General features: G+C 40.0%; 3 protein-coding genes across 3 annotated transcripts; 2 read left to right on the plus strand and 1 right to left on the minus strand.

The window, feature by feature from the left end:
• Nucleotides 1-16644: 16644 nt before the first annotated feature.
• Nucleotides 16645-33143, minus strand: LOC139663258 (protein SSUH2 homolog). The gene is made up of 12 exons (XM_071541882.1): nucleotides 33028-33143; nucleotides 27127-27213; nucleotides 26791-26875; nucleotides 26447-26576; nucleotides 24386-24446; nucleotides 24019-24143; nucleotides 23798-23860; nucleotides 22287-22366; nucleotides 21273-21365; nucleotides 21021-21126; nucleotides 19980-20087; nucleotides 16645-19078 (listed from the first exon to the last, which is right to left on the minus strand). Exons 1-12 carry the CDS (start codon nucleotides 33050-33052, stop codon nucleotides 18944-18946), a joined length of 1098 nt encoding a protein of 365 aa, XP_071397983.1. The 5' UTR covers nucleotides 33053-33143; the 3' UTR covers nucleotides 16645-18943.
• Nucleotides 33144-35514: 2371 nt separating this feature from the next.
• On the plus strand, nucleotides 35515-39818 carry dynlrb1 (dynein, light chain, roadblock-type 1). The gene is made up of 4 exons (XM_071541881.1): nucleotides 35515-35614; nucleotides 35949-36024; nucleotides 36462-36629; nucleotides 39102-39818. The coding sequence occupies exons 1-4, from the start codon at nucleotides 35612-35614 to the stop codon at nucleotides 39143-39145; spliced, it is 291 nt and encodes a 96-aa protein (XP_071397982.1). The 5' UTR covers nucleotides 35515-35611; the 3' UTR covers nucleotides 39146-39818.
• Nucleotides 39819-40564: 746 nt separating this feature from the next.
• map1lc3a (microtubule-associated protein 1 light chain 3 alpha) lies at nucleotides 40565-46891 on the plus strand. Its single transcript, XM_071541880.1, has 4 exons — nucleotides 40565-40735; nucleotides 44060-44115; nucleotides 44546-44652; nucleotides 46729-46891. Exons 1-4 carry the CDS (start codon nucleotides 40696-40698, stop codon nucleotides 46889-46891), a joined length of 366 nt encoding a protein of 121 aa, XP_071397981.1. The 5' UTR covers nucleotides 40565-40695.
• The last annotated feature ends 4099 nt before the right edge of the window (nucleotides 46892-50990 follow it).

A 50990-nucleotide genomic window follows, 5' to 3' on the forward strand; every position in this document is an offset into this window, starting at 1 on the left:
AGATAAATTACACATTGTCTAAATCTATGGCTCATTAGGGGACGCTGAAGTGTGTGTTTGAGTGTGTGACTGCGCACGTGTGTGTTATAGAGAATTTGCAAGATACCAAAGTCCTGTTTATCCCACTACTTTATTATCTGGTAGAACAAACTAAATTTAGTTTATTAACTGGTAGAGAAAACTACAGGGAGAAACAGAGGCAACAAGAAAAAAATGACTTTTACAAATGTAGCAGCAACACATAGGGGAGAGTGAGAAATATACAGTAAATAATTATAACAGTGACTGAATTCATCTCCAAGACAGCGAGGAAAATCTGGAGCAAAACACAGAGAAAGATGATAAAGAATAATGGAATTAATATCTAAGAGAATGACTCATGGCACCAACTGGCTATCAGTCTGTTTGAGTTGGCAGCACCAAGCCTCCTTTCTAAACACTGACAGGTTGCATAACAACCAGACCAGAAAATAATAAAACCGCAAAGACACTGATATTTTCACCCTCAGCTGTGATGCAACTCGGGTCACACATTAATATTTGAAAAGCATTCAAGTGTTTGTTTTAACCTTCCTGGAGTGCCAGATGGGTGGGGTTTACTGCATTGTAACATCCAAATCATGTCATTTAAGTTAAGGTAATCAAAGAAAAGTATACCAAATAAACTTTTAAATACTTTCCTGTGATTGCCTTCACTTGCTGCCACCCACCTGGGACTCCAAGCAGGTTAAAACAAACGCATTGGATTATTTGCGAACACTTTTTTCGGCACAAATCTGGCTGAGGTACAGTACGACTGTCCGGTAGCCAAGCCTGTGACCTGTACACCATTAAAAGACTGTTTCAGCAGTGAACTCATGTCTAGACATTTGAACATGTTGATAACCCGAGATTTGATAAACTTTACATGCTGCAGCCGGTTATGATTTACTGCGAGTTGTCAGGTATAATGTAGCACAGTTCAGCCTCTGCAAATAAGCTCTGTTCCAAAACATTATACTCATTTTGGAAGTGTAAATCTGTGAGATCCGTGTTTTGTTTTGTTTTTTTTGTCTCCATCTTTAGTGCTCAGCCTCATTGCTGTGGTGTTTCTGCACTGCTCTTCCCAGAGATCACCTGTCAATCAAACAGTGTGGGCGGAGCTTGGACTTTCTGTTGATGCAGTTTGAGTTTCTCTTAGGTTGAATCACTATTGTGTTATATCAATCGGTGCTAGAGAGCAGCTAAACTAGAGCTGCAATGACTAATCGATTAATCGATTAGTTGTCAACTATTAAATTAATCGCCAACTATTTTGATAATCAATTAATCGGTTTGAGTAATTTTTTAAGAAAAATAAGTCAAAATTCTCTGATTCCAGCTTCTTAAATGTGAATATTTTCTGGGTTCTTTACTCCTCTATGACAGTAAACTGAATATCTTTGGGTTGTGGACAAAACAAGACATTTGAGGACGTCATCTTGGGCTTTGGGAAACACTGATCCACATTTTTCACCATTTTCTGACATTTTATAGACCAAACAACTAATCGATTAATCGAGAAAATAATCGAAAGATTAATCGACAATGAAAATAATCGTTAGTTGCAGCCCTAAACTAAACAGACATGTATTGATATGAAAATGTTACAGATTATTACTTTAATTTTATCACTCAATCTCTCTAAAATAAACTTGATCCAGTCTGCAAAACTGTCATCATTCTGACGCCGCAGAATATAAGCTGCCTACTATTCTTTAAAAATGTAATTTTGCAGGATCAGGTAGCACTTTTTCAAATGGTGACATTTTTCAATCGTCACATTTTTGGAACGAAACTAATGCAACATGAAGCTCATGCTGTCACACAGAGGCCCCCCACAGTAGAAACAGGCCAGTGACCCGCTCCGGGCCGGGACCCCTGCTTTAAGGAAACACATCCTCTTCTGTGACCCGGCTGGTATATAAACCCACCGCTGCTCGGCTGTCACATCCTCCGGGACAGAAACACTGATGTAACTCCGTCTGGGTGGTCTGCTCTCTGTCTGCCTATCTTTTCTTGTGTCAGTATGTCTCTCTGTTCTCTCTCTCTCTCTCTCTCTCTCTCTCTCCCTCCCAGCAACAACATTTTGATGCTGACTAGATGTTGATGCAACACCATGCAGCAATGTTGAAAACCAATGTAAATCTAGCACCAGAATCAGTGTAATTGAATGTAATCGTTTTAGGGAATCGGGCCCCAAATTTCTTTCTGTTATCAGTTTAAAACAGTTTCCAAAGACTGTTTTAATGGGAATTTTTCCATGCCAAAATATGACACTGTGAAAATGTTGTGCTAGTTTGGGTTGACGTTGAACTTGGCCTCCTCCTGCATGTCACCATCATTCATGTGTCAAATGCTTGCTGGAGTCTCTGTCTCTCTCTCTCTCTCTCTCTCTCTCTCTCTCTTTCCCTTCTTCTGTCAGTGAGCCTCTCTGCTCTCTCTGGCTGTCTATGGCTTTGGTTTCCATCCAAGTGTTTTTATGGGAATTATGACATTAGCGGAGCCAAATTAGATAAAGTTTTCAAAATTTACAACCCACTTGTGTTATGTGTGTCAAACTAAATGGCGAAATAGCGACAAAAAAAAGCAATTGTCAAATAAATAATAATGTACTGTAGGCTTGGCATGATTGGCACGGAAAATGTTTTTGTTTCATTGCACAACAATCCAAAAATGGCTTTGAACATCCTGAAATGTCTGTAAAATATCCACTTTCCCCCATAAATGTCTTACCCACTGCCACATATAAGTCATATAATTCTTAAATCTTTGGCTATCTATTATTTGGCCAACTTGCCCAATACAAATCAATTCTTAAAAGACTTTTTTTCTTGTGTTTTTCTTTTTTCTTCAGCTGGTGGAAATGCACCTAACTGACATTTCAAAAGCTTCAAAGTCACTTGATAGCTGGATGGAAACACATTATGCCGCTCTCAACTCTCTGTTTCTCTCTCGTTCTCACTCTTCCTCTCGTCTTTGCTCTCTTTCTTTCCACGTTTGCCTCTTTGTCACTTTAAATTACATGAGATGAAACTTTAATGATCCCTGTGGGGGAATCGGGGCGTTGCAGCAGCAAATAGCAGGATACATCAAAGGAGAAGAATAGGCAATAAATCAGAAGTGAGCGAATGGGAGTTATGTGTAAACAAACGCAACTGACAATCCCAACACTCGGACACATTAAGAAGAAATACTCTTTCTGTCTTTCTTGCTCATTGTATGTCTGGTTTCTCTCCATCTCCCTCCCCCTCTCTCTCTCTCTGTCTGTGACACACACACACACACACACACACACACACACAGACACACACACAACCTCAGGAAACGGCAGAGGAGGAAGGAAAAACAACAAAACACACACAGAGCATCCTAATGACCGTTAACCACAATAGAGCCATTCTACAGTCATGACTGCACATCGCCTGGAGGGCAATCGCTAACGTAACGTGAGGTCACCTTCCCTTGGTAACGGTGTTCTCTCACACACACACACACACACACACACACACACACACAGAAACACCTCAAGGGTGGTGAACTTTAGCAACAGTACAATCAAATAGACACACACACACACTCATACATACACAGAAATACTCACATTCACACAGAAACACTCCAAAATAAAGTACAGAAAACTAACACACACACACACACACACACACACACACACACACAAACAAACACTCTCAGAATTACTCACACACACTCAGAAACACTCTCACACACTAAGCAACACTCTCATTCACTCAGATACATGAATTAACTTAGAAATACTGAGACACTCACTCACTCACACACACACACACACACATACATTTACAAAGCCAATTTTCCCACCTTTCAGTATATTAACCACAGTAGAAATACAATTGCAGTAATTTCTCAACCTTTAGTGTGTTACTGTAACATTACACACACACACACACACACACACATACACGCACACACACACAGCAGCCCAGCCCAGGCTTATGGGAGTTTTGTATTGGCAGTAAGTGGAGTGTGTGTTGAGGTGGGCTGACAGAATAACATTAAATAACATTAATATCAGTCTGTCTGCTTCACATCATTACTGTATGAACTGATGAATGGACTCTCTCTCTCTCTGTCTCTCTCTCTCTCTCTCTCTCTCTCTCTCTCTCCCCCTCTCTTTTCTATTTGTCTGTCTCTTTCTGTGTCTCTCCCACTAGGCGTGTGTGTGTGTGTGTGTTGAGTGTGTGTTTGTGTCCATTGTGGTTACTGTAATACACTGAAAGGTGGGGAAGTTCTCAGCCTCACATATGTGTGTGTGTATGTGTGTGTGTGTGTGTGTGTGTGTGTGTGTTGCGTCCAGCTCTCTAAACAGAGCAGATACCCAGAGGTCCCTAGCTGAATAGCTGTGGGTTAGAGGAAGAAGAAGAAGAAGGGGTTTATTTTATTAATGCGAGACCCTTCATCAATCTGTCGTGTGTGTGTTTGTGTGTGTGTGTGTGTGTGTGTGTGCAGAGGATGTTATGCTAGGTTCCTCATCTGATGGGAATGCCTTTGTACAGTATGCGCCTTCATGTGTGTGTGTGTGTGTGTGTGTGTGTGTGTGTGTGTGTTTAGCTGTGGTTTAGAGGCGTATGACATATATATTACGTCTTTTTGGTGTGTTTTTTGTTGTTATGTTAACCTGCAGATCAGACCCAACAGCCAAAAACAGGATGATGAAACTCTGGGAAACTCTGAAACATCACCTGCTGCTATTCATTCATTCAACGACCACAAGGTAGTGGGTGGGGAAGTTTTGACCGGTACAGACGACAGAGTGAACTTGTGACTGTTCGGTTCGGTTTGAATCCCAGCTGGAGAAATGCGGAGGGGGAGGGGGGAGGGGGGGGAACGAAGGAGAGGCGCTTTCCCCTCCCTCATCAGCTACTTTTGAGGCGTCTCTGAGCAAGGCACTTAACCTCTGATGTCCCCTGTGCAGCTGCTAAGAGACCGCGGCTGCACTGGGAAGCTGTTTGGAAGTGAATGAATGTCAAGGCAGAGGGCTCGTGAAAAAAATAATCTGTGCTCAGTGAGTTTTTCCTCGGTAAATAAAGGCTTAAAAAAAAAAAAAACTACAGAAATTGATGTCTGCAAGTTTAAATGACAAGTTTTTCTTGCCATAGATAGATAGATAGATCGATAGATAGATTTTCTTAACTTTAAAGTTGTTTAAAGAAAATCGATTTTGTAAAAAAGAAAAATAGATGTCAGTGTGCAGGGTTAGCTGCAGCCAATCTGCAATTAAGAAACTACTGTAGTTAATTGTTTTTTTTGATCGGGTCTTGTCTGCCACACCTCGTTGGTATTTGCTTCTTTCTGTTTTCTACCATAGATGTTCGTGCTTTCCCTATCTATAACACAGCCACAACATCATGAACATCATTGAAAAGCCAATTTCAGGCAGACGGTGGGCTTTACGCATGTACACAGACTGATAATGTAGAATATATGCTATTTATTTATTGTTATTTTAATGGGAAAAGTGAAAAAAAAATGACATAGTGAAGTTTTTAATAATGGCTTGCAGGTCAAAGACATGCAGGTCAGGTGGACCGGAGACTGTAAATTGCTCATAGGTGTAAATGGTGTGTGTGTGTGTGTGTGTGTGTGTGTGTGTGTTCGTGTTCACCCTGTGATCGTCTGGCAGCATGTCCGGGCGTTTCCAGCTCTCCTGTGACCCTGAATAGGAATAAGCGGGTATCGGAAAAGAAATGAACGAATAAATAGGGCCATCCCCTTTCATTTTTATGTTTAAGATAATTTATTCAGGGAATCTTTGCTTGCCAATCGTTGAGTCACTGGCAAATTGATCAACAACCTCATCAACTCCCTGCAGATTAATTTTTATGTCCATTCTGTGCTATGGGGCAGTAAAAATCGTACTTACTTGTACTTTTTAAATTGGCAAAAAAACACTCTGTGAGGGGAATTTCCACCGGTATTCATCACCGATCCCTGATGCATTTGGTCCAGTCGCCCGGCCGTGATGTAAACGTACCCACGGAAGATGTGAAAAGTTCACGAGAGGCGGCGGCGGCTTCGTGAAACGGGCCACAAACCCCCCCGATATTGACCCAAGGCTTACTGTCAGCCTCTCCATTAAAAGAGATTTACAGCGTCTTTCTGTCTCTGTCCCGCTCCAGCCTCAAAGAGCCAGACTGCTGCGGTCGCCGGACTCCGAGTCTTAATTCACTGTAACAGCCTCCATTAGTCTTTATGGTCCAGCGGGGACGCGCGGGTGTGATGGGATGTTTATTCATAGCGGGGGTCAAAGGTGAAACGAAAGCTTCACAGAGATTTGTATTTTGTTATTGTAGAACAGCAGTTACGGGTTAGAAAGATGTTTAAGGATGTCAGAGCGCACGTGGGCAAACACACACTCTGTCTCCATTCGTCCTCTGCTGTTCTGCTGTCTCAACGCACACACACACACACACACACACACACACACACGCACCTGTATGAACACACACATTCCTGAGCACACACATTCCTTTTTTCCCGTTACTTTGCCTTGAATACACACACAGATTCATACACCCATAAAAACACACACACATGCAAATACACACACACACACATTCTCTCTCACAACCACTCTTTCTGTTTTTTTTGTCTCTCAAACACACACACACAAGTGTATAAGCTCACACACACACACACACACAATCTCTCTTTCTGTGTTACTTTGACTCTCAAACACACATGGATGCGCACACTTACTATAGACATACACACACTCACACAGACACACACACCTTGGTCTTTCTTTTTCTTTCGGTCAAACACACATGTGTACACAGAAAAAGACACACACCTGCATGTGTGCACATACACACACACACACACACACACACACACACACATGCATTGACAAACTCAGCCGGACAAACTCAGAGAAAAAAAGAAACAGCAGATCAAGGCTTCAGAAGAGGGGCCTTTGTGTGTGTGTGTGTGTGTGTGTGTGTGTGTGTGTGTGTGTGTGTGTGCGTGTGTGCGTGTGCCTGTACTTATCTCAGCACATATTTCATGCATCTGAGAAAACCGACTTGACTCAAACTCGACATCTTCTGGCAAAAACTGATTTACTGCTTCCCAGTTGAACAGAAACACAAATCCTGACCAGAACAGAGAAACTGGCTGCCAGGTGAACACCCTGATCCAGGGGTCAGAGGGACCTGGAGCTGGACTCAGATGCAGAACCAACAGAATAGGAAACAGACCTGCAGTTCAAACGAAAACACACAGCCTGCGTGAGATCGGGGCTTTCATGAAGAAGATGTGCGTTACGCCCGAGGAGGAGAACGAGAAGCACATTTTCAGTCCTGTGTTCGGGAAGTCGTAAAAAAAAAAAAGACGATCAAACAGAGCAGAAGAAGAAGAAGAAGAAGAAGAAGAAGAAGAGAGCGTCTGGTTCCACTGCAGGAGTCGTGCTGCGCAGGATGAGAGCGTCCTGCAACTGACAGCTCACAGGTTCGATCCCCGCTGCAGCCGTGACCGAGACGCTGAACCTCTACCTGCTAAACTCTCTCTCTCTCTCTCTCTCTCTCTCTCTCTCTCTCTCTCTCTCTCTCTCTCTCTCTCTCCTAAGATGTGGGCACTCAAGTCACATGATTTGGACTTAAGTCACAGTTTTAATTGCTTGAGACTTGACTTGATGCATGAGGGGAAGACTTGAGACTTGACTTGCCTTGGGTTCTGCTGACTTGGGACTTGACTTTGACTTGAAAAGGTTTCTAAAGTCTTGACTTGAGATCTTGTGTTTGTGTAAATGACTCAGATTGAAAGTGATGAGATTTGTTCCAGCAGACGACTGAATTTAAATTCTGTTCTGAATTTGTATGGAATGATTGAATTTATTGAAGTTGAAACTGATTATAGAAATCAAACTCAAAGTGCTCTTACCAAGTTTTTTATCCTATTAAAACCATAATGCATTGAAAAGTCCTAGATATTTTGTTTTCTTTAACTTGACTTGACATGGACTTGACTTGGTAATCTACATTTAGACTTGGGACTTGACTTGAGACTTGTGCCTCAAGACTTGAGACTGACTTGGGACTCAAGCAGAGTTGACTTGGTCACACCTCTGGTTACGACGTAGATGGATAAACATGCGCACATAACAACAAGGTTTGGGTCGGTGAATTAAAAATAAATAAAGAGCGTGAGTTTCAAAGATACCTTGAAGATGAACCACTCCTTGAAAACTGCACTGTGATTCTGTACCAACTCGAAATCAAAGTAGGGAAAAGAACCATGAATCAAAGAATAGGTCGGAAACCCAGAGAAGGGTCATGGAGGATTAAAATGGGTCTCCAAATGACACTGAAGGAAGCAGTATCCATGGCACCAGTTGGCATGGTTACGTAGTGAGAGCATCCCCAATCCGTGCAATGTAAGATAGGCTGAAGAAAAAAGGCCTAATGTGGGTTTGTTGGCTGATAAAATAAGTACTGGTCACTGCAGCTTTGATCCTTTCTATCAGTACTATTGGTTGCTTGTTGTTGCCAATCTATGAATTTAAAGCTTAACTTCAACTGTTGCTCTCATCGTAAGTCAAAATCCCTAAAGTGTGATTGGAAATGTAATCATGTGCTGCCTGATTAACCTACCAGATCGCCCGCAAAATCATTTTTATGGCCATCAGAAGAAATCCCCCAGACAAAAAGTCTGAAAGCTGCTGATGTGGATCATTGCAGACTGGAAAGCTGCTGCAGTGCTGTGTGAAATATTAGTGTGGTTTACAAAGAAATGACAAACCTTCCAACAATAATAAGTCTCGTTTTCATTACAGGCCCAGTGGGGGGAGCACTCTTTATTTTTGTCAATCACTTCCCACCAAAACATCTCTCTGGTTCTTTTGGCATCTGGCATCTGATTTTTTGTCGTCTGGGTTACAGTTTTAAATGGAGAAAAAGTGATTTTAAAATATAAGTTTCAAAGAGTTTATTATTATTATTATTACAATGCAGTTTGCCAAGCCAAGGTGCATTTTCAAGGGATCTTTGAAACCCAAACCACATAATAAACCTCTTGCTTTGTTTGTTTTTTGTTTTTTTTGTTATTTATTTGCCCTCTGAGCATCCTGTGTGTTTTGGGTGAAACACCATGACACACAGGCCGCATTTTGAAGAAATATAGACGAGCAATTTTGCAAACAAATAGCAGAATCAGAATCACTTTAACCACTTAAACCCAAAAATCCAAGTACCAGGACCAACATTTTAGGTTTTATATTGACAACATGGTTTGAAAAGAAGGAATCAGAATCAGTAAACCAAATGTATTTTTGGTCCAAACTATGTCTGATTGGCAATAATTCCAATATTTGCGTTACAAAATAAAAGCCCTCAAACTGCAAGGGGCAGTAGCATTAGAACGCAGCTGGAAAAATAACCCGCTCACTCCATGCCGCCATGTTGGGTATCATATGAAACTAGAGAACCTACTCTTTCCTTTCCAAGTAGAATAAATGTGATTGTTTTCTTGGTGACCTGGCTGCAGAGACAACATTTAATAACAAACAGAATTAAATAAAAAAAATCTGTCGTCATCATTTTGTTTCTCATTGTCCACGACAGACTGACGATGTCCTGTTTTCAACTTCTCATGCATGATAAAGACAATAGAGCCGTTCTTTGCGTCCAAATGTCTAATTAGATTTCGCCCTCGCTCGGTTTATTACACATGAAACCTTCCAGGAATGGCGAGTCACCAAAATAAAATCCCCATCACAAGTGAAAGCGGTGTAGTGTTTGACTGCTGCTGCCCGGCCGACTTTGAAATCCACTTCTCTTTGGCCGGCGGCCACCAGATAAGACTTTTTTATCTGGAGTCTTTGTTGATACTAGTCATGCAGTGATGTGCCAGTCGCCTCGACTCAACACTTAGTAAAAACATGAGGGGAAAAGGGCCGCCGCATGTTCAGCGATCTCTATCTGTGTCTCTGTTGTTGACACTTAAAATCACTTTCTGTACATGTTTCTTTCTTTAAATCACCTACAAGGCTTCACATAGTTTCTCTCCCTAGCTACATCTGCGACCTGTTGACCGCTTTAAAAACTTCTGGCTGTTTCTCGGTCCAAACTTAAATCTGGAGGAGACTTTGCTTTTGGTGTAATGGCACCCAAACTCTGGAATAATCTTCCCCTTCCTGTTAGAGCTGCAAACTCAGTTGAAAGTTTTAAACAGCATCTAAAAACCCATCTTTTCATCCTGGCTTTCCATTGATTTTATTGTTTTTTATCACCTCTGTTTAACTTCTTTCTGTATATTTCATGTTTGTTTGCTTTGGTGTTCTTTTACATTGTGTTCTTTTATCAAATTGCTGTTGGTCTTTTACATAGTGATTATCCTATTATGCTTAACCGTTGGGAGTATGAGCTCATTTTTGTAATTTGGCGATAAATTTGACATTTGAAATTTGCCTTTGTTTACCTCCTAAAAAAATCTATTTTGACCCATAAAGCATGATATCCTTTTCATTTGATTGGTCCCTTTGTGTACAGCTCCACTTCTGATTGGTCTACAGACTTGCTATAACAACACACTGAAAGTTTAGAGTCTGCACTTTCCTAAGCTTTTTTCCCACTTCTTTCTACGTCAAATGAGCGTCAAATTACAGATCAAAATGTAAAAGATTGGTTTTCCTTTAACCCTTACCTTTCCATCTAATTTAAAGTGATAATATCCCTGCTTCCGACTGGCCTACAGACTTTGATGATGATCGATGGAAAAATTACAATCTGCACTTTCGATAGCATTTCTCTGCTTTTTTCTGTGTTGTACAAGCAAGTAATTCATCAAAATACAAAAATAATTCATTGTTATTGCTGTCACTGTGACTCCAGAGGGTTAAATTGCTGTCGCTCTTTTTGTGAAGCACTTTGTAACCCTTTGTTTTGAAAGGTGCTATATAAATAAATCTTACGTACTGACTCCATTCTTTTCTTTTCTACTCTTTACTACACCGCCTCCTCTTATTCGTCCTCATTCATTTAAGTGTCGCCTTGCGCTGCCTGCTCACCTTGCCAGTGCAGTTTGTGTGAAGTTTCCCCTCGTTTTAAATGCTTCAGTCAGACAAACCTGCTGTGATCCTCCACTCTGAGAGGGAGTCAAGTGTTTCTAATGGACTCTACTCTGCTCTCTGTAGGTAGATACAGTAGCAAAGCTCTAATGGACTCTTCCTTCCTTCCTTGCTTCCTCCTTTACTTAGGCTACTTGCTTACTTACTTACTTTCTTAATTATGTTCTTTCTATCTTACTTCATTTATTTCTTGCTTGCTTTCTTTCTTACTTAATTACATATGTACTTAATTTATTTTTTTATTACTTAATTACCTTCTTTGTTTGTTTGTTTCTTTCTTTCTTTCTTTCTTTCTTTCTGTCCTTTTTCTGGCTGAAACAATGTAAATTGCCCTTTTCTGGGAAATTTCTATGACATTCAGTGATCTGTGCTTTTGACACACACACACACACACACACACACACACACACACACACACACACATCCATCCCACAGGTGGCTGTGTACCAGCGTCACTCTATTATCATCACTTTGGCGGTACTACTGTTTGAGAGGAGACACAATGACACAATGCAGCCAGGAAAACAACAATTTCTATAAAACACACACACACACACACACACACACACACACACACACACACAGAGGGCAGGAAACAGCAGTCCCACATACAGATTGTACAGAGGGGGGGGTTGAACTCCATAACAGGAAAGGCAGGGACAATCGGGGGAGGTTTACTCACTGCAGAGACACAGACAGACACAGACAGGCAGGATCTGGAGTCTGTTCTGGTCTGTTCTGTCTGTACTGTCCATACTTTCTGCTTTTTTTGTAAACAGATTCTTATTTATTCTGTAACAACCACAGCAGAAGCTATACCATCCATACTGGAGGCGATTCTCCCTTAACCGCCGTGCGCAGGATATTCTTCTAACACTGAGTCGTCATTTAGAGGAGGGGAACCCAAATGTTTTCATGTCACTGACCCCCAAACTGACACACGTTAAGTCACAGAGCCCCATTTGATATGGTTTTGTCCCAGGAACCCTCATATGGGAGGATTACTGTTGATTGGGCATTGAATTGTACAGGTGTCAACACTCTGTGAGGGTTATATCAGTGACAGTGAGACCTGTGATTAGAACAGTCGTTCTTATAAAATCTCTAGTTGAGATAATTCTGTGAAAAATTAACTTATTCCTCATTTTATTGGGGGAATCCCTCGACCCGCCCTCCTGGAACCCCCTCTAGGACCCCTGGAACCAACCCCCTCAAAGACCCCTGGACCCCCTCAAAGACCCTCAAAACTCCCTCAATGACCTCCAGAATCCCCTCAAAGTCCCACAGAACCCCCTCAATGACCTCCAGAATCCCCTCAATGACCCCTGGAACCCCCTGAAAGACCCCTGGAACCCCCTGAAAGAGCCCAGAACCCCCTCAATGACCCCTAGAACCCCCTCTAGAACCTCTGTACCCCATCTAGGACCTCTGGAACCCCCTCTAAGACCCCTGAACCCTCTCATGAACTCTGAAACCCCCTCAAGGACCTCTGGAACCCTCTCTAGGACCTCTGTACCCCCTCTAAGACCCCTGAACCCTCTCAATAACCCTTGAACCCCCTCTAGAACCCCTGGAAACCCCTCTAGAACCTCTGTACCCCCTCTAAGACCCCTGATCCCTCTCAAGAACCCTTGAACCCCCTCTAGAACCCTGGAAACCCTTCAAGGACCCCTGGAGCTTCCCAGACCCCACTTTGAGAATCACTGATTTAGAAGACATAGAGCAGGATCCGATGGCAAATCCTTATTTATCACTGAGGAAACAGTCACTGTTCGTTTTCAATTCAACATTCAATTCAGTTCCAATTTTCTCTGTTCTGTCCCGGTCTGTTTTGCGTTTCTGTGCTACTTTGTTCTACTACGTTCTTATCTGTTCTTATCTGACCCCATTCTGTTCTGTTCTGAGAATGACCAGTGAATAGAATAGAATAGAATAGAATAGAGGGAAATGGCAGAGGAGCAGAAGAGCTTTTATGAACTACCACAGTCTGTCTTGCTTCACCACACACTGCCGACTCTTTAATGTGCCATGTTACAATAATAATAATAATAACTTAACTTGATGTTGTTACAGCCCAGTGAGGATGATGAAACATAGTTGAGGCAATGTGATTATAGGAGGCAAATTAATAAATTCCAATAGATACCGGCTGAGTATATATATAGTGTTTGCTTTAAAATTACACAAAAACCCTCCAGCTGCGGAGAAGAAGACACCAAAACACAAGAGCAAAGTTTCTGGACTTGACCTGAACTTACATTAACTTGATGGATGAAGTTTTGATCGTGTTAAATTCTACACTCTTTAAAAAAAAAAAACGTGTCACTTTTAACACACCTATGCAGCTTCTTTGGGAAAACACACAGCTGTGTTGTATTGTCATTAACATGTTGTGACAAATGACAAATCCCATTTAAGAGTGTAATGAATCTGTTAAGTGTTTTTTGTTTTTTTTTCCTATTTGAAGATGAAGCCAGACCTGAGCTCATTCTACTACACATCGGAAAACTATGCCTCTATTGGAGAATAGAATAGAATAGAATAGAATATAAAAAACACTTTGAATTGCCTTTGTGTACGAAATGTGCTATATAAATAAACTTCCCTTGCCTAGAATAGAATAGAATAGAATAGAATAGAATAGAATATCCACAACACACCGAGTCCGTCAACTTTGAATTTTGAACTTGTGTCATCTCCTCTGAACCCCAAAAGCAATCAGTACCTATCTACTATCAGTCTGTTATTTTAAATGAATCTATTCCAAAGTATTTCAACTCTCTCACTTTTTTTTATTTTCCTCCCATAATTATTAATTTCTACAGGTTTAATTTCCCACTGAGCGACCCGACGCGTCAGAGGCGCATGCAGACACACTTCAGAGACCCTTTCAGAATAAAAGTTTTCCAAACTCACCGAGTCAACTTTCTCTCTCTGGATGGTGATTTTCTGAGATGTCAGTTTATTCCACTTCGGTCCAGACGCACAAACGAAGAAATGAAGCTTTCCGTCCAGTTCTGTCTTCTGTCTTCAGTTCCGCAGGACGCGTCAGTGCCGGGACACCTGAAGGCTTCCCACCGCTCCGCTCCACACGTTATAAACAAACTGTCCACATGTGGGCCGGCAGCAGAGCCACTCCTTCACCCTTGATCACCGCGTCCCTGCCGGGCTGCCTGATGCTGCCTTCAGGTGCTCCGAGTAAGCTCCGACTTCCGAGCTCTAGAAGGAAAACTCTCAGTCTGTGATGTTCAGTGTGTTCCAGGAGTTATTTTGAGTGAGTGTGACTCACTGGGGAGTCACATGACTTGGACTCAAATCAGACTCAAGTCACAATTTTAATTGCTTGAGAGTTGACTTGGGTTCTGCTGACTTGGGACTTGACTTTGACTTGAAAAGGTTTCTTAAGTCTTGACTTGAGATCTTGTGTTTGTGTAAATGTCTTAGATTGAAAGTGATGAGATTTGTTCCAGCAGACGACTGAATTTAAATTCTGCTTTCTTAATTTGTATGGAATGATTGAATTTACTGAATTTGAAACTGATTATAGAAATCAAACTCATGATGCTCTTACCAAGTTTTTATCCTATTAAAACCATATTGCATTGAAAATTCCTAGATATTTAGTTTTCTTTAAGATATTAAATTGACATTGGACTCTTGATTTGTTCTGACTTGACTTGTGCTTGAAGACTTGAGACGGACTTGGGACTTGGGACTTTCCCTCAACCTGCCTCGTCTACTTCATTTAGGGATTTCCTACATTCCCCAGTATGCCTTTTGACAAAAGAGAAAGAGACCTGCAGAGAGCAATAGCAATATTGATAGCGATGGCATAAAAGCAAAAGAGCAGGTTTTTCCAGTCATGAAAAATTGTTGAGTTGATTCTTACTCAAAACGCAACCTGTATTGTTGCTGCATTGCACTCTGGTCTATTTTCTGCTGCTGCCAGTGAAGAAATTGGTCTCTCTCCTCTTCTACAATGGATTTCTCCCTGTATGATTGTTGAATGTTGGTGTTAAATGAGTGAGGGTGGGATGGGTGAGTTTAGAAACAAGCCACCAGAACCAAAACCTGTTGATGTTTTAGAGAGCTGAAAATGTTTTTGTAATATTGGTTTATTTTAGAAATCAAGCATCACTGACCGACTATAGGCATGTTGCAGTGGAAGAATTAAGTAGAGAATATGTGCATAAGGCATGTGATTGATGTTTTGAACCATTTTTAGCCAAAAGTTGTGTTCCACTAGACTTGTTATGTGAATGATGATGTAGGTCTGATAGCATATAAAGACACAAGGGGCTAAACAATAGGCTATTTACACTCAATTTGTAATTATGCACTTAAATGCACCACAACAAAAGTTTAAAAAGAAAGAAACTAGAATTATACAAAAAATATGAATCAATTACACAGAATGCCAAAATATATAGGCCTAATAACTAAATACATCTATTTTACTATCAGTTGTTAACATGGATCCCATAACTCTCTGCCCCCTAAAAGTCAAATCCCAGCAGTTATAGAACAATAACACTTTCTCACAGTCCTATTCACTTTTTATTTTCTTTATTGGTTCACGGGGCGTTCAACTGTCAATTTCGATATGTCCGACAGCACTTGAACTCAGCAAACGTGCCTCAGGATGTAGCGAGCTGTGTTGCTGTGTGCCATTATTTTAAACACCACAGCTCCCCCTTGTGGAGAGAGTTAGGAAACGCAATCCCAATGCAATCCCAATATGTAGTGAGTAAAACATTTCATTTAAACCCCAAACTGGACTTTAACGTGTCTACATTTTGTGCTGTTTCATGGATTTGGAGTAAGATTAAACAAACTAATCACAGATAATAGGTAGCAAATAAATAAATAAATAAATAATAAATAAAATTAGTCATTACTATTACATCATTAGTCATATTAAAATCAGAAAATTGCCACCAAAACAGGAAAAACTGATAATTTTGAATAGTTTACTTTTTTTTTTTTTTCAGATTACTTACAACATTAATCCACTCTTCACACTAACCCATTCTGAGACTCTGCCACTGACACAATATTAATCCAAGGTTAAAAACTGCTGCCTTGAGTCTTGATTAAAACCGTTATTCAGTCCTGGAGGAGCTCTAATGTTCCTTTAAACTTGCTGATTAATTTAACACAGAGCAAACTAAATCTAGGTCTATTTGAAGCTATTTCTGTGAAACCCTATTTAAATTAATCCACTTTAAATGATCATTTTAGCCTGGAACTATGTATTATCCATTACCATTACAAAACTGTCCCATAGTACCATCACAGTTTATGGTAGATTAAGGAAAAAAAGTATTACGGTTGTTGTTGTTTTCCGCATTAATGAATAATGAGCCAAGAATGCAACATCCCCAAATGTTTCCCAGACACCCAACAAACACACAGGATGATAATATGAAATATGACTTTTATTATGATAAAGAATATCATAACAGTGGTTTTGTATGACATGGCAGGTTAGATTCTATAATATAAAAACAGCAATAGACTTTACATTGTGGCATTAGCAGGAGGTTTAACAGCAAGGCAACAGACAGAGGTAGCTGCATATGACATATGCATTATGTATTTGTCACTTCAGCTGTATCACAGGTAGACTTCAATGAACATCACACCCAAAAACAGGATTTCTGCGCAGGAGTGGAAAGTATGTAAAAGAGCACAAAGTGATTTTGGTGATTTTCTGGTCTTTAAAATTATAGATAAATCACAAACAGCATGAGGAAGTTTAGAAAAGAGGCTGGAAATTCGCTTCCTCACTGCAGGTTGCGAGTCGCTGGTCCTGAGAGAATAACTTTAATAAACTCACATAATATTGCATGTTTGAATCCAGCTCACCTTCCTGCCTCACATGTTTTCTCTCTCTCACATGTACTACACTTCCTGAAACATAACCTTTAAAAACCGTAAAAGCATTAAACAAGCCCTGAATATCTTTAATCAATGGTTCGGATGTCATCAGGAACACAAAAAGCAGGGGGAAAAAAGCTTCTTCCATTAGAAATGAATAGGTGTAAGCTGACAAAAAAACCCACATCTTTAAAATGGTTTCCTCCTCATACAGTGACGGGAGCTGAAAGGAATGTAAAGGTTTGTGTGCCGTGATATGAAGCCAACACACCATGGATTATGGCTCTGTATCCTAAGAAACGATGTCTGCCTTAAGGTCATAAGGACATCCGCTTTGGCATGAATATGGCAGTACAAACATGCATAGTAAATATACACCAATCACAGGAGAGACTGACAGAATAGAGCTACAATGGCAGGATTGTCTGATGTGTAACACTAGTAAACAAATTAACATTTGGCTGTGAAAATTTGACTATGAAAATTCACGTTATTATATGCATGAAAATGAACTGGCCGGTTGTGAATAGATGGTCTACTACAGTGATTCTCAACCTGTTCCATATCAAGGACCTCTAATTTAGTCCACATTAGAGCCATCACGGACCCCCATTTGATGAGATTTTTTCTCTCTGACCCAAATCTGAGAATATTTTTATTGTTAGATATGATTTTGTCCAGAAACATCTGTATTGTAGATAGAGAGATAACAGTGAAACTATGACCAAAACAGTCATTCTTCTACATTCTCTAATTATGTTAACTTCTTGTAAATTAAATAATGGTGAAGTTTAACAATTCATCAATTTGCTGGGGGACCCCTGGTGGTCCCCGGACCCCACGTTGAGAACCACTGGTCTACTACATGAGATTTAACAGCCTTCAGGACAAAAAGCCCATAAGTGAGGCAGTGGTCAGTAAAAGCACCTGAAACACAAAGTGGCAAAAATGGTCCTGATGATGAAGAGAGGTAGAACTATATTTTACCAGACACTGACACACAAGGTTTGCTAGATTATACTGGATTATACTGTTGTGTACACGCTACTTATCATACATGATTCAGTCATATTTCTTTTCCTCTACAGCTTAAAAAGAAAGTATCAACACTCACACAACCTCTACCACCAATCTACTGACATTCAAATTATTGCTAAAATGAAAAATGGCATGCCACTGCTCTCTATTCATGTGGGACACATTCAAGAAGGTGTGATGGGTAGTGACTTCACCTTGTTGGCTGGTTATTAATATATGCATCAGGGTTTGGGGTCAATTCATGAATGAACTAATCAATTCCAATTCAACTGAGAATTGGAATTTGAAAAAAAACATACAGGAGACAGAATTGGAATTGAATTTGAATTTCAGCAAGTTGAATTTAACTCAATGAAATTCTGTGAAATTCCATGTTTTTTTGTTTTTTCTTACCACATATCTGAGATTACACATAGTGTTATACTGTATATTATACTGAATATCATGAAATGTTAAAGGGAGCTTTCTGGTATTTGATGCAGTACATGTAACAATAATCCATACTTTATGATTGAATGTGTTTGATTTGTTGAACTGTCTTTTATTTGATTCATAATGTTTGATTTATAATGTTTTTAGCGAGTCGAGACAAACTCTCTTAGAAGTGGAATTTAATGGAATTAAATTCTGTTTCCTGTCATTCCAATTCAATTCACATACTGTTTCCTTACAGCTGGGTGACATTCACACTCACACTCCAAATCCAAATGCGTTCTCAATTCAATTTCTGAATTGCCCCAAGCCTGGTATGCATCCCTATGTTAGACTTTGGTGGTTAAAAAAACAAAGTACACAACTAAAAAACAAAACAACTTGTCTACCCCTACCTGCCCTTCATTCACTGTACATAAATCTCACTTGTGGTCTTCTGGTCAGCATCCCAACAGAAGTGCCTGTTGTTTATAAAACCGTACATGCAGACGGGTATTTGGGAGTGAAGACTTTGTTCTCCACTCCATAGACGTAGTAGCCGTAGTCTTTTCCGTTGTAGGAGTAATGTGCGTGTGTGAGCGGCACCAGCTCGATGGTCTGCCGCTGCGGAGGGAGACAACAGGCAGGCGTGATGTCAGTGTCACTCACTAACTGAAGAGCTTGTTTACAAAATAATATATATCTAGTTAGGGAAGAAAAACTGAAGTTCATCACACAATATCACTAAAATACAGAAGATCTAGTCCGTAAATGAGTTGTCAAAACAGATTTTAGTGACCTATTATGCTTTTTAAAAGGAAGCACAGTTAGTCATTTTGTAAGAGTACTGGTAGGTGTCACTTTTTCAAAAGCTAGGTATACTGTATCTCATTTTGGAACACAATTCTTCTTCTACTTTTTCTACAAAATCCTACTTTTTTCAGGGTAAAGGTTTAAGGCCTCCGGTGGTGTTAAGGCTGGGCTTAGGTGTGAAAATCAGCTAACAAGAGGAAAACAACAAACCACCCAGCGGCATGGGAGTGAACACATGAACAGAAACCTTATCCACATCTTTATCAATCAGGATATTTTGCAAAGCTAAGAAGTCAATTTATTTCTATTTTATTCATTCTTTTGTGTTTCTGTACTGTATAACTTTCTTAAGTCTTTTTAATGCTTTGAAGCTGGTATTTGGACTGTTTCTTCCATAGAAAACTAATCCTTCTGATGTTTTTGTGTGCTGTAACCTATTTTTCATCCTTAATATGTATAAAAACTATGATGTATTCAAACCGCATAGGTATAAAGACTGATTTTAACTCACTGGCCCCGTTTATGTACATGAGTTATGAATGGATTGTAATTGAAGAGGGACACTGACATCTAGTGGCCAACGTATGAAACTAGATCTCAAAATACAACATGGTTTTTTTTGCAGCGCTGCGAGTGTGTACACGTTTGTGTGTGTGTGTGTGTGCGTGCGTGAGTGTGTGTGTGTGTGTGTGTGAGTGTGAGTGTGTCATACCTGTTGCAGGATGCGTCCAGTGGAGCTGAAGCGAGTTAAGTGTTCGTTATTCAGTCTCCTGGACACATCGCAGATCTCCTGGTCTGGGAAACCCTGGATGGGGTATACCTGGGAGGAGACGGAGGGGGAAATCAAACACACCCGAAGTAGCTACTGTCATTTCATATACCGGTTTAGTTTAGTTTTGGTGAGGTTAGGAGAGGACAGATGACAAGAGTAGATTACAGAAAAGAGGAGAGGGAACAGAAAAAAATGGTCCTTAAAGGGGAATTCCACCCATTTTAAGAATTCACGTTATTTCTGTGTCCCACGACAGTTCAGTCAATGTTTGTGAACTTGTACCACTCTTTCCTAAAGCAAGAAATCAGAGAGGGAACCCATAGAAAATGGTTTCTGACTTTGTGGAGCCATAAGATGCCATGTTTTCACATCAAAATGAAGTTTATATTCTTGCATTGCTCACAGGTATGAACCGGAATTTAAACCTCATTCGGGTGCAAGAACTCACACAAAAAACTTCAACAAAGTCAGTGTCCCATTCATTGTCTATGGAGCAGAGCCAGATTTCCCAGCGGCATCACAAATTCAAGGGTCAGTTCTCCAGTTTCTAGCTTTAGGAGAGAGCATGTTCACAAGTACTGACTGAACTGCAGTGTGGCACAGGAATGACATAATGTAAATGTTTTAAAATGGGTGGCATTTCCCTTTAAGTAGGCATGGCATTAACCCTGCCAGGGTTAGGGGTTCACTTCCCTGTGTAGTTCAATAGGTAAACCATGGCAAACGTCCTGATTTCTTTTAATGGTTACATTGTGACTCAGATCTTGTTTTGTAATCAAAACTTTGAACTTGCAACAAATGGCAGCATGATGCTTTTTATGTGATTGGCATCTCAGTGAAACAGGCGAGTACTTCCCCCCTTTTTCAAAATAACAGTTGCAGACAGGCTTGCGACGTTATTACGTGTATAAAATATTCCTATGCTCATGAAATGGAAGATTTAGTTGAGGTGGTCAGTTTTGGGTTTTTTGTTTTTTTTACCAGCAAATTCACATCGATGAAGAAAGGGTCTCCTGTCACCTTCTGAAACTTCTTGTCAGGGAAATCAGGCTGGCGGTCTGGGATGAAGTCAGATATATTGTTCTTCCTACACACACACACACACACACACACACACACACACACACAAAGACAGACAAAGAAGCACAGAGAGAGAGAGAGGGGGGCAGGAAAAGAGATTCAGTCACAGATTTTGAATGTGAATGTGTGTATGTGTGTGTGGTTTTGACATACCATGTAACAGTGAGCTGGATGAAATGCATCAGGTTTTGGCTGCCATGGCAAACGGAGCAGGTCCTGTATCCATGACCATGACAGAAAGAACACCTAGAGGAGGGAGGAAGGGAGGGACGGAGGGAGAGAGGGAGGGAGGGAGAGATAGAGACAGAAAACAGAGGCAGAATGATGGCTGCTCTTATATTACCGAAACAACAAGAGCTCATAAAAAGTCGTGAAATGAGCACGAACTCTGAAACGGCGATTTTCGTGCTGGGTACACGAATTATATGAACATTACATTCCTCCTCCACAAATTGGATTCTATGACAATAACATGAATTGGACACGACATTTCCGGCTAAAAGTTGTCTTACGGTTCAGTTTAGGCAAGTTTAGACAACTTGGTTAAGGTGTGGGAAAGGCTTTGGTCATGGTTAAATAAGAAGAACTTTCACTAAAAATTAAAAAAAATCACCTCAGTCTTTCATTCAAGCTGGGAATTGAACTCCAGTCACCGGCATTGAAGGCAAACTCATCCACCCATCCACCACCCGACCACAACACCTTTACTTTCTACTGTCCTACTTCAATGTGGATCTAGTTCCTGTTTACAGCCGTGCCTCACCCTCGTTCATGTAACTGTTTCGTGCTGGGAACATGTAATTTGGTGTCAACAAATCACATTCATTTCATGTATTTGTGTGAAATGGCGCGGTGGAAAGTAAGGATGCGGAGGTCGGATACGTTTTCCCTTCAACTCTTCAACGACTCGGGTTCAAGTCCCGACTCATGCAAAGACGTTTTCTACTGTGAGTTGTAAGCTCAAGTTTTTCCTATTTAACCATGGCCAAAACTTTACCTTACTTTAACCTTAACCAAAGTAGTTTTTGTAGTTTTTTCTGATTTTGGCACAGTGATAGGTAAAGCAGCAATCAAAGGTGCATAATTTTCCTAAGATGAGCCTATTGTACGAACGTTGTTGTTTCTGTCGACGGCTCGGCTCGGCTCTGCTCGGCTCTGCTCTCTCACCTCTTCCGGCCTCTCCCGCCACAAGAAGTGCAGCGTTTGTTCCTGGCGCGCCCGTTGCCATGACAGTGAATACAGCGCTTCTGCAAGACGGAAGAGAGGAACATTCAGAAGGACAGAAAGAAAAGGCAAACGGACTCTCCTGTCACCTCTTGTGACCGTGGCAAAACGTACAACGCTTCTGCAACACAGAGAGGAGCGTTCAGGTCCGGTGCCCAGCAGGAAACTCTCTTTACAGCACTGGCTTCTGCTCCTTCTTATTTTCAGTTTATGTTTTTTTTTCTGAGAGCTCAGCATGGTTTTAGCACTCAAGAGCTACAGTCAGTGTTGAGGAAGCTACTTTGAAAGTCCAGGTTTTCCAGGCTATCACTTAATTCACATTGAGAGCAGCAAAGATCACCTCAACAGGAATGTAGTTTTGTTAACACTCTGACAGCTGCTTGCCAGAAACTCAGAGTCTGGATGCAAATGCAAAGGCAAATAAAATAACTCTATCTGGGTTTCTCACATGAAGAACTGTAAGGAATATTAACTTTATTTTGTAATGTCCATCACTCTGACATTTTCACTCAGTCTGGTCCTAAAATCAGACCAACCAATCCAATTTGACTTCTTCACGGAAAAAAGAGGAAGGAGCAATCACTTTCTGTAGCGTGTAGTAGCAAACATACAACAGACAATTAAAGCAGTAAATAAAGATTGAAAATGCCCCCCCCAAAAATAACAGGTATTTGCAATGTAATAACCTAACTAAATAAACATTCACATTTTGAAGTACCAAGCAGCTGTAAAATGTAGTAAAACTAGAACTGAATCTAAACAACTGAACTAAAACTGAGTATTTGTAAAAAATAAAAATAAAATAAAATTGAAACTAAATCCAAACCCACACTAAAAACTGACTAAAACTAAACTGAGATTAAAATAAAAATCGAACACTATATATATATATAAAAAAAAACAAAAAAAAAAACGAATGAAAAATACACAACTTTAATAACCCTGCTGGTGTCAGGTATGGTCACTAGCGTAACATCTTCACACAAAAAAGTGACGAATCTAGAAAGCTGGACTCAACAAAGATGGCTGAACCTGCTGTGAAAACATTTTTTTTCACCCCCACAAGCCACTAATACAAAGAAATTTAGGGTCCAAGGAGTGTGCAGTTCACTGATGTCATGTTACATGATTTCTGGGTAATGAAGTCCTTCAAACTCTCAAAAATTCAAATATTATCCCTCTCTGCCACTTGGGGCCGCCAAAGTGCAAAGTTGCATAGTGCAGCTTTAATTTACCTATAAATCCCATTACGTACTGTATGTACGAAGCAGCTGTAGAGACATAATTTGAGAACATGGAGCCTCAGTGGGCTAATTGTGTTCTTGCAATATCAGGGGATCAAATCCAAATCACGAACTCTCTCTCATCCTTCCTGTCTTTCTCAACTATCTAAAAAAAAAGCAGAAATGCCTTAAAAATAATCGTAAAAAAAAAAGATAGCGTTTCCATCTCACCTGGCCTTTACCATGACAGTGGGTGCAGCGAGTTCTGCCACATCCGTTGCACTTGTGACACGGCTGAAACACACACACACACACACACACACACACACACATGCATGTTAGTTTGATAAGGACAATACAATAAAGCCTAAATCACATCCTTGAACAGCTCGTAACGTCCACACCCAGACCTTTCTACAGCTAAATAAAAGACTAAATTTGATGTACTGTACCTTTACAAAGGAGGAGTGTGGCACGCGGACCTTCTCCACCCTGTCAGTGAATATCTGGGGCTTCCACACCGGGACGTCCCATGGTGGCGGGCTCGCACCATACTGAGGCCCATCAACCGGCTGTCCTGTTGAGAATAATGTGATTAAAAAAGGTTAAAAAAAATGGAAGTATTGGGACAATAAGAGATAGAGAGTTTGGTCTTAAATATGTTAATCACATATTTATATTTACCAGTATGTCAGTATTTTGTTGGCTCTGTGTTAAGTTTGCCTTCTATTGATGTAAAGTACTTTGAGTTGTATGTTGTGTATGAAAGGTGCTATACAAATAAAGGTTGTTGTTATTATTATTATTATTAAGATTTACCATTGAAGGATTCAAACTCCCAGGCACTGGCTCTGGTCTCGGTGTAGGTCTCCAGTCGATACTGCAGGAGGAAGAGGCAGAAAGTGAGTCAGAAAGTCACTGGAGGGATGTGAGCGCTTTGGACTCGACACACAACACACAACACACAACACACAACACACAACACACAACACACAACACACAACACACAACACACAACTTCTTCTTCTTCCACACAGTCAGACCAGTGGAATTCCCAGTCACATCTGAACTTTGTGTTTGTGTGTATGATGCTTGGGTCAGAGAGATGTGGACTGAGAGGTCGGTCACAACACTTTTATACCTTTTAAATGAAGTGCTCAACCGTAACATTGGCACTGGCTAGCTAGCATTATCATGGCGAGTAACTAGTTCAGTATAATAATAATAACCCAAATCAGTCTATCAAATCATTACGCACATAAATGTATCATCTAGGCTGTGACCGGAAGGGATCACTATCTGCATTTTAGGGCACTAATACGTATGTCACACATTTTTTGTTAGTGTCCGAATCGTAAAATGATATTGTGGAATGATTTTGAGGGCACTACATATTTCCCACAATGCACTGCAATATGTAGTGAACAAGCCTGGTCACTAAAACGGTGATTTGTGTGGTTTCTGTGGTTTTATAATGATGGCATCCTCTTCTTCACCAAACCTCGTTTACTAATGCAAGTAAATAAACTTTTTTTGGTACCAAAAAGATGTCAAGCTATTCTAATTATTTTTTCTTTTAACTGCCAATTCATAACTAATTATAAGTGCACGTTTTGTTACACTAATTTGAGCTCGTTAACGCTAACATTAACATTAAGGTCTGTTGTTCAGGAAGGTATTTATCTCTAGCTGCAGGTTATACAGGTACATAGCTTATTGTAATGTGTTTTTTGTTCATATCAGCTGGTGAGTCCAAAGTCCAAAACGTGAAGGAAACCGCACACCTGGACTGGCGAAGTGCTGGCTGTGTGAAAATAAACAGAAAAAAGTAGCCGCACACAACTCCGATGCATAGAATATTTATTCACTGACATATGGTCGGAAAAAGCCGAGATGGGAACGTCGGTGAATATTTTTTTTCTCTTTAATGTCAGCTAGTGACACATATGTGGTCGGCTTTGAAGGAATATTGGTAACTTGTCAAATGTTAGAAACATTTGAAACATTTGTTTATGCGACTGGTGAATGCAGATGCAGGTTGATGATGAATGATGATGAATTAAGTGTCCGAATTCACTCATTCATCATGTGTGATTTACCGCTAATTAGTGCACTAATAGAGCAGCACTATATAGGGAAATACAAATGAGGGAATAGTGATCCTTTCCGGCCACAGCCCTAGTCTTGCTTCAGGACTGACTGCAAGCCACACTACACCTCTTCTTTGCTTATTTTGTTCTCTGCTACAGCAGAGTTGAAACTGGATGTTGGGACCACTGCCACGATTAGAGACTCCTCCATGTTGTTTTTCTTCAGAGGTCAACATGCCAATTTGCAGGTCAAAGTTCACCACATGTGAAATCTGTGTGAATGTGAAGGGGCAAACTGCTTCGCAACCGGAAGTTATGTATTTTTTTTTATCTGCTCTTCGCATGTGACGGCACCAAATATTTCTCAGAGGCAAAGCTGCTCTGGAGGCAGGAATAATCTCATTGGTTGAGTTAAACCTCAGTGGGCGGAGCCAAAGAACCACAGTTTTTCTGGGTTAGTTAGAAATGAAGCCCAGTGAAAAAGAGAAGAGGTAAGAGAGGAGGAAGTCTGGCACTCTACTAACTGAAAAAAATGACCATCCATTGATCATGAATGCCATGGCTATGAATGAATTAAAAAATATGTATATTTATTTTTATTTATATTTTCACCAGAGGTCCTTGCCATTCAAGTTAGCTTACTAACTTGCACTCTGAAAAACTTGCTCCAACATTTATAACATATAACACATCCATCCCGCCCTCTCTCCCTCCCTCCCTCCCTCCCTCCCTCCCCCTCCCTCTCCCTCCTCCCTCCATCCCTCCCTCCCTCCCTCCCTCCAGGTCGTACCCTGTACACAGTGATGGGTTTCAGGTCTTTGAAGGTGAGGTTCCTGGCAGGTTTGGAGCTGTACGTCCATTTGGACTCCACAAACTTCATCAGGGCGTCTCTGGCCACATCCTCCGACACTGTGGGGACCCTGAGGAGCACACACACACACACACACACACACACACACACACACACACACACACGCACACAGTATATACGTACATAAATTGTATGTATAGCTGTGTTCTCAAATCTGACGTGAAATACTTTTACAAAAACCAAAGTAACCATCTGTAAAGTAAAGATAACAAATTGGAGGTTAAAGTGTGATCTTGTGTTTGTGTGTGTGTGTGTGTATTTACCTGACATTGGGCACCAAAGTGTTCCTGTCTAGCTCAGGCTGGGGAGTGTATGCAGGGGGAGGTGGGTACAATGGGTTATCTCCATCTGCAGACACACACACACACACACACACACACACACACAGTTTCAAACTTTAGCTGAGAAGAAAAGGAAAGAGGAGACAAAGAAGCTATGAAGTCTGACATGATGCGGTAAAAAATGACAACAAACGACAAAAGGAGTGAAGATAATGAGGAGGAGAGGAGGGGTAGAAAGAGCGGAGAAAAGAAAATGAAGAAGAAAAGAGGAGAGAAGAAGAAAGAAGAGAAGAAGAGAAGAGAGAGAGAGAGACTTGCCTCCTCCTTTGTATCCATGTACATCATCCAGCCAGCCAGGAGGGGGAGCTGAAGGTCCTTCCTCTGGTATGTTAGGGTCAAACGCATCTGACAAGAAGATGTTGAAGGAGATTATGTTATCGTCATAATCAGTGCATAATCTTAATACTTAATCAGTATAATCAAGGAGAATGTATTAACACATTCCCTTTGATCAGACAGCACACATGTACTATGCACAGTAAGAAGAGAGTAGAGAGAAAGAGGCCTTTGATACCAGCTCATGCCAGTAAGCTTCTCACAAACAAGAAGGATTAATGGGATTGTTATTGCCAGAAAGAGAGGTTGTAGCCAAATATTGTATGCAGAGAGCACTACTGATCAGAGACAGTATGATACAGGAATTGGGGAGGAAGACTCCTAGTTTCGGCCTTGAGGTACAAAACAACAGGTGCTCTCCGTCATTTTAGGAATAGACTATCCCTATAGGTGGAGCATGGTATGAAGGGGGGTGAGAAGCAGTGGTGGAAGAAATATTCAGATCTTTGACTTAAGTAAAAGTAGCAATACAGTGTAAAAATACTTTGTTACGAGTAAAAGTGCTGCATTCAAAATCTTACTTAAGTCAAAGTACAAAAGTATTAGCATCAAAATGTACTTAAAGTAGCAAAAGTAAAAGTAGTCATTATGCAGAACGGCCCATTTCAGAATCATATATATATCATGTTATTGGACTATAATTATTGATGCATTAATGTGTTCATCACTTTAATGTTGCAGCTGGTAAAGGTGGACAAATTCTTTGTCAGACCCTTCACATATCAGTTGTATTATGTATCCGTATCTGTTATCTGAAGAATAAAGCCAAAGAAAAAGAATCAGAGTTTGTCTCATTCGTTCTGTTTTCATTTCCTCGAACCTGAAGTGGAAGTTAAAGAAAGAAGAAAATCCACTACAACAAAGACATGAAAAACAGTAAGTAGTGAGTATTAAAGAAAACCTATATAAGTAATCTTAGAAGTAAACACGGTGCTGGGCAGGTGAAAATCAAAGAATGTGAGAGAAGAACAGATAAAAACAATAAAATACAGAACAAAACAAAAAAGAGACAAACATTACAAAGTGCTTATGAAAATGGGTTTTTAAAAGTTTCTTAAAAGCTGTAACAGTCTTTGCAGTTTAAAAAAAAAAAACTACAAATGCTACTCCCTCTTTCACTGGAGATTTCTATTTTTTCCTCTTATTTCCCCCCCCCCCCCCCATTATATCCCTTCCATTCTATTGTTTCTCTCTGTCTCATTAATCAAATGCCCCTAAAGATATTAGATGAAATGAAAACATGAGGTATTCCTGCTCTTTTTCCTTTCTTCCCTTACTTTCTCTCTTTCATTAGAATCAGGTCTAAAGAAAATAACCTGGTTTAAATTAATCTTACAGGACTTCTCTTCCTTTCTGTCATGCTTCCTCTTTTCCCCTCCATGCTGCCTCTAACACCATCAATCTCTTTCTTTCTGTATTCATTTCTGCATTTCTTTCTGTCTGACGTTGGGATAAACCCGTTTATAATCTTCAATTAAACTTCACTGTTTCCTTCTATGTTAAATCTGTTTTGATGTCATAACACCACGAAAGAAGAGGATCTGCAGTCTTGACAGCAGGCTCTGAAGCGCTGGACAGTTTTTCTGTCTGTGTGAAAGGAAGAGCAGGGGCATTTCTATAGGAGGGGCTGCAGGAAACAGACACTCCTCAGGACAACAGACAGCGTTTTGTCCTTAGAAAGCTCTTCTTAAACGAACACAACAGACACAAGGCTTTTGAACTTTGAACCTGTAAAGCAGGTAAAAAAAAATTTGCATTCTGTTTGCTTTGCCTTGACCAGAACCTGCCAAACTGGTACTGGAATAGATGACTGCATGGGCCGTCACCATACAATAACTTTGTGGTGTGTGTGTGTGTGTGTGTGTGTCCTCCTGTCTTCTAGATTAAGGTTAGGACTTTGGTTTAGGGTTCAAATTAGAATTGGGATTTGATTTAGGATAGAGTTAGAGAGTTTTTTTTATTATGAGTGGCATGGGGGCGTAAACTCGATGCAGTTTTCTGAGATTTACAATTTAGCTGACACTTTCTCAACCGCCAACGTTGAACACCCAAAGGTAAAAAGGTAGCACACACACACACACACAGATCTTCAGGACAACATGAATAATCTCAATTTCACCAATTTATTCTGGCCATGTCAACAAACATGCTAACGTTTCAGCCTAGTGGCCTTCATCAGAGCAACTTTCTTAACTGCCCTGATGCAGTAAACTCCACCCATCTGGTGCTCCATGCGGGTTAAAACAAACTGTTAAGAATTATACTGCAAATACTGTGTGTAGGTGTGTGTGTGGGTGTGTTTTTTGTTTATTTTTTTACTGCCACATGACTTCTGTAAACAGAGCACACCTTGAAAGGAAGGCAGCAGATCCCTGATGCAATGACTTTCCACAATGAGCTACAGTATCTACCACTGTGAAAAGAGGACATCTACACCTTTACTACTCCAAAAATGATTGTTTAACTGTTTGGCGTAATGCAAAGAACCAAAATAAAAATGTGCAGGTCTAAGTTCACACCACATGTGAACTCTGTGTGAATGTGAAGGGGCAAACTGCTGAAACGTGTCGGAAACCGCAAGAAAAAAGCGTTAACCGCCATTGACTTTGAAGCACTTTGAACCCAATTAATACTTTTCCCATGATGTCACATGCATTCCTTACCCATATGGTGCTTTACCATACACACAGCTCATTGGCTGTGGCTGTCACCTGACTACAATCACCTGTTATTTTCCTACCAAGATGGCCATGTGCTCATGTAACAGAATACTATATATAGGTTCAATGTTTTGGAGGCGGGATAAAACTTAATGTGAAGACACTGGCTGGCTGAAGCGTCTATTTTTGGGTTTTTTTTTGTTCAGACGTTTTGACTTCTGAGACGTTCAGACGTTTGGCGCTTCAGCCGCAAACGTCTGCATGTAACCTTCAGCCAAACTCTGACTTTCCTAGCTTTGTTTGTGTAGCAAGAGCAGCGCAAATAATCTCACAAAACACCATACAATATCATGTTTTGTTTTTACAGCAATGTAATATGACAGAAATATACACAATAGCACCTTGATTGAGATACTTCCGAGGCAGCTATTTAGTGCGTCATGAATTTGCCCTACATGAACTCCCTCCCTCTCACCTCCCCCCGACCCCACCCCACCCCACCCCACCCAGCGGTACAACAGCACCCATTCCTCTGAGTGTTTCCTTCAGGCTCCCGCTGCCCGGCGGATAAAAATACAACAGAGTCAGTGTGCTGATGGTGTCACACAACACCCACACACAATACCTCCGGCCGGGGATAAAAATACCAGCGAGAAGGTGTTTCCCTGCAAAGATCTGGACCGAGATGGACGGAGTGTGAGAATAACATGAGGGAGAGAGAGAGAGAGAGAGAGAGAGAGAGAGAGAGAGAGAGAGAGAGAGAGAGAGAGAGAGAGAGAGAGAGAGAGAGAAGGGTAAAGAATGAGAGGGAGTGAATGACGAGAGAAGGCACAAACTGGACAATGCATCCAAAATACTCCTGAGGAGGAGTGAGAGGGGCTGCTCAGAAAAATACACACACACACACACACACACACATTATAATAATAATAATAATAATAATAATAATAATAATGATTTCATCAATCTGGGTTTCAGTGGAGAATTTTAGTGTCCCATGATGGTCTAAATGCGGTTTCAGAGGCTTCTCCATCCTGATAAGAATAACATTCCTCATATTTTTTGTCATGCAAATGGTAAAGATAAAGTTAAAGATATTGAGAAAACATTAGAAAATATCAGCTATTTGATTTATTTTACATGTTTCAAATAAAAATAATAATAATAATAATAATAAATATATGCAGCTTGGCAAACTGAAAAGACAATGCCAAGTTGCATATTATTTTTATGTGAAACGTCAAATAAATCAATCAAGATATCTTTTTGAGAGTGCGGATTTCCCTTGTTTTGGTTCTTGAATTAAGCCGACTAGTCTTACAAATGATAGGAGAGAGAAAATCAGGATCAAATGGATGATAAAAAAGTTGTCAAACAGCTCTGTGCAGAAATCATTCCTCCTCCAAAACCAAAACCAAGACCACAGCCAGAACCAGAAGAGTATCAGAATCCAAATCACTTTGTTTGCCAAATACTGCACATTCATGGTAAAACAAAGCATTTATTTTCCCATTTCCTTTGCGATTCTTGGACTGTTTGCTGTGATTATGTCACAGGATAACCCAGGATGTAGCGTTTAAATGGATTTGTTTTTCATTCTGTTCAGCACTAGTGATTTGATTTTATTTATCTATGTATGAAAATATGTATGGATTTATTGACAATAAATGCTCCCACAGCATTTCTGTTTTGATGGAGTGACAGTAAGGAGTGACAGGAAGGATGAGAGGGAGAGAGAGAGAGAGAGAGAGAGAGAGAGAGAGAGAGAGAGAGAGGGAGAGAGAGAGAGAGAGAGGGAGAGAGAGAGAGAGAGAGAGAGAGGCTGTCATGTGACCTAAAGTGAGTCTTTGAAACACTGGTGGTATTTAAAAATGCTTTACTACAACTAGGCTACTACTTCTTATGGTACTACTACTACTACTACTACTACTACTACTAATAATAATAATAATAATAATAATAATAAAAATAATAATACATTTTAATATTAATGTTCACCTGTGTCATAAGCATCCAAACATGCATGTGCCCCCTAACATATTTGACATTTTTATATTTCTCAGATATAAAATACCCAATGATTTATTTTGTTGTTGCTTTTTGTTGATATGTACAGTAACAGAGTAACATGCATGATTTCCCCTTCAAACCCATGATTAAACTGTTAACTGTGTCCCTCAGTCTGTCTGTCACATACACAAGACCCACTGGTCTGTAGACACCAAACATCCAGCTGACAGAATACATCTTTCTATAAATTCTGTGCGTGAGGCTCCTTTAGCAGTTCATCACCATGACTTTACAGGCTGCAGGCTTCAGCCAAAGGAACCACTGGCCCTTACCAAAAAATAAATACAGTGATCCTATAATCAATTTTAAAAGGATACAGTAGGCTACAAATATGAGAGAAAAACTATTAAAAAAAATAAAAATATCATGCAGCTACTAAAGATGAAAGAAAATACTATGGTAATACCATAGGAGGTAAAAAAAAACAAAAAAAAAAACAAAAAAAAAACCTACAACACCCCCCCCCCCACCCAAAAAATTTTTAAAAAAAACACCATAAAGTAACTATAAACTCACTTTTGAGAACGACAGACACTCTATAAGTCCAAATAGCAATATTATAGCTATATTATGGTGAAACTATAGGAAATAAAAATATCATAAAATACAGTATGGTCACTATAAACTCACTATTGAGTACTAGACACATAAGAAGTCAGTATAGGAATATTATAGTGATACCATAGAGGACAGAAATAAGTAGCCTACCATAAGATCAGTAACTTATTATTGAATACCACAGACATTATAATTGCCTCTAGGAATATTATAGTGATAGGCGGTAAAGACTACCATAAAGTACCATATACGTTTAGTATTGGGAACCGCAGACACTACAAGTCACTATAGGAATATTACAGTGACTTTCCATGACAGTGAATGACTTGAGATAATTCATCAAATGGATTCACACTGGCAGCAGATGAACAACCTTTAAACCACGATTACCCAGAATTACAAACTATAAACCCAAGTGTAAACCCAACCACGTCCAGTTCAGAGTCCCTGGAGTAAATGCAGAGACTCTGGGCACTGAAAGAAAAAAGTAAATAACGTGTCTTTTGTTCGGTTTTAAAAGTAGAACTAAACTCACCAAGATCTTCGTCTTTCTCGTCCATTCTCCGATGTCTCGCTTTACTTTAGACCTCGTTTAAAATGAGTGAGATCCGTGGAGAAATCCACCTCACTACCACAAACACCAGTGTTAAGTCGGCCACAATAAAATTAAACTTCCGGTTATAACTTTCAAAATAAAAGCCCTGTTGATGAACACGTGCAACTTTTTTGTTACCTTTTTTCGGCGTTATGCAAAGTACCAAAGTGAAAATAAAGCATATAGTTTAGGAGGAATCTGTAGTAAATTAAAATTTGAAAAAAAAAATTTCACCCCAAAATCTTCCTTTTCACTGCAAAACATAGTGATTTTGTAGCAGAGGGTAAACTCAGTTCACCCACCTATTCATTTGTGGAATACAGTTTTCTATTACAAGTCTTTTTTTTTATACAGCATGCATTATAGTAAGTAGCATTAAAATGATGTCCTTGATATGAAGATGGACATCTACACACCCAGACACTTTCTGTACATATGTAGCCTGTCGCTCACCTATATATATATATATATATATAAATAGCCTTCTTATAAATATGCATATTTCAAATATTAAATTATGATTTCATTTTTGGTATATTTTCAAATGCATAATTTTCATTCTTTTTTTTCTCAGTCTCAATACCCTCACACCCTCTTAAAGCTGCAATCAATACCTTCTCATGCTTTCGTTCATATATTTCTACTTAATATTGACTGCTGGACAATTGGCAAGTGTGGATATTTATATGAACTTCCTTTGCAAATTTATATTACAGCAGATTTATATTCTATTTTTCATTGCTTGCTATTTGCTGTGGCAATGGCACAATTTCTGCCAGGGGATCTTTACAGTTTATCTTATATGATATGGGCTTTTGAGGAGAAAAAACACGAACTAACACTTTTCTGAAAATGTGATAGATTTTTGTTTACACTAGTTACATTAGTTGCTTCCTTATTATAATGATAATCTCTAACTGGAGGTCATATTTTACCGCACCCCCACCCCACCCTTTCCTCTTTTTTTTATTTTTTATTTAGCACTACATCACTATCTGTATTATACCCCAACATAAACCATTCTTGTAAATGACTAATTTTACGCTTTTATTTTGAAGGCAATATCGCTGAACTTCCGCTCATGTCCTGTCTAATTCTGTGTAGCTTTACGCAGCTACAGACCACGCCCCCGGCCTCGATGAAAACAGAAGAATGCTTGTAAAAGTACAGGCTGTCACGTGAAAAAAAATGCAATAACGGACATATAGATCGAGTTTGTCAACTTCTAATGAACTTCTAATTATTTTTACCGCACTTCGCTATGAAAAAACTTCTACTTCTTGATTAATACTACTAAAATCTGTAAGAGAGCATTAGGGCGTGGAGGGATTGCAACGAGACAGCTGGCCCTCTGCTGGTCTGAAACAAGAATTTAAGGGATGAATACTGACTTCATAGACTATGAGTTCCTCTATAGTACAACAATCAAGCTAAACTAAGCTATTTGACTGCAAAAGGTGCAATCTGAAACCTGTAGTGGAGAAAAAACAGTCTATCGACAGAAATTAGACACCATGGTGCTGAACGGACAGTCCCTCTATAGATCCTCTTCGGTATTAATTATTGTGTATTTAAGCAACGAGCTGTTCTAAATCACTGTAAACAAGGGCAGTAACACACCAGAGTAATAATAAAGAAGGCAAATGTTCAATAAATTATTAACTATTTCATCAATAAAAAAATCTATATTACTATCTATTACTATATTATTATCTTTTTTCTGTCTAGCAATTTAGTTCTTGAACAGTTGCCTAACACAGCGATTGCTAAAGTACCAGTATAAGTGATGGATTATGATATTGAAAGGATAACGATACCTTAATTAATATTTAAATTCACTGGCATGTGGTGGGACGTCAGCGTTTTTTTATTATTTTACAAGGACTTCAAATGTGATACATCCAATTAGAACAGGAACTAGCTGTTAATTTATTTTATTTGAAACAAATATATAATCCCCTACCGTTGACTGTAGATATTCATATATATATGAGTATATATTTCATTGTGTTATAATCTCAGGGATGATAATTAGTTATTAAATTGTTAAGGATGCACTGCATATGAATCTATGTATTGTCCATAGCACTGCACATAATCATATTTATCATATGAAAAAAAAATAGTGTTTGTGTAATTTGCTTGTCCTTTATTGTACCACATTCAACTCTCAATACTACTTTATTCATGCCTCTAAATCTTTCTCTGAATCTGACTGCAGATATTCTCTTCTTAGTGACATGCAGAACTCAGCAAGTCAATCAAGAAATTGGTGTCAATCAGCAAACCTGCAGTTTCCTTGTCATATTTACCCGAAAGCTGAGGTGAACGGTATTTTCAACTAGGAAGCTCGTATCTCCCATCTTTCCCACGGGACGCGAACGCAGCATTGGAAGCCGCTTTCTTCTGGACACTTTTAACCCGGAAGTGTTTCTCCGTAGCAACAAAACTAGACGGCTAACCATTATTTTGCTGAGCTCAGAGACCTTTTTTTGACATAAATTCCCCCACACGCACAATTAAAATGGTAGGATGTGACGCCTGCCTCACACTTATTTAATAACTGTATTCATACTGGCGTTATGACTGTAGCGAAATGTTTACATATAAGAGACATTTTGATAAACTGCTAGCTAGCTTTCTGATGCTAATACTTGGGGCTATTCGGGCGTTGCCAAGTAAGTTAGGATTAGCCTTAACGGAGTGTAGCTGTTTACTAGCTAGTTAGACAGCTACTACTTTCATGTCATTCGGTAAAGCTGGTGTTTTCATGCTGTTTTGTAACTTTACCTCGTCATGTTTTAAATCGCATCATGTCAAATTAAACGATTAAACGATAACTCATCTTAACCGTTTACCAGGCTGAAGTAGAGGAAGCTCTGAAGAGAATCCAGAGCCAGAAGGGAGTACAAGGAATCGTAATTGTCAATTCGGAAGGTAACTAACATATTTTACCATAACTGTCGTTTTCGTATGTGGAATTCAACAGAGTTACTTTTTCTTCGGTGATTTGTGCTTTTTGTTTGCAGACAGTTGTTTCTGATAGTTGTGTTTACCAGCCAAGGCTCCACCCAGTAACGTTACCAGCAGCAGTAAACAGTACAAGTAACTAGCATAGGTTTGATTTAACTCTGTCCCCAAGTCTGTCTCTGTGCGTCTTTCTCTTTTTCTGTCTCTTTCCCACCCCCCTTTTCTTGTGTGTGCTTGGTCAGTTTTGGAGTACAAGCAGTGGAAGCCATATTTATTTATCTGTATTCTGTTCACATAACACGCAAAGAACAAAAAAGGAAAGGTGACCACAACATTTCTTCGTGGCACTCTCGCATAAACAGTGTAATGTATGTCTGTCTCTCTCTCTCTCTCTCTCTCTCCAGGTATCCCCATCAAGACGACCCTGGACAACTCCAGCACGGTGCAGTACGCAGGACTGATCCACCAGCTGGTGATGAAGGCCAGGAGCACCGTCCAAGACATGGACCCCCAGAACGACCTCACCTTCCTCCGCATCCGCTCCAAGAAGAACGAGATCATGATCGCTCCAGGTGAGATGCTATTTAAACCAGGGAAGTGTTCAGTACACCTGCAAAAAAAAAAAAAAAAAAAAAAAAAAGTTTGGGATCTTCACTTCATCAGGAAGGATTGGGAGGTGTGTGTCTGGAAAAAGCTGGAATTCTGAAAGAAAATGGAAAAATTGCATCCTTTTAATATCGGATTTCTCTCTTTTTCCCCAAACGTGACACCTTTTCTTACTTTACTTTTTGAGATGACGCTTCAAAATATCCTCCCATAATGTGAATTCTGTCGCACTTCATGATGAATTATAAACGTGATCCGTTGTATCTGAGTAAGCAAGTTAACACAGTACCTGATTCTCTACACAATAATAGCAGTGGAAACAGGTAGGGTGACGTGCTTCTAGGACAAATCTACACTACCAGTCAAAAGTTTGGTCCCACCTGATTGAATGTACTATGTTTTTCATTCTCTTAAAGCCATTTTGATCTAAAGGCTTCTGCTTAAATGCTTGAAATCTGTTTCTTAGACAAATATAAACAGTGAAGTTGATCCTATGCATGAATTTTTTTCCAAAGCCTTTTTGCCTTTCCATCAAGGCAAAGGGCGGCTACTTTAAATAATCTAAAATATAAGATAGTTTTGATTTGTTTAACACTTTTTTTGGTCACTGCATAATTCCATTTGTGTTATTTCATAGTTTTGATGTCTTTACTATTATTATAAAATGTGAAAAATAGTAAAAAATAAAGAAAAATGCGAGTGTCCAAACTTTTGACTGGTAGTGTAGATTAATTGTTTTATAATATACATAAATACACCCACCCATGTCCATACATATATACATACAGTATCTTTTAGTTTTCCAGCCCGGGGAGGTGAGGCAAAAAGTTAATTTTGGACTCTGCAACTGGATCAGCCGACACTGAGAGGAAAGCGATACCAGACTCCTGAATGGGACAGAAATTATAAAAGGAGGCGTGTTACATTTCCAGAGGGTGACATGGACAAACAGTTTTTTCAAGTATTTAGTGAAACAAGCTTAGTCTTTGTTCTTTCAGTTTTCCCTTTATATTAACCTTTCATACTACACACCAAAGTGTTTTTTTCCCATCCAAGGGGCATTGGGAAAAATCCAGAGCCACAACCAATGTCATGCAAAATATTTTGTGTCTCTTTGTATTGGACTTTTGAGTAAAGTGTCTTCTAGTGCTGAAATGATTAGTCGATTAATCAGTTAGGCCATCGACAGAAAATTAAGCGATTATAATTTTGATAATCGATTAATCATCATTTTAGTAATTTCAGATCACATCAGATAAAAATACTTTGGGCATTTTTGGCAGCTGGTCAGACTAAGTAAACAATTTTAAGAATCACTTTGGGCTTTGGGAACTTGTGATGGGTATTTATCATTATTTCTGACATTTTATAGACTAAACCAAAAATGTATTAAATCATTGTTAGTTGCAGCCCGAGTGTCTTCCCTTTGCATAAGGCTCTGGTGTGTTTTTACAGAAGTGCTAAACGTTGTGCTCTCTTCAGATGTCCTAACCACCCACAGTTCAGTTCAATGGGAAAATCCTCTTTCATCTTGTTTGGGGAGATAAATCAGGAGTAATGAGATTTTCAGATATTTGAGGTTTTCTGCCTCAGAGCCGTATGACGTGGGAGGAGAGTGACGAAGCAAACACAGCTCAGATAGTCTCATCAGCCAAAAGCAAAAATCAATCAAGAAGAGTATTTTTGCTTTTCATGTTGACAGTAAAGCTTATTCTGCCACACTAGCTGTTATAGTAAACTGCAGCCAGACACCCATCACAGACTGGAGGCTCTTATGAAGTCCAGTCTACAGCCTCTGCATTGCAGTTAATCTGCAACCAGGGACGATTCATCTTTTTATGGCCGCACCATGTCTATTGATAATCTGATTATAAACTAATAGGAATGGGACAATATGCTTATCTCACGATACGCGATATGGGGTTCACGATTCTATACAACCACGATACGATGTAATAAATAAAAGTTCAATGACGACAAAGTCTTGACTGTGCAGAATTATGTTTATTTCTGAGACGCAAATCTTTCTAGCGATGGCACTGGCTCGCTAGAATGTAAACAACAATTTATAAATGTCATTACAAAGTTCAAATAATATAATTTGCATGGAGAGCTTGTGAAACTGTGATGGTCAAACCGTCTCATTTGTGATTACTACAGCAGAATAACATGGAGCTAATATCACGATTCATTTTTGTGCCCCACGATACATATTGTCATATTTTTGTGTAGCAGTATATTGAATTTCGTTATATCGTCCCATCCCTATAAACTAATCACAATCTGAGTAATTATTCGTCATTATTTTGAAGTCATTATAATTCATCTTTCCTTTACAAGATCTGTGGTCTGTTGTTCAGTATGTGTTGATGAACTTTGAACTCTGAAGTCAGAAAAGCTGATTTTGATTTTTAATTCTCCTGCCCTTTCCTTCACAGATAAGGACTATTTCTTGATCGTCATTCAGAACCCCTCAGACTGAAAGGAAGGACCTGCCGCCCATCTCATTTCTGTCTTTATCTGTCTCTCATATTTAAATAGCCAAAATGTTTTGTTTTTTTCTTGCTTTGTTTCGCTGAATGAAAGGCTCCAAGTTATCAGACGCTCTTTTACGCACTTACTGTACAAGAAAGTAAAGGCAAGAATCAGAGGTAGATGAAATTGATTTTGTGATTTGATTGGAGTGAGAAGATCAGGTTCCTCATTGACAAGATGTCTGAGCCGTAGGACAGTCGATTTATTTCATGTTTTATCATTCCATTTCTGTCTCCTCCTCTATCTACCATGCATAGATCAACATGTCACTCTGTAGCAAGATGTAAGACTTGCATTCCTGCTGAAATACCTATGGCTGGAGTAGGAATTGTAACACTGGACGAGTGTACGCAATACGCATGTCTGCACAACATACAGACAGAGAGAGAGAGAGTAATACATCTTAAAGTCTGAGGATGTTCAATGCTTTTTTTCAGTTTTATCTTAACTGAACTTTTGAAGACTTGAGGGTTTTTATTTATTGTTTTGTTGGCAATAGTTGTTGAAGTACAGTATTTTCTTTGGTGAGCAGCGAACTACACACTACAAACATTTCTCTGCTCTTGCCATGCCATTATTACAGTTTGCGTTGGTTATTTGTGACACAAATAAAAAAGTGGAAAATGTTTTCTTGTGGTGTTTCTGATGTGTCAGTATTTACAGATTTGGGGGGGGGCAGTTTCCAAGACTTGCATTAATATTAGTTTCAGAAAAGGCTGAAATGTATTTACATGAGAAATCTCCATAGACAAATGATCTTGGTGTAGTACTAGAGGTGTCTTCTACATCGTTGAGCCCAACTAGGAACTGAACACATGCAAACCAAATTATTGTCTTGAACAAAATCGTACCCGAGAGTCTGAAAAAGGCAGAGAAGTGAAAGGGGTTTGAGATGTATGTGAAAAGACACAGGATTGATAAATCTGGCATAAAAATGACTTCTGCAGCTTCTACAAATGCTTCTTCTCATCAGTGATATGAGTGGTAAATAAAAAGGTGGGTAAACTACAGTATAACCTCCAGTTGATGGTCATCATAAGGCATAAAATCACAAATATACACAATTTGTTTTTTCCAGGAACCATCAGTTTATGCTTTCCCCCCCCCCCCCCTTAAAACACCCTATTCTTGTATAAATAACATCCATTCGATGCCAGTTACAATGATGTATATAGTGTGAATTTATCTCATTAAGATTTGTGTCAGGCATAAAGATGTGGCTTTATCCTTCGTGACATCTGCATCCCCCGTTTCCTTCCTTACGAAACTCAGAAAGTTGGTGGAAGTTTCCTTTAAACCCGGAGGATGACGTCAGCGCCTTGGTTTACTTGCTTTGTTTGTCCGGAGCTGTTTGGGTTCAGTGGGGGAACAGACTGACTGGAGAGACGACCAATAACGCTCAGCTGGATCCACTGGCTTTCTTTTGGAGCAAGTTGCGTTATAAGCAGCTGTACTGTATATTTATTAGGTTATAATAGTGTAGCAGCACCGACAGAGATGCCATCCGACAGACCTTTCAAACAAAGAAGGACGTTTGGTAAGAAACTAGCTAACGTTAACTGGCTGAAATCAGTAACAGTGACGCTAGCTAGCTGGCCTGCTAGCGACCTAGCTAATCTTGTCTGTTGTTGACATTCATGGTATTCATCTTTTGTCATGTAATGTTAACGTTACAGCGTCTGGCAACTGTTTTAAAGTCAGTTTTATGGCTAAAATCGACAGCGAACAGCGCTAACTTAAGTGAATTTCAGACTTGAAAGACGCCTATGTCCAGTTAGTTAAGATTGTCTTGCTTGTGTTGGTTTTTTGATGGAAGTCTATGCAGAATTATGGGTGAAAAAATATTGCCAGTAACGTTAACCCCACTGTTATGGATGGGCCAGGGCCTCTACCCCGTTTAGTGCTAATGTTAAAAGGCCATTTAGGTCATTATCACTTTAGCTTGGCAAGCCTTGTAGCTACCAGGCCTGTGATTACAAGCATTTAGCCAGCTGGATAGCTAGCTGACTATATGATTAGTTAACGTTTCGTGTTAGCTACGCTATGTAGCTCAAAGGAAAACAACTTGTGCTGACACATTATCCCAGTACACGTGTTCAGTGAATTATGTTGTAATTTGATGCCAAATGACGGCCCTATGTTGGGAAGGGAGGAGCCAAGAATCGGTCCATTGCATAATCTTACCAAACACAGAAATGTGGCAGTGTGGGGGCAGAAAAACAAACACTCCCCTTTCAGAGTTGATTTATGTAGTTTAATCTGTTGGTAAAGTTACCTGATCGCCACAGTTAGGAAAAGTACTGTGCTTGCTTATTAAGGGAGAATGCGGCACAGTGATTGACTGGCCTATCTTTGGCTTGTGGCTGTAGTTAACTTATTTTATTATGTCTGTCAACCCTGTTTGTTGGTGCACTCTGATACATTGACACAAATTACTCAGGTCTTATACAGCTCTGGAAGGCCATGACCTGAGATCAGAGTGAGCAGATGTTAGGTCAATGATAGGTTTAGAGCGGTGAATCTCAAACTATGGGCCGTGGGCTTGTTTATGTTGATTATACATTCCAAGATGTTTTCACAAACTTTGGGACACAGATTGAGAGACTTATGTTCTCATTTGGCCTGAAATGGTTTAATATTCCCTGTTTTCAAAGCCTGGACAATAGAGAGAGGCCTACATTTGTTTTGTATTTTTTAGAGACTAGGTGTGGCAGTGACTGTGACTGTGACTGTAAGAGCTATTTTGATGCAAAGCCAAGGAAGGGAGTCATCTCAAGAGCAAGACAGTAATATCTGATTAATAGCTTCCAGACTTTGGTCAGTAGAATGGCCTAAACCTTTGTTTTTTATTAATAGACCTATATTCTTTAAGCAACCTAGCTGGGGCATTGGCCATCTTACATAACCAAGGAAAGAAAATAGCCCAAGAACTAAACAAAAGAACCATTTACAGTTCACAGTTGTTCCTCGACGCCATCTGAGCTTTGGACCGTGTCAGTGTTGGAAAAACAGCCCAGGGTTTTCTGAAATGGGGCAGTAGGCTATTGTCAACCTTATGGAGGGAAGGGTATGTTGTTGAAACAGACAGTGAGGATGTAAAAACATCACAGACCTGAAGCAGGTACTGGACAGAAAGGGACACTGCAGAAAAATTGAGACATGCACATACAAATTATATGCAAAGTTATTAAACGTGTAAATTGAGTTACCACACACACAAAGGACCAAAAGACATAAGAACGGCTTACAAAAGATGTTTGCAACAAAGTGCTTTACAAAGAAAACAAAAGGACACACATATGTGACTTAAAAACAAGATACACCAAGATACAACAAGAAAGGTAAATTAATAGTAATAAAGCGTGTGTGCATGTATGTTTATTGATGTGTACAAGTGCATGAGTGTGTGTGTGGTTGTGAAAGAACTTCAAGGCAATCTGGGTAGACCTGAGAATTGCAGAACCACAGTCAGTATAGTGGGTTAGACATATAGAGTAAACACATTACAGGAGTGGAAGGTTGCATGGTTAGTTCATACACAATTTTGTCTCTAATGTCGACAGAATGTCTCATGGGAAATGACTTCCCATGAAATAGCCAGACCGATGACTGAATCCTAGAGAAATAGCGATAATCCTGTAAAGATTTAACAGATTAAATTCACTTCATAAATGAGAGGGAGATGTGGACAAAGGAGAGGAGACAGGTTGCGCTTGAACGATTTTCAAGCGCTGAGGCAATTAAAGGATTCTTTAGAAAATCTGTGTTTAAAGCTGCACCAGGCAACTTTGCACTTTGGCGGCCCCAAAAAGGCAGCAGGGATTAGGCAAGTTTCAAGGACTTCATTACCCAGAAATCCTGTAACGTGATGTCAGTAAACCGCACACTCCTCAGACCTAAATGTTTTCTTCTTAGTGGCAGGTAGGGGCGGAGATGGTGGGGGAAATTAATCTTTTCGTGGCAGGTTCAGCCATCGTTGGTGAGTCCAGCTTTTTCTGGACAGAGTGCTCGCTTGCTGCTGTTTAGGAGAAAGTTTTGTATTTTGTTCTTAAGTTTCAATTCGTGACTCCAAGAATATTTCCTGCCAGTAACCATACCCAACGCCAGAAATGAATTTGTTAAACAGGGCGAATCTACAGTGTCTCCATTAGGGGGGGGTGGGATGCTTTTCTCTGTTGCAGCCCCGCTTTGTGATTTTGGCTTATAAAACGGGTGTATTTTCACATAAAAATTGCTTTAATAAGTATTTCTTTGGATGTATTTCCTTATCACTTGCAGGCTAAATTGGATTCCTCTAAATATGAATAAAGTCTAGGCTTAGTGTTTTGGCTACATGCATGCACACACACACAGACACTTCTCCCCTAAACTAGTACAATCTGTTATGTCTGAATGCTTCTGCTGTTGCCCATTTTGTTCTATTTTCTGTTTTTTATTGTGCTTGTATTAGTTATTTTTTTAGAGTTAATGTTATTACTACTTTACTTCCTTTCTTTGTTGTTCTGTATGTCTGTGTAAAGTCTTGTTGTGACACCTGACAGTGTAAAATGCACTTTAAATTAATTTAATTTAATTGGATAAGACTAGACATCTCGACATCAATTTACAAACTTCTCTTAGCTAGGGGTCGTAAATTATTCATCGGGGCTCGTTTGTTGCTAGAGTGGAAAGATGTTTTAATGAGCCCGATTCTCCAGGTAACAAATACATTTCTCATTTAGAACTGAAAAGTTTCGAAACAAGCCTGTTGGTATTAGCGGGGGAAACTCGGCTTTTTATCTAAGTAAAGATCTGGTGAAAATGTATTTTTGAGTTTAGGCCTCATGTTTATGGATTGTCTGTCTGTCTTTGTTACCCGCAGCTGACCGGTGCAAAGAGGTCCAGCAGATCCGTGAGCAGCATCCCAACAAGATCCCGGTAAGCCGCTGCAGCTTGTTAAGATATGATTTTAACACAACACACCTTCCTCCTTTGTAATACAACACACAATACATCGGCCATGTTTTCACACTCAACTGGTGATCCATCTTCCCCGTTAAAAAATCTGTGTGTGGGTGCGCTTGCATGTACTTGTACATGTGCACATGCTTGTCTAGCCTATTGAATGTCATGTACATGTGATGAGTGTAGAAACGAGAGGACGGTGTGTGTGAGATAGAAGTATAAAGTAGAGAGGTGTGTGTGTGCTGTCTTGTATGCACAGCAAAAGTCAAATCATTTGGGAAAATTGATATAAAAATAATTTAACAATTTTAACCATTTGACAGTCAATGATGACGGGTGTCTACAAAACCTGTTAAGCAATATGTGGGATGCAGATTGACTGTTGTTGCTCTGCCCGCTGCAGGTGATCATTGAGAGGTATAAGGGAGAGAAGCAGCTGCCCGTTCTGGACAAGACCAAGTTCCTGGTACCTGACCATGTCAACATGAGCGAGCTGGTCAAGATCATCAGGTAAACACACAAGTTGAAAAATGACCTTTTCACCTTGTTAGCCAATTTTCCATGCCATAATGATACACCTATTTAACAATAAATGCCCCAAATGTATATTTTTCTTGTATTTTTATATCAAATTCCATCACATTTGCTTCCAGGAAAACACAATATCTTTAATGGTGACCTCATGCTGCACCAGTAGGTGTAAATAGAAATTCCCACCAATAAAAGCATCATAGATTTTGCCCCTCCACCCCTCCCATCAAATAAAACTGCCTTTCTCTGCCTAACTGATCTCCCATTGGTTTACACTTTTGAATGATCCTGCCCTGCGTTATGTCCCGCCCCAACATCCTGTTTCAACAGGAAATACATCACATTACGGAAGCAAGATGCTCTCAAAATGCAGTTTCATAGTGACATTAAAGAGCAAATGACTGACTTTAATTCCCTAACCTCACAAGAACAGAGGTACAAGAACACACACACACACACACACACACACAGGAGCACGCTGTGTGTGTTACCGCTCAGTATATTGGTACATAGGTTGTGATTGGTTGCTAAATTAGGTAACAGTGTATTGGTTAAGTTCATTGAGGTGTATGTTTGGTATGTATACATATATTTGGAATTGTCTGTGCGCATGCGTGTGTGTGCTGGTATTTTTCTACGTAACGAGTGTGTGTGTGTGTGTGTGTGTGTGTGTGTGTGTGTGTGTGTGTGTGTGTGTGTGTGTGTGTGTGTGTGTGTGTGTGTGTGTGTGTGTGTGTGTGTGTGTGTGTGTGTGTGTGTGTGTGTGTGTGTACGTTTGACAGCCTTGCTCAGACACCTTGTGAGAGTCTGGTTTCTCAGGCTGCTGTCGACCAGTTTGTTTACAAGCCTGAACACTGCGTCACTAATGAAGGAGTGTGTGAGTGGAGGAGCACAGCACCTCCAGTGAGATTAACAGGGCAATAAATAAACATTTTACTGTCCTATAGCACAAAACGACCATGATATATCTGTGGGGGTTGATGGGGTTATTAATCAGTATCGATGACTCAACAGTTACTTCACCAGATGCTGAGATTTCTGGCTTTCAAAACTCACTTTCTGTCCCGTCTGTTTTGGAACAAAAACTCCCCGCCTGTTAGAGTTTCAAGTCACTCCCAGTCCCTCTCCACCTACTGGCATTTTCTACTGCTCAGCGATGTAGGACAGTGCTGTGAGCGAGTAACCAGTATCTCATTACATGCCAGAAAAAGCATATGACAAAGCATATTATTTTATTCTACAGTTTTTTGCATTGTGATACATTCATTAGACGTTTCTGTTGGATCAGAGACAGAGAAATGCAGTGAGCCAAATACAGTATGTGTGATTATGTTGGCCCTGACATCCTGAAAACGTACAAATTGAGGCTTGAGTTCAGTCTGCCATCTGTTCAGTCTTCAGTTTATTTGGAAACGAAGTAAAAAGGCTTCCACAAGCACATTGCATCAGTCCAATTCTGCGATCTTTAAAATGAACAAGGTTAATTAATACATTGTTAATTCCAATCCATCACTCCCTGTGGGTGGAGAAGTGTCCATACCTGACCCCAGAATTTAATTTGGGCAAACGGGGCGAATCCATGGGGTCTCAAATAGAGGGGATGGGACGCACTTCTCTGTTGCAGCCCCACTTTGTGATTTAGGCTGCGGTGATTTAGATGGGTGTATTTTTCATAAAAACTGTGCTTAGTGCAGCTTAAAAATTGCGGTTAATATAGAATATACTATTAAAAACTTAATGAAATTGTCGGAAATGGTGGAAGAAAAGTAGGAAAATGGGGAAAACTATATTTAAACTGAACTGAAAACTGTAATTTGTCCCAAAAAAAAGGAAAAATTGCGTCCATGCTGTGTTTTAAACCTGGACAAGTGCAGAGGAGGGAGGGAGGGATGGAGGGAGGGGATGGCTTGTACTCAACACATCCAGTGAAGCCAAAGTGCTTTGCAAGTAGGCCCAATTGTGAATAAATGATGCAATGTTTGGTCCAGAAATAGTAACGCCTGAACCCCCCCTTCTCCCTTCTCCCTTCTCCCTTCTCCCTTCTCCCACCCGCAGGCGCCGTCTGCAGCTGAACCCCACGCAGGCCTTCTTCCTGCTGGTCAACCAGCACAGCATGGTGTCGGTGTCCACGGCCATCTCCGAGATCTACGAGCAGGAGAGGGACGAGGACGGCTTCCTCTACATGGTCTACGCCTCGCAGGAGACCTTCGGCTGCTAGGGAGGAGGAGGAGGAGGAGGAGGAGGAGAGAGGGGAGGAGGGAAGGCAAGGCAGTACATCTTCAGGTGCTAGGAAGAAGGGGGAGAGGGTGGAGTAGGGAGAGAGAGGGAGAGGGGAAAAGAGAGGTATATGGTGTCGGGGGCGGGGTTAAGAATAGAGGGGCGGGGTTAAGAATAAAAAACGAGCCTGCCCCCCCCCCCCAAATCCCCCAGCCTGAAACCACCAAACTCCAGGATCCAAGTAGCACCCTGTCAGACAGATAAGTCTCTGTGACCCCTCCATGTCTCTCTCTCTTTCTCTCTCTGTCACTCTCTCTGTCTCTCTCTCTCACTCTGTTGTAGTCGAACACCCTCCTCATATCGGTCAGTAAGTACAACACTAGCTATAAACACCAGAGGAAACCCTGCGCATCTTCCACCCCCCCCCCCCGCCTCAGAGACACAGAACTCGGAATTAGAATTCAGAATCAGAACGGTTCCTATCGTTCTAATTCCATGTTCTCTCTTGTTCCTTTGGTCCCATTCTCAGACTGCTTTCCCTGTTCTGAAGGGGTGGGACAAACCAACCAGTGACCAGTGAGTTTAGAAGCTGGCTGTTAGGTTCCACCAATAGCGCTATTGATCGATTTGTGACCCCACCCCCCCCACACACCCTAAAAAAACAAAACAAAAAAAACAACAAAATTAGCCAGGCTAAACTTGAAACCAGGCAGTCGCTTGCAAGCCAGTCGCTTGCAAGCCAGTCGGAGTTCATGATGTAATTTGAAGCTTGGCTGAAGCCATTGATACTGCTTGGTGTTATACCCTCCCATATGTACGCAGACGGAAACGCAGCACAGCACAGTACAGCACAGTTGGGTTCATAACTATCCAGTAATTTGCTGTGTTTTAGCTCTCAGTCACTAGTCTCATCATGGCAACAACAGCAGAACAAGCTAGAAGATTAGAGTCTTAGTGATTGTTGTTCTACCTTTTTTGATTTTAATTTTTTTTTAACTCACATTTTCGTTTTTTCAATTATTGTTTTTTTGTTTGAGATATTAGATGTAGTTTAGTTTGTGTCATATATCTGGTTCTGAGTTTGTTTTAAATCGGTTTTAGTTAGCCTGAAGCTCAAACTTGGCCAACTCACTACTGGCTACCACTGAGCTGACAGTCGGGCTGGAAAATTACTGTAATTCTGGTAGATTTGAAAGCATTTACAGTAATCTCACATGTGCAATACTCTATCCACTTAACGCCCTAGTAGATTCCCGCACCATGAAAGACACTATACATAAGAGCAGTAGCACTATTCATCATATATCGTCTGTCATACCAGTGGCTTGTACACTGCACCACTCCCTCCCTTGATAACAGCTACTGTAGCTACTAACAGTACTCAGTCAAGGAAGGGAAGTTAGCTCTAGTGCCACTAGCCACACGCTGCTAAATCTTGGCTGTGGCTGGCAAGTCAACGGCAAGTTAAAAGTTCTTGGTCCGGCGCCGGCGGTGAAGCGAATCGCCCCGCTCAGGCCTCGGCGGTCTCTCTCTCTCTTCAGAGCATTGACCCATGTTTGTGTCTCTCTGTCCTGTAAGCACAGCACATCTATAGTGTCACCAGTTCACTTGTCAGTCCCTTTGCCCCAAGCCCCTCCCACATTCACCTCATTCACCCATCTTATCGTCTCATAACCAACCAATCAGGTGAAGCAGATTAAAAGGCTTATTGGGTAGATTTTTAGGCAGCCGTGTTTGAATGGAGACACAAGGGATGCGCTCAGTTCAAGACGGCTTCCAAGTTAAATGCTGAACTTGCTTCTCAGCCTTGTTGTGTCCCGTTTCCTGCAGGACTAAATACAGCTGTAGTCCTCCGAGGTGAAACAAAAACGCAAATCCAGGGAACGAGTTGAGCGTTAACGGGAACCTTGAAACTGAGTGCGCTTGTTTAGGATCCGCAGGAGAGGAGGGGAGGTTGACACCACAGGAGGTTACAAGGGGTTACAAGCAACTGCATGGGAATAATATTAGAACGTGGGTTTGTTTAGACACACTTAGCGGGCCTGTTTTTAAATTTGGCACGCTTAGGCGGCGCAGCGAAAAGCCAATGAAACTGATCCCGTTTTGAATTTTGAGCAAAGCTTGGCAGTTATCAAATCCTAGTAATGTGTTTTGATCTGAGGTAAAATGACTAAGAAAGTCCATATGCTGAGTAGGAAAATAAAATAAAGGCTTCTCTGGTGCGTCGATTTTAAATTGGCTTAATTCAAGAACCCAAAAAAAAAAAGGGAAATCTACAATCTCAAAAAGATATTTTGATTTATTTCAAATAAAAAATATGCAGCTTGGCAAACTGAAAAAAGTTTATTTGAAACATGTCAAATAAATCAGTGAGAGTGTGGATTTCCCTTTTTTTTTTTTTCTTTTTTTTTGCATCTGAGGCAAAAAAAAAAAGAAGTCGCTGCACTTGACTTGTATCTCCGGTGTGTTTCTCCTGTTAGGGCGATACCCCCCCCCTCCCCCTCCTGCCCCATGATGGAGAGCTTGTAAGATTGCAGCGTGTGTGTTATGGTAGCATAGAGTTGAGCATTAGGGATATTAAAAAAAAAAAAGGTATTTAATGTAGGAAACGAATGAGCTTCTTTTGCACATATATTAAATTAATACAAATATAATAAGAAACGACTTGGCATTGAATTTTTTTAGGAATTTAATTACTGTATCTATATAACATAATTATCTATTCTTTTTGTATCTGCTCCACTCTTTAGGGCACTGCTCTCTCTGTATGTTTGTCTGCCTTTGTTTAATAAGACTTTATAGATACAGAAAGGGTTGTGACGCACTACAAACCTTGCATGTTTTTTTTCTTGACGTTTTCTTTTTTTTATAAATGTATATTGATTTTACGCAATAGATATAATTGTACTGTTTTATTTAAAAAAAAAAAAGAAAGAAAAAAATGTCTTTTAGATGTTTCCAAAACCAAAAACTGAAAATAAGTGTATGTGTATGTTTGAAACAAAAAAAAAATGTGTGCGTATAAACGATCATATAATCAGTCCTTATTATGAAGTGTGTTTTCTTTAGGCTTTCTGACATCGTCACTGTCTGGAGGGTTTGTACATAGACGCATTGCTACGACTTTATTTCAAGCATTTGCCAATAAAAAAAATGTTGCCTTGAAAACATTGTTCCTGTCGTTGCTCTGTGTTTTGCACCGACTGCAGATACAGTATAAGTTGCAGCAAATTAGTTTCCTACAGGTGATGTGAAACTTTATTGATCCCCGAAGAGAAATTCTGTTTTCATATATCGTGCTCCAGCGAGGTCAAAGGTCAGGCTCGGCTACACACACACTTCAGCTGCGGATGTCAACGTGTACGGAAGAGGATTAGGGCCACGTGAAAAATGTGAATGTGAAAAAATTTGAGTTCTGAGATTAATTTAATAATTCTGACTTTATTCTCAAAATTCTGATATTAATGTCAGAGCCCAAATACATTTTTCACCTGTGGCCCTAATCCTCTTCCGTAGATATGTGGTTTGACCGGGACCTCAGAGATGTATTTTACCACTTAGAAAACATTCAGCAGTCAGTGATGAATGTAGAATGTAGGGCTGCAACTAACAATTATTTTCATTGTCGATTAATCTGTCGATTATTTTCTCGATTAATCGATTAGTTTTTTGGTCAATAAAATGTCAGAAAATGGTGAAAAATGTCGATCAGTGTTTCCCAAAGCCCAAGATGACGTCCTCAAATGTCTTGTTTTGATAGTTTACTGTCAAGGAAGAGTAAAGAAACCAGAAAATATTCACCTTTAAGAAGCTGGAATCAGAGAATTTTGACTTATTTTTCTTAAAATATTACTCAAACCGATTAATCGATTATCAAAATAGTTGGCGATTAATTTAATCAATGACAACTAATCGATTAATCGTTGCAGCTCTAGTAGAATGACAGAAATGTTACCTGCTGGCTTGACAGTCTGGCTATTTTTGACCTTAGAACCTATTTCACCATAATTTTCTTTCATACTGATCAATTCCGAAATCTCGTCAGTTGCTTCACTATGGAGCGACTTAAGTCTAATACAGTCCTAACAATGGGTACTAAA

The sequence above is a fragment of the Centroberyx affinis genome, unplaced genomic scaffold, assembly GCF_046629955.1.
Source record: "Centroberyx affinis isolate AG114_WGS23_722 - 3 ecotype Tasmania unplaced genomic scaffold, CSIRO-AGI_Caff_v1 ptg003966l_1, whole genome shotgun sequence".
Lineage (NCBI taxonomy): Eukaryota > Metazoa > Chordata > Actinopteri > Beryciformes > Berycidae > Centroberyx > Centroberyx affinis.

Bases quoted from the DNA above. Each gene is read 5' to 3' on its own strand.
- LOC139663258 (XM_071541882.1), bottom strand. From the start codon at position 33,052: ATGGACGAGAAAGACGAAGATCTTG. The intron at 27,214-33,027 runs GTGAGTTTAGTT...TCTTCTTGTCAG, and splicing joins CGAGAAAGACGAAGATCTTG to ATGCGTTTGACCCTAACATA. The intron at 24,447-26,446 runs GTACGACCTGGA...TTCCTCCTGCAG, and splicing joins AACCCATCACTGTGTACAGG to TATCGACTGGAGACCTACAC.
- dynlrb1 (XM_071541881.1), top strand. The intron at 36,025-36,461 runs GTAACTAACATA...CTCTCTCTCCAG, and splicing joins CGTAATTGTCAATTCGGAAG to GTATCCCCATCAAGACGACC. The intron at 36,630-39,101 runs GTGAGATGCTAT...TTTCCTTCACAG, and splicing joins CGAGATCATGATCGCTCCAG to ATAAGGACTATTTCTTGATC.
- map1lc3a (XM_071541880.1), top strand. From the start codon at position 40,696: ATGCCATCCGACAGACCTTTCAAACAAAGAAGGACGTTTG. The intron at 40,736-44,059 runs GTAAGAAACTAG...TGTTACCCGCAG, and splicing joins CAAACAAAGAAGGACGTTTG to CTGACCGGTGCAAAGAGGTC. The intron at 44,653-46,728 runs GTAAACACACAA...TCCCACCCGCAG, and splicing joins GAGCTGGTCAAGATCATCAG to GCGCCGTCTGCAGCTGAACC.